The sequence below is a fragment of the Poromitra crassiceps genome (assembly GCF_964638095.1).
Source record: "Poromitra crassiceps genome assembly, chromosome: 29".
NCBI lineage: Eukaryota > Metazoa > Chordata > Actinopteri > Beryciformes > Melamphaidae > Poromitra > Poromitra crassiceps.
Window position 1 is genome coordinate 6,732,781 of NC_139641.1, and position 72,089 is coordinate 6,804,869.

The following is a 72,089-nucleotide window of genomic DNA, read 5'->3' on the forward strand; positions in this document are numbered from 1 at the left end:
CTGTTGATAAAATGTGATATTGTAAGTCTTCCTTAAAAAAAATTACACCCCCCCCCCCATAGCCCCACCCCTTCCCAAGGAGAGATATGTTTACCAGGTCATGTGGTCATGTTGATAACAATACAGTGATGGTGATAATACAAAGTAGACATAAATAAATAAAATATGAATATGTATAAATGATTGATAAATAAATTCACCAACATGTAAGAAGAAATAAATAAAAATAACATAAAAATAACATAAGTTAAGCTCAGTCGTCACGACCAGGCAGGGACGTCAATGACTCAATATGATTCAGGAGAGGTCTCCAAGTCTTTTCAAAAGAATTGTGAGAGCCCTTGATGGAGAATCTAAGCTTCTCAAGTTTGATGGACAGTAGCGCCTCTTTCAGCCATCTATTGTGAGATGGAGGGTGAGCATTTTTGCCACTTAAATGGTAAATGGACTGCATTTATATAGCGCTTTTATCCAAAGCGCTTTACAATGTGCCTACATTCACCCATTCACACACCGGGGGCGGCAAGCTGCCACGCAGGGTGCCGGCACAGCCATCGGGAGCAATTTGGGGTTCAGTGTCTTGCCCAGGGACACTTCAACATGCGGACTGGAGGAGTCGGGGATCGAACCACCGACCTTCTGAGTGGTGGACGACCCGCTCTACCTCCTGAGCCCCACAGCCGCCCCAGCTTAAGGAGAATTAGTCGCCTGACCAGTAAAGTGATGAGAGCAAGAACATGCTGCATGACTTTAGAGGTGTTAGGCTGCAGAGGGACTCTGAATAGGGCCAAGAGAGGGTCAGGGGTCAAAGCAGTGTCATAGGCTGCGTTGAGCAACATTTCGGACCATGTGGGTGTGGTCGACTGGAGATGGCTTGCATCTATTACATGAGTCAGTTACATTGGGATAAATCCGGGACAGCCTCAAATTAGGATAATTGACTCGGTGCACAATCTTGCACTGTATGAGGCGATGCCTGGCACAGATGGGTGAGGAGTGCATTAGCTCTACGCTGCCACTGGTCAACCACTACTGTGGTTCCCAACTCTCGCTCCCAAGACTCTTTGGAGCTGGTTGCCGGGTTTTCAATGCTAGAGTTAATAAGATGGTAAATGCAGGAAACCGAGCTTTTTTGTATCGGGTTGAGAGCCAATAGAGAGTCTATTCAATAATGAGAGACTAGTAGAAAGTTTAACAAGTTTTAATGATACAACCAATTAATTTTGGCGTATGACTCCATGATATGATGATGCTCTCCTGAGATGATGAGAGGGCGTCGTCAGTGAAGAATAGGATAGAAAATCCCCCATAGGGAATTCTTCAATCAGGAGTCATGATGATGGTGGTGGTGGTCAGGGGAGGAGGTGGGGCGAAAACAACTGTTTCAGCGATGATGATCAGCAACTGAGAATGACACATGGCACATACGCAGCACATAGCACATTTCCTTTTTTTCCCTTTTTTCTTTTTTACAAGGCGGACGTTTTTGGTTAGGTTAGGTTAGACTAAATCAGTTGGTTAAATCAGTGTTTTTATTTTACTGTACATCCCAGAACATGGTGCTAATGGTGTTAGCATTGTCCATCCACATACTGTTTAACGTTAGCATTTGAGCTAACACTATTGTAACAAACTACTGTATATCCAGGATGCACATTGCACATGCAACATTACTAATCTGATTAATATGACATATTTGGGTGAGGTACCCAATCAATTGCTGTAGCGGGCTGTTTTAAAGCTAGAGCAAAGTTTCTGGTGTCATCTGAATGGAAGAATTACTCAATTTTAATATGAACTAGAACGACCGCACCGCGGATTTATGCCTCCGCCATTAGTTCATTCTTGGGAATCGCATTCGTGAGGTCAGTGACCTTGACCTTTGATCACCAAAATGTAATCAGTTCATCCTTGAGTCCAAGTCGATGTTTGAGGCAAATTTGATGAAACTCTGTCAAGGCATTCCTGAGATATCGCGTTAACAAGCTTGAAAATGGCGTTTGAGAGGTCACAGTGACCTTGACCTTTGACCTTTGACCACCAAAATATAATCAGTTCAGGCTTGAGTCCCAGTCGATGTTTGAGGCAAATTTGATGAAATTCCGTAAAGGCATTCCTGAGAAATTGCGTTAACAAGCTTGGAAATGGCGTTCGAGAGGTCACAGTGACCTTGACCTTTGACCACCAAAATCTAATCAGATCATCCTTGAGTCTAAGTCGATGTTTGAGGCAAATTTGATGAAATTCCGTCAAGGCATTCCTCAGATATCGTGTTAACAAACGGACGGACAACCCGGATCCATAATGCCTCCGGCCTGGCTATCGCCGGCGGAGGCATCAAAATATAAATGTTTGTATAATAAACTTTGATTAGCAGTTATTTTCATCAAATTAGTAGCTATAATTGGGAGTGATGGTGTTACAGTTGTAGGCTACTGGTGGAAGTCTCCTCTCTATCATCCCTGGCCTACATAAAGAAACAGATGCACATTTCGAGGGCACTGCATAGCTGTATGTATGAGTCTTAGAGTACTTGTTACATAAAGTGAGGCAGCTTAAAGTGTAACTAACCCCCAAAACCCTTTTTTTCAGCTTTTAACTTAATAATCAAATCAACTCTCAATAACTGTCAAACTAGATGACGGTTTTGAAGTCATTCATCTAGTTTGACAGTTATTGAGAGTTGATTTGAGTTAATGAGTTATTAATTTGAGTTAGTGTGGACCAGTGATGTCACTGGTCCACACTTTAACACTCAATAACTGTCAAATTAAATGACAGACTTCAAAACAGTTTACAGTTTTCTGATATACTACTGATGTTCTAATGATACAAAGCTGGTTGAAAATGGGCAGAGTGTTCCTTTAAGCACATTGCTAGCTAATGCCTCTGTTTTGTTTATATAGTTATGTAACTATGGTTCTGTGACTAAGCACATTATCTAATGCTTAGATTTTGTTTATACAGTTAATGTGTATCTACAGTTCCTGATACTTGAATTACATCTACATTTACAAAATTTATATTTTGTTTTATAAAATTATTAATTAATGTAACTGCACTTTTGATACCTGAGAGTATAGATCCACACATTGTTGTACAACTAAAATGAGATTCAAATTGAACTTATATGTCGGTTTACTGCAATAATACATTCCTTTTATTGTCACTGTAGCCTGTAGATTGAATTACTATGGGTTTACTGGGATATTACACAAATTTTATAAATATTGTAGCCTGTACCAATTGATTTGATTACAGAATAGTAATTGAGAGAAATGGTGTGACCTTGTCATAGGTCAGATTTTTGTAAATCGGGACTTCCAGGATGAATCCCAGGATCCAGGGGAATACAGCGAGACTACAGGTCTCCCAGTCGACTGGGATGGCGAGCTACCACTGAGCATCTAGAAGAGCAATTCACACATTCACTGCAGTAGCATCAAGGACTACCCTGCTGTACGACTGGAGCGGTAGTTTTACTTCGTTTCGAACTCAAGCCCTCACTCTAGTGCCATCTTCGCTGCGCACGCAGCCACTGGAAGAATATTATTTTTGCTCCAAAAATGATCTTTATATAAAACCAAACCACCCACCAACAGGTGGCGTGGTACCCCTGGGGCTGAGGCGGCCACCCACATTCCTCACCCTGTGACTACGTCACGTCCGCTCAGACCCCAGGAGGCCACTCCTTCGTTCTTCCAGCTCTGATAAAAGATTTGTGGAGAAGAACTGCGCAGAGCTATAAGTAAAGGGAGGAATACAGCTCCTGGAAAGGATGGCATAAGTGATGAGGTATTTAAGAAGTTGGGTGATCCAGTACTAGAGGAAATACTGGCTCTCTTAAATAATGTATGGAAAGAAGGAACTATTCCCACATCCTGGAAGCGAGCAGTGGTGGTCCCCATTTTAAAACCAGGGAAGGACGCAGCACAGCCAGGGTCATACAGGCCTATTGCACTGACAGCGGCAGGCATGTGCACACATAGACATGAAAGGGGGCTTGAGCCCCTGCCTTTTTTTCAGTCTGTAAAAAGTGCCTTTTTTTTTTTTTTATTATTATAATGCATTTTTCATTTTCATTCCAACTACACATGAACAAAACAAACAGCTCAGACACATGAAAAAATAAACTAAAAAGTGCTCTTTCCTGACCATGAGGGCAATTTCCATACAAAGCATCATTAGAAATGCATATTTCTAATGATGCTTTGTATGGAAATTGCCCTTTCCATGCCATCACTGAAGGCAGCATTCAAAGAGAAATGCCTTTTCCGAGCTCTCTTGGCCTTGAATGCACCATTTGTAATAGGCCTCTGCATGGAGCAGTGTTTTTCTAAACCGCCCCTGAAGGTACCAACCCAAAAACAGCAGCACAGTCTGACAGATATATCAGTCAGTCAACGTGAATCAGGTATGTATGTTTGTCAAAGTCTCATCCTAAAATGAGAGATTCCTCTAAATCTGGTTAAAATCGGAATATTTAAAATGAGTTATACCCCTAAATTGGCCTTCAAATTGCCTCAAATTTCCGTCGCCGCCCTCCGGACGGTGGCTGTAGTGCCCTTTCATGATGTTCATAATGTTCTCTGCACGTCCCTGGACAGCAGTGTTATGTAACATAATGGAAAGAATGGTCACTGATAGGTTAGTGTATAAACTGGAGAAGGAGGGCTGGTTTACTCCATGGACTCTGTGATCTCCTTAGAAGCTGACATAAAGAAAGCCATGATCAATAAAGAGGGAGTAGTCGCCATGTTTCTTGACATTGAAAACGCGTACGACATGTTATGGAAGGAGGGGTTGATTATAAAGCTGTATGAAGCAGGAATATGAGGGCGATCACTTAACTGGATTCAAGGCGAGCCTTACCCTTAATTAATGTATCCTCATTGTAAAGTGTTACCGGCTCGGTAAATAGGTGGAATACGATCTCAATAACAAATGTCATTTGTAATTGTATAGACCTGCTTAAGGGTTTGTGCAAAATTAAAATAACCCGACAGTATAGCTTGGATTGTTTTTGAAATGATTGGTAAATGTAATTAAACATTTTCAGTAACTTGCCCAACACTGCATATCTGATTTATTATTCCACTACTTGCAGTACTTCATCAACAATAATAGATCACATTTGGCAGTTGTCTTGTCCCACACTGTGCCACAGCAACACCAAGATTATGTGTGCAATGGGCATTAATTGAAGCAAAAAAAAATAAAGTAACACAAGAGTTACATTTCCTAGTAACTACTTTTATTATGCAGTAATTTGTAAAGTAATTCAATTACTTTTTGAGAAGTAGCTGTAACTAATTACTGTACTAATTGCCCAACACTGATCATGACAAAGAGCCAGCAGCGCTTCTACTCCTTTGTGTTAAAGTCCAGGCAAGCCTGTTGGAAAGCCAGTTAATATTTAAAGCTGTGGGTCTCACCTTTGATCCTTTCATTAGCGCTGAGGAGGCACAATGTCCATCAGACCGCTCAACAGACGAACAGCAGGTTTAACCCTGAGTTCACCCGCACAGACAGCAGGTTTAACCCTGAGTTCACCGGGACAAACAGCAGGTTTAACCCTGAGTTCACCCGCACAAACAGCAGGTTTAACCCTGAGTTCACCTGCACAGACAGCAGGTTTAACACTGAGTTCACCGGGACAAACAGCAGGTTTAACCCTGAGTTCACCCGCACAAACAGCAGGTTTAACCCTGAGTTCACCCGCACAGACAGCAGGTTTAACCCTGAGTTCACCGGGACAAACAGCAGGTTTAACCCTGAGTTCACCCGCACAAACAGCAGGTTTAACCCTGAGTTCACCTGCACAAACAGCAGGTTTAACCCCGAGTTCACCCGCACAAACAGCAGGTTTAACCCTGAGTTCACCTGCACAAACAGCAGGTTTAACCCTGAGTTCACCCGCACAAACAGCAGGTTTAACCCCGAGTTCACCCGCACAAACAGCAGGTTTAACCCTGAGTTCACCCGCACAAACAGCAGGTTTAACCCTGAGTTCACCAGGACAAACAGCAGGTTTAACCCCAAGTTCACCAGGACAAACGCAGGTTTAACCCTGAGTTCACCCGCACAAACAGCAGGTTTAACCCCGAGTTCACCCGCACAAACAGCAGGTTTAACCCTGAGTTCACCGGGACAAACAGCAGGTTTAACCCCGAGTTCACCGGGACAAACAGCAGGTTTAACCCCAAGTTCACCGGGACAAACAGCAGGTTTAACCCTGAGTTCACCCGCACAAACAGCAGGTTTAACCCCGAGTTCACCCGCACAAACAGCAGGTTTAACCCTGAGTTCACCGGGACAAACAGCAGGTTTAACCCCGAGTTCACCGGGACAAACAGCAGGTTTAACCCCAAGTTCACCGGGACAAACAGCAGGTTTAACCCTGAGTTCACCCGCACAAACAGCAGGTTTAACCCCGAGTTCACCCGCACAAACAGCAGGTTTAACCCTGAGTTCACCAGGACAAACGCAGGTTTAACCCCGAGTTCACCCGCACAGACAGCAGGTTTAACCCCGAGTTCACCCGCACAGACAGCAGGTTTAACCCCGAGTTCACCCGCACAAACAGCAGGTTTAACCCTGAGTTCACCAGGACAAACGCAGGTTTAACCCCGAGTTCACCAGGACAAACAGCAGGTTTAACCCCGAGTTCACCGGGACAAACAGCAGGTTTAACCCCGAGTTCACCAGGACAAACAGCAGGTTTAACCCCGAGTTCACCGGGACAAACAGCAGGTTTAACGCTGAGTTCACCGGGACAAACAGCAGGTTTAACGCTGAGTTCACCAGGACAAACAGCAGGTTTAACCCCAAGTTCACCGGGACAAACGCAGGTTTAACCCAGAGTTCACCAGGACAAACAGCAGGTTTAACCCCGAGTTCACCGGGACAAACAGCAGGTTTAACCCCGAGTTCACCAGGACAAACAGCAGGTTTAACCCCGAGTTCACCCGCACAAATAGCAGGTTTAACCCAGAGTTCACCGGGACAAACAGCAGGTTTAACCCTGAGTTCACCGGGACAAACCGCAGGTTTAACCCCGAGTTCACCAGGACAAACAGCAGGTTTAACCCCGAGTTCTCCGGGATAAGCAGCAGGTTTAACCCCGAGTTCACCAGGACAAACAGCAGGTTTAACCCCAAGTTCTCCGGGACAAACAGCAGGTTTAACCCCAAGTTCACCGGGACAAACAGCAGGTTTAACCCAGAGTTCTCGACCCCGAGAGAGACGGCCACTGCTGGCATTATAGTTAGGATGCTTTTCTTTGTTTTCCTTTCCTGTCTGAGCTTGTTCATTTGTTTTGTTTGAACATTGTTAAAATTAAAAATTAAATATATATAAAAAATAAAAATAAACAGACTAACAGTGTTATTTTCAAATCGGTTGAGCGGTTGTCAGTGTTACTGTTGTTTTCCCTACCTGTAGCCACCGGGCTGCGGTGTGAAACACGCTTAGCCAATCAGAACAGAAGGGTCGTTAATAGTAATTAGCCTTAAAGACACGGCGACAAAAACAGAAAGTGAAGATGGAGAAATGGATTGAGAGCGTTTTTGGTTCATGACACCACACAGCTTTGAATGCACTTCAAGACACTAAATAATATACAAGGAGAATATGGACATTTAAAAAAAATCCAATCATCACTTGGTACTAGGGATGTCAACGGTTAACCGTTAATCGATTAACCGTCGCTAACGTCGTTGTTCGGTTATTGCTGTCGGTCTATCAGTTAATATTAAAAAAAAAAAAAAAAAAAAAAAAAAATTTGGTCTATTTACTCAATGAGCTCATGCCCAAACAAGGCGTGTCTATTTAGATGCTGAAATGTTAATGCTTTTTGTGTTAGAAATTCTAACACAAAAAGAATTTGTGTTGAAATGTTGATGCTTTTTGTTAATGCTTGTTAATGCTTTTTGTGTTAGAAATTCTAACACAAAAAGCATTAACATTTCAGCATCTAAATAGACACGCCTTGTTTGGGCATGAGCTCATTGAGTAAATAGACAAAAAAAAAAAAAAAAAAAAAAAAAAATTTATATTAAAAAATTATGAATTAACCGATAGGTTAATCGATTATTAGCGTCGGTTAATCGAAAGTGAAATTAACCGAAAATTGACATCCCTACTTGGTACACAACATGAAACAACATGTAATATCACAATTGCTCATTTAATTATCTGTAGTTTTCCATTAATATTTACAGGGGTTAGAAATACATGTGCTTCAAGATCTTTTTTACATTAACAATGACTATATAACAATTAAGAATAATTACACAGCATATGAAACACTAATCTGCGATAGGACATGTTGTTGTAATTCCTACTGGTCACCAGTAGAAGGCCCGGCCAGGTTACAAAGTGCCTCTTTGAAATCACACAAAGTGGTTAAAACTGACTGTAGGGACATTTAACTATGAACAAGAAAAACATTCACTTGGCACTTAAGGGACAACGTTGGCAAATAACATTTTCTGGTTTCACACAACAGACATTTAACATGAGAGGCTCAGAGGTGGTTTATCTTCCTAGCCTGGTTAAAACCATCCTGATCGGTCTGGACTTCCAGCTGCTCACATTTCCTGAAATTACAATGTAACCGAGCCAATCAGGGACTACGTCCTAGTTGATGACGGGACCCGGCCAACCAGGGACTGCGTTGTTTTTACCAGGCAATTATCTTGCCAGTCTGAAACTAGAGCAGCTGATCTACAGCAACATGAATCTACACAGCAGCTTAGCCTTTCTAAAAGTACATTATAGTTATATTACAACAACACTCAATATGTCTCATGGTCATTATCATCCCCATAAAGAAACAGAATATACTGACATTTATGTAAAATATATATATTTTTTTTTGCATGTATGTGTGTTCAAGCCTATTCCAAAAAACTCAGGGTTCTCGCATGTTTTCATGGATAAAATTCCAAAACTTTTCCATTACTTTTCTGAATCAATATCAGAATTTATGACTACACTGGACAAATAGGACACACCTCTTTATTGGATTTTAGTGCTTTACAGTCACTGCATCACAGTACATGGAAGCTATTGAAATAAAACATGAATTTCAATTTTCCATAAATATATTAATATAAAACACAGGAAACACGAAAATCCAATATAAAGACGTGTGTCCACGATCAAATTCCATGTTTTCCCCAAAACTTTCAAGGATTTTAATTCAGGAATTCCCTGACTTTTCTGGGCCTGAAAAACAAGATCTTGAAAATGACTTTTCCAGGTTTTCCATGACCGTGGGAACTCTGAAAACGGTATTAACGTTGCATTTTTGCCATGAATTCAACGTGTTTTGCATGCATTAAGAAATAGATTGACTTGTTTTACTAATCGTGTACTGCTACAAATCTTGGCAAAACTGGTACAGTAATAATGTATACTTTGAATACAGTATTATTATACTTAAACTCGTATTTATTTTCTCTAATTTGTTTTTGGAACTATAAACATATGTGCGTTCTGGAAGGTCAGTATACTGTATTTCTGTATGAGATGTTACAAAAATATTTTAATAAAAAGTTCACATTTTGATAGCCTTGTACCAAGACGCTGATTACATTACACTGCATTACATTGCATCAGCGTCTTGGACACTTGTCCCCTTTTCCGGTCGGCGGTTTTGGTTTTCCCTGATTTACGTGTCCATAGACGTTCAAATCCAACATGTAATGTACTCACCCTCAAAGCCACAGATGTTAGGAAGCTCTACGGAAGCGTCGCCGGGTCTTTGTATATTCCTTATTGTTCAATAAACGTGCATTTTATCCCAGATGTCCGACTTTTTCTCCTCACTTCTTCTTTGTCCCGCAATGAATGAGTGCACCGGCTTCTACTGCGCCTCTATAGCGGTTGGGAGGTGTATATAACCAATGTGCAATACACTCCCAACCGCTATAGAGGCGCTGTGGCGCAGTAGACAGCCGGTGCACTCATTCATTGCGGGACAAAGAAGTGAGGAGAAAAAGTCGGACATCTGGGATAAAATGCACGTTTATTGAACAATAAGGAATATACAAAGACCCGGCGACGCTTCCGTAGAGCTTCCTAACATCTGTGGCTTTGAGGGTGAGTACATTACATGTTGGATTTGAACGTTTATGGACACGTAAATCAGGGAAAACCAAAACCGCCGACCGGAAAAGGGGACAAGTGTCCAAGACGCTGATGCAATGTAATGCAGTGTAATGTAATCAGCGTCTTGGTACAAGGCTAACATTTTGATTGCTTTGACAGGATGTCAGGTAGTTAGTGGGGGGGGGGGGGATACAGCTCAAATGGATCTGGTTTTGTTTGTTTTAGCCGAGCTCAGTGCTTTCGTCTCCACTAAATCCCAAGGTGTCATCTTTATTTTATGCTACAATGTATTCACCACTGGTGAATTTTGCTTTGTTGTTTTTCATAGAAAGTTGGTCTTGGTTCAGAAAATAAACTAAATGATTTAGTTTGGATTTTAATTATTGCATTAAAGGGCATGGTGCAGGTCGGAGACCACATTGCATTAATATGTGGAAGGGGTATATAGCAATGGGATTTGGGGGGAAAAAAAAACTTTTTTTCAATCACACATAGCTGCGTTTAGACTAGTTTTTGTAACCAGCAGGGGGCACTGGTCCATTTCATGGAACTACCTTTTGTGATGTCACAGGGATGCAAAATAGTCACCTTTAGGAGACAGTCACATTTTTCAGCCCAAAACATGGGTATCTGTCACCTTTTTTCACTCTCCATGACTTTGCATCCCTGTGTCAGCCCCAGCAGAACATTCTCCTCTTGTGATGTCACTCCTGTTATGTCACACGCCCAATTATAAAATGCCACCCTTTCCTCCATATTTATACCCTGGGGGCCTGTGGGGGGGGGGGGGGGGGGGATCTTTGTCTTTTTGGAGTGTTTTCACTGTAATCATGAGCCCAAAATGTCAATTCAGATTTTTTTTTAACCTGCACCATGCTCTTTAAAAGTTTTTTTTTTTCTTTAAGGTGAGATAAATCTGGGTTGTCTGCTCTCACAATATTCAGACCAACAGCTCAGAGAAATTAAATGTCTTTCCAACATGTATCACACTGCCTCGTGCCATGTGAACAAACTGTCAAAACGTCATCTAGGGAACATTTAAAGCAATGCGCTCCACTATCATGTGCACACATTTTCAACATGGCTGTTCGCAATGGGAATTCAACCCCAAACCCTGGCAGTGCCTTGCTCTGCTTATTGTGCTGCACCGAACCACATTGAAGGTTACATTTGGGGTTCAGAATAATGGTTGAAAAATCTAAAATAATTTTACCCAACATGGCAATGACCGTGTTTTCACCTTGACTAAATTCTTGACCCAAATTTCATCTATATAATTAAACAATTACATATGTTTAGGGTTTGTTTAAGACATGTTTGAACATTGACACTCTTATATGTGTTACTTCTTTTAAGTATGTCAGTACATTTCCATATGGGATGTTACAAAAATATTTCAAATCAAGGTGTAATCACAGTTTCAAATAAGAAATAGACCTTCCTCCCTTCTCTCCTGTTGGAGTTGGGAGTTGGAGTACAAACCGAGACCTTTAATATTAGATAGAGACACCTCACACCTAGTCTCGCTAGCCAGCCTCTCTTCCTTTCCGTCAGAGTCTGGCGCTGTGGAAACAGGCAACAGGGATAAGCCTGCCCCTGCTCTAAAGCTGCTCTCCCATTCGAGCGGCTGTTTCGGTGGCAGCAGGATATCCGCTCCCCCGCTTGCAAGCTCTGTCACGCTCTGTTCATTGGCTCCGACCATATGTCAGAGCGGCTTCCGCTCCCATGTGTGTCGCTGTAATGCTCCCGCCGAACGCTAACTAGCTAGCGTAGAAAGCTAACGGCAGAAACCTACAGGCTAACTCGTTGCTACACGCTGAAAATGGCAAGTTTTGAAGAAAATTTGGATTGTGCAATAAAGAAGGCCTGCTCGGCACAAGTTCCACCCCGAAACTATTTTCCAAGGGCACTAACGCTAAGCACCGACCAAGACGAGGATGATTGGTTAACCCAAACAGAGCATTTTTTTCGCAATCCCACAATGGAAACCCGCGACGCCAGACTCTCTGACGGAAAGGAAGAGAGGCTGGCTAGCGAGACTACCTCACACCAGGCTCCGCCAATTGTAAGAAATGGTACTCTTCCTAAATGCGTGGTTATCAGCTTGTGATTGGCTGGCTGTCAATAGTATGAAACCTCATTGGCTGACCAGTCTCCTAAGCGGGCGTGGCAGTGGCAAAACCTCACAGACACAGGAAGTGACTGGAAGTTGGGGTTGTCTATCTATATTAAAGGTCTCCGTTATAAACCGTGCCCAGAGAGTGTGTTTTCCGGGCGTGCGGTCCTAGTGTCCATCTGGTTCAGGGCTTCAGGCCTCCGAAGCACATGTACTTGACGTCCAGGTACTCGTCGATGCCGTACTTGGAGCCCTCGCGGCCCAGGCCCGACTGTTTGACCCCGCCGAACGTGGCCTCCGGCGTGGACAGCAGGCCCTCGTTCACGCCCACGATGCCCACCTCCAGAGCCTCGGCCACGCGCCAGATCTGACTCACGTCCTGCGAGAAGAAGTAGCCTGGAGCACACACACAGACACACACACACACACACGCACACACACACACACACACGGGTTTTAAGACAGTTATATCAGAGAGGTTTAAGACTAAAGACTGAGATAAGACGACTCCAGTGTGATTTGAGTTTTTGCTTTTCCCCAACTACATCTTCCATCTCTTTAATGTTAAAGCATGGCTTTACCGGTAATCAACCCACTTTGTATCATATTTAATCTGGGTAATATAACTGTAAGCACATGGCCAGTGTTTACCTTCTCTCTCTGTTTACCTCACGGAGAACTATGCTCCTGTTGCTGCCTGCAGAAACTCCGCCCCCACCAGCTGCCAGTCATTAGGGCTCATTAAGGCGCTCCATGTGATTCTCTGTGGATGTGCGCATACTTAAAAAATAAAAATAAACAATAGCAGCCGCCCTGGTGCAGATTCTGCCTCTCCAGCACAACTTAGGGCGATTTAGGGCATTTTCACACCTGCCTAGTCCGGTTCCTCGTTTCCGACCAGACGCAAAAATGATACGTCGTTCTGTTTTCCAGCCGGTTCGGTTCGCTTTCACACCAGCGAAAAAAGCAAGTGGACCAAATAGGGCTGCCGACCCTCCCAGATTTCCAGTTCCAGTCTCCCGGGATGGAAAATATAAATTCCAAGAGATTTTTTGACAGCTGAAATTATAATGTTATTATTACCCCAATGTAATGTAATGTAATAATGTATGTAAATTGGGCAATCCACTTCATTTCCTCCAACCCCCACCAGCGCAAACACCCCCCCCCCACCGGTTGTTTGGGACCGTTGTGCCTATGCATGGTGACATGATCAGCATGTGTGTGTGTGTGTGTGTGTGTGTGTGTGTGTAGTAGGGATGCACGATATATCGGCAATCATATGGGTATCGGCAGATGTTAGTCATTTTTTAACATATCGGCATCGGTCCAATGTTGCAATGTTAATATCGCTTATCGGTATCAGCCAAATTCTTCACATTGAGATTAAATAATGCAGTAAATCCATGGTTTATGGGCTTTTACAAATGTTTTTGAAATAAAGAAATGCATTACTTTTTCAAATTCAGTGTTTACATGTGTTTTTCAGTATGTACAACATTTTATTATCATAGAAATGTGTTTTTATACGGATCATATCGGCATCGGTAAATATCGGTTATCGGCCATAACAGCAATGTTGATATCGGTTATCGGCATCGGCCAAAATTTTCATATCGGTGCATCCCTAGTGTGTAGGTGTGTGAGACAGCAACGTATAATGTTTGCAAAGCTGTCGTTCTGAGGGGCGGACGCTCCGTTGCGTTGTCTGAAAAGCCAGCACCCAAAGAGACAGACAACACAAGCCGAAAGGAGACACTCGAGGAGTGACTCCAAGATGCAGAGTAAACATCCAGCAGTCAACACGAAGGCTAAATGAGATTAGTGAGAAGTTGTCCGTGTATCTACTAGGGATGTTCATTTTGAAAATTTTCCAAAATCGATAATCGGTGAGAATTAACGATCAATTATCGATTATCGATTTTATTAATACTTAGAAAATTTTCAATTTTTTCAATTTTTTTTTTTTTTTTTCAATTTTTTTTTTAACAAAATGAATGCCTATGGCAGAAAATACGAAAGACAACGTGTTCTCCTCAATGAACTCTTTATTTCAATGTGTCTCCTCTCCAACACTGCTGTCCCCGGCGCATGCCGGTGTGAATTTCTCATGTTTAAAACAGTTTTGTTGGCACAAAGGCCCGTGCCCAGCCAGAAAACTAGAGACTATATGAAGCTCCACCTCACGTTAGTCGGCTGTGCAATGGAGTGGGGCGAGGAGGAACGAATTCCACCCAAACCTAGTCCAAAAAAAAAAAAAAAAAAAAAAAAAAAAAAAAAAAATTAATAATTAAAAAATCGATCCAAATGCCACAGGATCGATTCCAATCCTTAACGATCGATTATCGATTTTCGATAATTGATGAACATCCCTAGTATCTACTATTTCATATCTCCACGCCACGGGCATATTACGTTAGCCGAGTCGGCTCAGCTGAGCTCTGTGTACAGCCAGCCACAGTGCTGCGGCCGGCCTGGCTGCTGCTAGCTACAGGCTAGCGATCTGCAAACTGTGGAATGGAATTTCTGGAGACTGGAACGGAGGCGTGCCTCATGTTACTTGGGCTCATTCAGCACGAGCCATGTAAACAACTGGCTCGGCAGCACACGGCACGTGGATCGGCAAAATCCGATCCATGAATTACGTCAGTATCGGCACCCGATACCGATATTGGATCGGTCCCATCCCTAGGCATAAAGTGGGTGGGGGCAGCCCCCTTGCTCAGATCACACCAATTTCAAACTCGACCTTTGTTTTTATGTCAACTACACACCTGTAGTTTCCTGACTGCATCGTGCAAAGTTATGACGCTATCACGCTAACACGCTAACAGGCAGACATATAAACACACACACACAGGCTCACCAGGTGAAAACAACACCAGCCGATGCTGTTGCGGCGGATAACAAACAATTACATGTCAACATTAAAATGTTAAAGAACCGTTTCATTTTAATGCGTCGTGTCCGGAACACTGTCTGTGAGAGCCGAGACGAAACAGCAGGGGGCGTCACACTTCTGCACTTCTTCCACGTTGGGGGTGGGGCAGTAACAAAGTAACAAAAGGTAGATTATTAAGATATCTGATATTAAATATTAAGTTATCTGAAAACATTTCAGGCATTCTGTTGCTGCACCTGCTCTTGGAAGGGATTTATGAAAAGAGAAATGCCCACTAAAGGTACTAAAGGTCACTAAAGGGACTCACCTGCCAAGCCCACGTGAGACGCGTTAGCGATGGCTAGAGCCTCCTCCTCCGTGTTAAACCTGTCAATCACAAACACATTCTGATTGGTTCTCAGAAAACGGTTGGTATTCATTGTTTTTTTTAAATATATTTCTTTCTTCTTTATCTGGCTTTAATTGAGGGAAATCCGTCGTAGCGACGGAAAACTTCAATCGGGGAACGGGCTACAGACCTGATGACAGACCTGGCAGTGGAGCTACAGACCTGATGACAGACCTGGCAGTGGAGCTACAGACCTGATGACAGACCTGGCAGTGGAGCTACAGACCTGATGACAGACCTGGCAGTGGGCTACAGACCTGATGACAGACCTGGCAGTGGAGCTACAGACCTGATGACAGACCTGGCAGTGGGCTACAGACCTGATGACAGACCTGGCAGTGGAGCTACAGACCTGATGACAGACCTGGCAGTGGGCTACAGACCTGATGACAGACCTGGCAGTGGAGCTACAGACCTGATGACAGACCTGGCAGTGGGCTACAGACCTGATGACAGGCAGCAGAGGACCGAACGTCTCCTCCTTGGTACACAGCATGTCAGTGGTGACGCTGGCCAGCAGGGTGGGCTGCATGAAGGAGCCGTCCAGACGCTTCCCGCCCCGCAGCACCCTCGCTCCCCGCGACACCGCATCCGAAATCTGATGCGCCACCTGGTGGACAGAGGCTCCAGTGGGTCACTGACATACAGACCTTAGCAGAATCCACTAGTCCTCCTTCCTTTTGTTGTTGTGTTTTAGTGTCAACTAGGGGTGTCAAAAATAATCGATTATAAGATGCATCGCGATGCGGACCTGCACGATTCTGCATCGATTCACAAATTATATATTTGATTTTTAATAATCAAAAAAAATATAATGGAAGTACATGCAGTTGTTTATTTTAATTATGGATCATAATACAATGCAATTCTAAATGCACTTTTATTTTAAAAGTAGCCACACACTGAGAAAAAAGAAAGTGAGAAAAAATAAATCATGTATTGGGGAAAAAAAGTGATGCGTCGATTTAAGATGCATTGAGATGCATCGATAATCGTGATCGAATCGAATCGTAGCCCTCTGAATCGTAATCAAATCGAATCGTGAGGCCAGTGAAGATTCACAGCCCTAGTGTCAACTCAGGGTATGGATTTAACAATTATACCGTTCCTTTTAGTGGAAGTACAGTACAGTATTGTTAATATTCTCCCTTATCCTTTATTGTTATTTTTTTTTACATATATTTTTAAATTCGTTGATTTTCAGTATCACTATCACCATCTCTTACGTTTTATTTACTTCCTTTTTCGTCAGTCTCTTTTATTCAATTTCTATTGTCGCTATTATTATGATGTTTGTACTGGGTCTCCCCATGTATAGAGGTATTTTCACCATGTAATTTATATTTAACTGTCCTGCAATGGGCAGTGAAGCCTACAAATGTATTCCTAGTTCATGTATGCCCTGAAAAGTTCAGTAAACAAAACAGTCGAAAAAAGAAGTCGTCTAAAATCCACTACGAAACCAACACCCTGAATATCTTCTTCATTTCTCCATTAAAGCCCCTGAAAACCCAAATCCACAATAACCTTCTAACTATGTTTTTTAGGGTCGTCTTATGTGCATAATAGTAAGCATCTAAATTAGAAATTAGTTTCAATGCAAATCCTAAATATTGCCATTTAAGTTTTTGTGCTGCTCCTGATGTTGGGTTTGAAGTGGGTGTGGTTATGCTCCAGACGTATTACACAATAAGCTCCCTGCTCCGTGAACCAATCAGGCTGAAGTCCCTCTACCCTGTGAACCAATCAGGCTGAAGTCCCTCTACCCTGCAAATTCAAAAAAATGCATCAGAATGTATCAAGTTGCTTCAATCCATTCAAGATGATTTTGAAACCTATAATTTGATATACTTGGTAGGGCTGCAACAACTAATCGAGAAAATCGATACAAATTGATTATTAAATTCGTTAGCAACGAATTTCATTAGCGATTAGTTGGGCCGCAGAGCCGCTTGGTTTGCAGAACAGCTGACCGCAAGCTTAGTTACTGCGACCCAGAGCTGGCTACGTCACTCCCCGCTGTCGCGGAGCATGCTACGTCACTCGCTTTCTCCTCTGTGTGGGGCAAGCAAGAGCAACAACGAGATGAAACATGGCTGAGGAGGAGAAAGCCGCTCGCCCCAAATCCTCAAAAGTATGGGAGCACTTCACGTTAACTCAGACTAAAAAAGGCTGTTACGTGCAAACTCTGCAACGTCTATCTTGCGTGTAGGGCTGCCCTCGACCAAAGATGATCCTGGTCGACCAGAAATCGACCACAGCTCCGACCAATCGATTGGTCGAAACGGGGTCTAAAAAACAAAAAAACGAAACAAAAAAATTATTGTAAATAAAAGCTATTTGCAGCGTTGTAACTAGGGATGTCAACGGTTAACCGTTAATCGATTAACCGTCGCTAACGTCGTTGTTCGGTTATTGCTGTCGGTCTATCAGTTAATATAAAAAAAAAAAAAAAAAAAATTGTCTATTTACTCAATGAGCTCATGCCCAAACAAGGCGTGTCTATTTAGATGCTGAAATGTTAATGCTTTTTGTGTTAGAATTATGCCTTTATTTTTTGTTGGCTTTGCTGAAATTTATAAGTTTATTGCCACATTTTGATCAGGTAATCATTCCAAAATCATTCTGGCTCTTATATGGATGACAAGGAAATATATTTTTGAGAGCTTTATTTCCTGTTTATGTAAACATTACAACAACAACAATCTGTTATTTCTTTTGATTTTTTCACATTAGGCCTACTGTCTTTTGCAGCATAAAAACTTTTTATGCTTAACCGATTAACCGATAGGTTAATCGATTATTAGCGTCGGTTAATCGAAAGTGAAATGAACCGAAAATTGACATCCCTAGTTGTAACGTTACCGGAATGGACAGACTGATCAGCGTGACATGCAACACCTGGCCACCTGCTCAGTTCAGAGAAAGCCTGTGTGATGGTTATGTAACGTTAGCACACCATGGTTAATTAGTTGGTAGAAAGAACAGGTAGATAGCTTTTGCGATTCATTCCAGTAACATCTTATAACAGCCTGTCTAACATTAGCGGAGTTGGAGTGTATTTATCAACTGTGAACTGTGAGTGAAAGCGGCTGGATGTCCAGTCTCACTGATGACTCAGGGCCACTTTACACGAGGGCGGTTTCCTATGGTGACGGGGAATTATTGTATCGTTAGTGCCTCCCTTTTAGACGGCGACGGCGAATTTGGGCTTAGGAAACGACACATTTTGAAACCACCCTCCAGAGTGGAATTCTTGGTGACGCTTACCGCTGAGCGCTCCATGTAATCGCTTTGAGACGGCTCATTTCAGGAACGCTGACGTGCCTGCACATGCGACACACGCGATTACATTCAACATTCAGAATTAAGCTACACTGCGGGCAACTTCAGTTACATGTTCATAACGTTACTGCTGCGAGGAGCCGATGGCTGTACCCGGTCGGCATTTAACATTAGTTACAAAAGCACGTTGACAGTGTTTTCTCACTGCCAGTAGCCTACAGTAGGGTTTGACAGATAGCTAGTCCGACCGGTGTCAGCACAGTCCCCGGTCCTCGCTGCTCGTTAAAGATTTCCAATAGGCGTTATTCTGATAAACTGGTCACATATATGTTACATTCTCACCCGACAAATATTAAAACTTTAAAACAGTTTGGGGTTTTTATTTAGCTTGAAAACAGCTTTTTGGCAAGTCTAAATGACTGCGGTAGGCGTACTCTACTTCCGTGTTTAAAAGCGGAAAGACGATTACGAAATGACGTCATGCAGAAGCGTCCTTGTATGGGCAAAGAATAAGGTGATCACACTGCCACCTAGCGACCTGGCATGTACATTACGGCGTTTTAAAAATTCAACAGCGCTCATGTAAACAGGGAGGAGGTGTGAAGGAAAAGGTGTGAAGGAAACGCTATTGTGTCGTTTCTTCCAGAAACTGTCCTCGTGTAAAGGGCCCCTCAGTCTCATCTCATAAGTACTGCGCTCGTTAACAGCTCGTTAACAGCTTGTTAACAGCTCGTTAACGAGCTGTTAGCTCGTTAACAGCTTGTTAACAGCTCGTTAACAGCTTGTTAACAGCCCATGGTGGCTGCGTGCTGAAGGCTGAAACGTGTCCATTGTTTGCGCTGATAGCTGAGACATTTAATTGTTAATTCCATCGCTCTGCTGGTTCCTCTCCTTTCTGCTAACTGTGGTTGCCTGTCTCTCTCTAGCCTAGATCACTCCCTGTGTGCTTCTAGAAAAGGTCTGTGTTGCAACTTGCTTCCGCGGCACGCTACTTCGTTCCGGATCGCTTTTATTTTTATGAAATTGAATTTATCCTATGAAATTATTAACAACAGCGATTGCTCGACCAACGTGAATCTCGTCGACCAAGAGCACGTCGACCAAACAATCGACCTGGAGGGGGCAGCCCTACTTGCACGACACGCAAGTAAACCAGCTCAGTGGCCTTGTGGTCCGAGTGTCCGCCCTGAGACTGGGAGGTCGTGAGTTCGATCCCCGGCCGAGTCGTACCAAAGACTATAAAAATGGGACCCGTTTGCCTCCCTGCTTGGCACTCGGCATCAAAGGGTTAGAATTGGGGGGGTTAGATCACCATGTGATTCCCGAGCGCGGCGCACGCTGCCGCTCACCGCTCCCCCAGGGGATGGGTCAAATGCGGAGAGAACAAATTTCACACCTTGTGTGACAATCAGTGGGACTTTACCTTTACTTTACTTTAACAATGATGCACCTGAAACAAAAACATGGATCCATGCATGATGATTCTCAAACGTTGGGCCACCACTGCCCATTATATTCAATGCATAACAATAACAACTGATAATTGTACAATTAAACAAATAGTAAAATGCAATAAAAACTGCAGGACATTTGTGTAAATCGAGCAATTTGGATCAATATTGAGCAGATGAACCTAATCAGTTGGTTTGTTACCTTGTCGGCGGCCCGGGCGTTGATGAGTGGGCCCTGGGTGGTGGTGGGTTCGGAGCCGTGACCCAGCCGCAGCTCCGCGTCCATGGCCGCGCCCAGCTTCTCCATGAAGCGGTCGTGGATGCCGCTCTGGACCAGGAAGCGGTTGGAGCACACACACGTCTGCGGGCGGAGGAGGAAGCTCGAAGTTAGGTTGTTCTGAATTCCATCAGCTCATTTTGTGTCTGTAACAGCGAAGTTATGGCCCTCTGAGATCAAAATTTGAACCTCGTTTTTCTCAGTTTGTTGGATGATGCCAACTTTAGAGAAATACTTTGAACCTGGTGGATTATTGGTCGATCATCAGAAACATGGATTTAAGACTCCTTTTCCACAGTTTTGAAGAGCACCATATCTTTAACCAGGTGAGTGGTGGCCGGTTTTGACCCCCGGGCCGTATGTTTGACAGCCCTGGTCTAGAGTCTGAAAACTATTCAGGTTCAATATTAAAGCCCCAATCAGTAAGATTTTTGACATTTTTTACTGTAATATAAGAGCTTTTTAGTCATAGGACATGGTAGATTGACTTGTAATAGGGAGACTCTCGCCTTTATTTATCCCACACCGCCCTCCATTGGCCAGCCCTGGGACTAAGCAGTTTGTCTGCCACGTCCCGTGGCAATAAAAAAGAAAAAAGAAAAGGATGTGCGCATGCGCTGTACAGCGGAAGCGCTGTCTTCATGGAAACAAGGAAGTAACTCGATTCGGATTTGCTACGAAAATGATGTTTCACGGAACTATGGATTATTATTTCATCACGTGGTGAGTACCCGATGTCACAACATGTACATAGAGCTTTCTGGCGCTGTGTTTTGTTGACTTTGAACGGCGATATCGTTATCGATACTAATGCACGCAGAGGGCGCAGTTTCTCCAATAGCAAAACTTGGAAAACTTACTGAATGGGGCTTTAAGATATTGAACTGTCCACTGATAGACGGGTGTTTTTACCTGGCCGGAGTTCCTAAACTTGGAATTCATGGCGCCCGCCACCGCTGCATCCACATCGGCACTGTCGAACACGATGAAGGGGGCGTGGCCTCCCAGCTCCATGGAGACCCTCTTCACAGTGTCAGCCGCATGCTTCAGCAGGATCTGGGGAGGGGAATGGGTCAGGAATAAGAACTAATCTAATAGGTGTTGTTACACAACAAGTAGGACACTAGGACCCATTATGTGAAATTATGAAATGAAACGAACTCCTGACAAACAGTATTGAAGCATTTCCTGCATTCAAGATGTGTTGAAATTCAAGGTCAAGTTCAGTTATCTCAACCCCACCAGCTGATCTAGGGAGAGTCGTAGACTAGTACATGCTTCCTCTGACACATGTGCAGTCGTCATCTGCTTCTTTTCACCTGGCAGTTTTACCGGCAAGACGTAGGGCAATGGAAGGATCACGCTATTCCCCCCCAGTTCCCCTCCTCCCCAAACAGACCGACCAGAGGAGGCGCTAGTGCAGCGACCAGGACTCATGCGCCACTAGCTTTCCACCCACAGACACGGCCAATTGTGTCTGTAGGAACGTCTGACCAAGCCGGAAGCACCGCTGGCGGGAATTGAAATCGGGTCTCCGCGGTGGTAGGGGAGTTATTTTACCGCTACACTATACAGCAGGGGTGGGCAACTATTTTTCATGGGGGGCCACATGAGAAACCCAGATTGTTGCCGGGGGCCGAACAAATATTGTCATGCCGTAACCCATGGATGGTCAACTTTGATGATAGAGAGGGCCACAAAAAATGTCCTCGCTACCAGATTTTGCTGAGGGCTGAACGGCGCCAGCGCGAAAAATTTGGGGCATTTGAAGCCAGGTTTAGAGGAATAACTAATTTTAAATTAACAGTTGTGATGTCATTATTCAGTCTTAACCACCAATATTTGATCCTTTTCTCACTCACTCCTATGTCACCACCTGCTCTCCCTGCAGGGCTTGAAATTAACTTTTTTCACCACCTGCCAATATGGCTGCTAGATTTTAAAGTTACCAGCCAATTAGAATTTCCACTAGCCGAAATGGTTTTCTCGAAATAAACCAGAATATGAGTGGGTTAATTTAAGCATAAGTATCAGTAAGTGGCCCGGGATTCTCAAAGCCTGTGTTGAGGGTCACACAAGAACAAAAATGCACTCTTGAACCTAAATACGGTAAATTCAAAACCAACAAGTTAATTATTTATATTTCTACTTCAATGTAGAACAGTCATTTCTTACACATGAGATTACTTTTAGCCTTTTAGGCATAAATATTATTGAAAGATATTCCATATTCCAGACTGAAATGCTATAACAGAAGAGTATTGGCCAGAATGACATGAACATTTGGACACTTATTCAGCGGGTATCTTGCATGTTGCGTTCAGGTGCACTGTAAAAAAAGATTTTTTTTTTTTTTTTTTTGCAATTCCATCATGGGCCACACAGGGGGCGCCCGCGGGCCGCAACCCCGTATGTTGCCCATGTGTGCTATACAGATACACTTGGCTGTAAATACTCTGTCCTTATCTTGTATATGTTCTACATTTATTTGTATTTATTGTGTTGTCTCTATCTCATGTAACTTGTGCACAAACTACCGTAAATTCCGGACTATAAGCCACACCGGTGTATAAGCCGCACCTGCAAAGTTGACTATTTTTTTCTTATATAAGCCGCACCGGACTATAAGCCGCGGGTGTTTTAATGTTTTTTTTTTTTTTTTTTGTGTGTTTTAATGTTTAATTACCATATGTAAGGGTTCATGCACAGAGGGGATTGTCGGGAAAGAGATGGCTGTTTGAGGAAGCTCCCATTTATTAACATTTCAACAAAACAACATAACACAACACCACCTGTGTTGTTATTTACAGTGCACACAGTGTCATACAGTGTGGTGAAAAGAGGGCAAGAGAGGAAATTAAAACAGAAGTGGATTTATAGTTAGAAAGAGTGCTAAAAAAGAGAGATTTTTTTTTATTTTTTTTTGAAAAAATCCATAGATAAGCCGCACCGTTATATAAGCCGCAGGGGCCAAAAAAGGCCAAAAAACGGGAAAAAAGGTGCGGCTTATAGTCCGGAATTTACGGTACACCAAGTCAATATCCTTGTATGTGCAAACACACTTTGGCCAAATAAAAATAATTCTGACTGATTCTGATAAGGGTGTGAAGCAGCCGGTACCTTGCCGGTGGCGGTGGACCCGGTGAAGGAGACTTTGGCCACTAGGGGGTCGGTGCAGAGAACCTCCCCGACCGACGGAGTCTTCTCCCGGGAGCAGGGGACCACGTTAAACACCCCCGCAGGGATGCCTGCCTGGTCTGCCAGCTGCACCACACAGGCAGGCAGACAGGCAGGCAGGCAGGCAGGCAGGCAGGCAGGCAGACAGACAGACAGACAGACAGAGACAGGCAGGCAGGCAGGCAGGCAGACAGACAGACAGACAGACAGACAGACAGACAGACAGACAGACAGACACACACACACACACACACACACACACACACACACACACGTTATTATAGTCAAGTAAAACTAAACTAAAAACTAAAACTAGTAGGTGTGAAAACGTATTTGTTAACTGAAATAAAAATAAAAACTAGAGTAGAAAAAATATGAAAACAAACTGAAATGATATTGTGTGTAGTTAGTTACTAAACTAAACTAAACTAAGAAATATGCAGATGTAACAAATGCGTTTCGTTTTAGTCTAAATTTGTTTTTTTCATGGAGTGGAGAATCGCTTTTTGAAATACATCTCTGATGTAGTCTACATCGAAAAATGTCATTAGAAGTCTGACTCACATAAGTTAAACACTGCGATTCCTGCAGCACACTACGTCATAAACCCCAGCCCACCCCAGTCTCTACACGGAGGATTTCCTCATGTGTGAAAACAACAATGCCTCTTGTCTGAAAGTGTAACTCCAGGGAATGTCCGGACCTGTTTCAACGGACATAGTCCAGAGTTCATGTCTGAGAGGCACTTTACACGAGGACGGTTTCCTATGGTGACGGGGAATTATTTTATCGTTAGTGCCTCCCTTTTAGACGGCGACGGAAAATTTGCGCTTAGGAAACGACACATTTTGAAACCACCTTCCAGAGACTGGAATTCTTGGTGACGCTCCCCGCTGAGCGCTCCATGTAATCGCTTTGACACGGCTCATTTCAGGAACTCTGACGTGCCGGCACACGAGACGCACGCGATTACGCCATAGCCGTGCGCGAGTTCAGTCAGGAAAACGACACGAAGAGAAGCAGACATGGATCTTACGGGTTGTGCTCTCGTTGATATTGCGGGTGCTTACGTGGCAGAACCAGATAATACTGGCAGTTCTACACCTTATCCAAGAGTGTTATTCTGAGGAGGTACACCAAATGGATTATATGCATTATATGCAAATACTGTACGACGCTCCACCACTACGTCGCTGACGAGCAACGCCCCGTTGACCATCACACTGCCACCTAGCGACCTGGCATGTACATTACGGCGTTTTAAAAATTCAACAGCGCTCATGTAAACAGGGAGAAGGTGTGAAGAAAAGGTGTGAAGGAAACGCTATTGTGTCGTTTCTTCCAGAAACTGTCCTCGTGTAAAGGGCCCCTCAAAGTGGCTTGTGTGTGTGTGTGTGTGTGTGTGCGTGTGTGTGTGTGTGTGTGTGTGTGTGTGTGTGTGTGTGTGTGTGTGTGTGTGTGTGTGTGTGTGTGACCTCGGCCAGGGCCAGGGCAGACAGGGGCGTGTCCTCAGCAGGCTTCACCACCACAGTGCAGCCAGCAGCCAGCGCTGCACCAACCTTCCTGGTGATCATGGCAGAGGGGAAGTTCCACTGCGGAGACACCAGGACACACAGCAACACATTACATACGCTTTGACTTGTGACAGTCAACCAGTGTTGGGCAAGTTACTTTCAAAATGTAATATACTACATATTACTAGTTACTTTCATTTGAATGTAATAAGTTACTTTACAATATTACTTTCTGTGTAGAGTAACTTGTTACATATTACACTACTTTTGCATTACTTTCACCAAAACAACAGCAGCAGCAGAATGACATCGCCGCTCCGGAACCATCCCGAAAAATAATTTCAACCGCCTTGAAGTCAGTGTAAACAATCCAAAATTCTAAATGTTATTCTTTTCCTTTGTTATTGTCATCTATAGTGGTTATTTGCATAAAACACACAGTTTGATTAGGAAATGATTGTATCTTTTTTAAATATGTGCTTTGATTTAATAAAATGTAACTCAATTTGTAACTTGAGTTACTTGACAAAGTAACAGGTATAATATTACTGAAATCCTATAAGTAATAAGTTATATTACTGAGTTACTGCTAAAAGTAATATATTACATGTAATATGTTACTTTTGTAATGAGTTACCCCCAACACTGCTATCAACCTTTTCCATAAGGACTGTTACAACACATTATGTCATGATATGGAATAAAATGACAAAATGTAATACATTTTCACTTCAATATTTAATAACGCCTGCATTATTATGTAATAAACCTCCTGAACACAATATATAAACAATATATAAACTTTGCCGCATTTTGTAATAAATGATTACATATTACAAAATGTGGGCGTTGCACTTATGAAAATGTAATAAACGCTGCATTATGTACCGTAATTTCCGCACTATAAGCCGCACCGGACTATAAGCCGCAGCAGCAAAATTGACTGTTTGTTACATATATAAGCCGCACCGGACTATAAGCCGCGGGTGTTTTAATGTTTTTTTTTTTTTTTTTTTTTTTTTTTTTAATTGTGTTTTAATGTTTAATTACCATATGTAAGGGTTCGTGCACAGAGGGGATTGTCGGGAAAGAGATGGCTGTTTGAGGAAGCTCCCATTTATTAACATTTCAACAAAACAACATAACACAACACCACCTGTGTTTTTTTTTACAGTGCACACAGTGTCCGCGGTGTGGTGAAAAGAGGGCAAGAGAGGAAATTAAAACAGAAGTGGATTTATAGTTAGAAAGAGTGCTAAAGAAGAGAGAATTCCGTTTTTTATTTTTATTTTTGCTGAAAAAATCCATAGATAAGCCGCACCGTTATATAAGCCGCAGGGGCCAAAAACGGCCAAAAAACGGGGGAAAAGCCGCGGCTTATAGTCCGAAATTTACGGTAATAACCAACCAAAATGGATTTGGCCAAAAACGACATGGCATTAGCATTGAGAAAGGGGAGACTTGTGGGAACCCATAGAACCCATTCTCATTCAGCTATCTTGAGGTGAGAGGTCAAGGAACCGTTTTGAAAATGGCCATCAGGTTTTCCCCTCGCCAAAATTCTGCCTAACTTTGGAGCGTTATTTATCCCCCTTCCCGACAAGCTAGCATGATATGGACGGGACCAGAGGCCTTAGGTTCCTCTAGTTTCAGAGGATAGAAGTATCTTCACTGTAGCTTTAAACATGAGCCCGCTAGAGTCTCTGAAAGACAGTCATGTATCTTCACTGTAGCTTTAAACATGAGCCCACTAGAGTCTCTGAAAGACAGTAATGTCGGACGTGGAAATTCTGGGACATTTTCGGGGGCCAGCTTCAGCTGGGGACAGGTCACCAAAAACGGGGACTGTCCCTGAAAATCGGGGGGACGTTTGGTCACCTTAGCTGACCAGATGCTATGGTTAGCTGAACAAGCAGACATTATATAAACCAGGCCTATTCGTTTGAATTTTGATCCGGCCCGCCAGAGTTTGATATTAAAAAAAAAAAAAATGGGGTGGGGGACAAAGATCTATGACTGGCCCGGGAGAAGCTTTTTTATTTTATTTTTCCTTGTTTGTTACATTACAGTGTTTGATTTTCATCATAATCTGGTTTTCCATAATAATAATAATAAGTTCAGTGTTTATGCCTGTGTTTCTGTCTGTTGTAGTGTAAAACGACTAAAGGGAGAGCAGGTGAAAGTGAGTGAGAAAAGGAGAAGATACTGAATAATGACATTACAACAGTATAATCCTAATGTTAATTTAAAATGAAATATTCTTCTAAATATGGATAAAAGTCCAAAAAACATCAAATTTTCTTTGACGATGCCCTAGCGGGCAGCGTCGAGGTTCCGTTCCTTATAGCACCTTCTATTTAATAATAGTTCCAGCACGGCTGCGAAAATGTGGTGGCGGGTTGTGTCAAGTGTACATATAACGCAGGGGTGGGCAATTATTTTTCATGGGGGGCCACATGAGAAACCCAGATTGTTGCCGGGGGCCGAACAAATATTGTCATGCCGTAACCCATGGATGGGTAACTTTCATGATAGAGAGGGCCACAAAAAATGTCCTCGCTACCAGGTTTTGCTGAGGGCCGAATGGCGCCAGCGTGAAAAATTTGGTGCATTTGAAGCCACGTTTTGAGGAATAACTCATTTTAAATTAACAGTTGTGATGTCATTATTCAGTCTTAACCACCAATATTTCATCCTTTTCTCACTCACTCCTATGTCACCACCTGCTCTTAGGGCTTGAAATTAACTTTTTGACCACCTGCCAATATGGCTGCTAGATTTTAAAGTTACCAGCCAATTAGAATTTCCACTAGCCAAAATGTTTTTCTTGAAATAAATCAGAATATGAGTGGGTTAATTTAAGCATAAGTATCAGTAAGTGGCCCGGGATGATCAAAGCCTGTGTTGCGGGTCACACGAACAAAAATGCTGTCTTGAAGCTAAATAAATCCAAAACCAGTGAGTTAATTATTTAAATTTCTAATTCAATGTAGCCTTTTAGTCATAAAGATTATTGAAAGATATTCCATATTCCAGAATATTGGCCAGAGTATTGGCCAGAATAACATGAACATTTGGCCACTTATTCAGCGGGTATCTTGCATGTTGCGTTCAGGTGCACTGTGTAAAAAAAATATATATATTTTTTTTTATTTTTTTTTGCAATTCCATCGCGGGCCACACATGGGCCGTAGTTTGCCCATGTATGATATAATGGCTCGGGGAACGGTCCGGCCCCCGGTCCCTTAGGTTTCTGACAATGTGGCCCCCTGAACAATTTAGTTGAATAGCCCTGATATAAACAGTAAATCAATAAGATGGATCAGTGATGAAATGATCAGTTCAGTCAGAAAAAGACCATTTGTTCAGTTCTGTTGAGACAAAATAGCCGAGGACCTCCAACATTGCCTCCAGAGGCGGGGTTACTCACCGGTGTGATGATGGAGGCCACGCCCACTGGCTGTTTGAGGAGGAGGATCTTGCGGTCTGCGGCGGGGGAGGGGACAATGTCGCCGTACACGCGCCTGGCCTCCTCAGAGAACCACTCCAGGAAGGAGGCTGCGTACCCGATCTCCCCCAGAGACTCCTTTATCGGCTTCCCCTGGGACACACACACACAAATAGAACAAAAAATAAAATAAAATAAAATAAAATAGAGAGATGGTGATACTAAGAAAATCTACAATCGAATTAAAAAACAGCTAGTTAATAAAAATGTATTAAAAAATACAACTTACGGTAGAAATTAACAATAAAGGATGAGAGAGAAAATAAACTGTCAACACCACGGATCCGCACCACCTCCTGCCTCCAGCGGTGGAACCGCCAACCTCAGTCTGCATCACCAATGACTTTTCTGGTTGTGAGTTTTGCTGGCCTTTCTTCACACCAGGCGCTTAACAGAAGCAGAGCTGAAGCTAAAGCCACGCTGAAGCTGAGCTCACACTAAGCCGCTCACACAAGAAGCACTCTCTTTTCCTCAGCGCTTTGCTCGGCGTGCCATGCCTCCGGAGGCCCACAACTTCCATTGACTTCATGCCTGGCAGCTTCACGCTTCACGCTTGGAAAATAGGACCAGTGTTGGGAAGTAACGAGTTACTAGTTACTCGTTACTGTAATAATATTACTTTTTCCAAGTAACGAGTAATGTAACGAATTACTATAGAATATAAGTAATAATATTACAGTTACTTCAAGATAAACGAGCTCGTTACGTTAGTCGTTACATCTTTTGTTGAGTCCATTCTGTGATGCCGCTGCGCTGCAAAACGACACGCAGTCGCATTCACTGATCACAAGCAGCATGGCTTTAACGCTCCCAAAACAAGGTGACGTCACCGCAGAGCCCATTCAGAGCACCAACAGGCAGGCAGGCACACCTCCCTCTCTGTCCTGCTGAGCCGAGGAGGAAAATCCGTGGCTGCGGATATATTCCCATGACTTTGTTTTTGTCGGCAAGAAAAGTGACACGAACATCAAAGTCAAATATAAACGGTGTCCAGTAGGGATGCACGATAATTATCGGACCGATAAATTATCGGCCAATATGGCCATTTGCGTTATTATTTATTATTCCGATAATGGCCTTTTTCCGATAAATTATCCGATAATAATCCTGCTTTATTTTTTGCCTCGGAAGCGGAGCTTTTGTTGTCGCACATTCGTGACATCACAGCTGCGACGCAAACATGGCTGCTGCCAGTATGCTGCAGTTTCAGAATTATCAAGCTACTGTAATTTGCAATCCATGTCCCACACAGGTTCCGAGAGGAGGGGAAACCAATAAGCTGGCATTACGTTAAACCAAAGCTGGCGATGATGCAGCGGATATGTTTGTTGTTATTGTTAGCGAGTTTTGTTAGCATTAGCTCGTCGTGCGGCCTACCCTGCAGACTCGTCCGCTTGGCAGACAAAATGCTTGTGACATTTACAGTCTGTGGCTTGTGATCAAACAGCCCCGCAAAAGCACTTAATACACAGAGCTGGCGTAAACTTATAGAAACTAATGGAAACCCCTTTACCCGAAATGAAACATCCAGGGATTGTGTATTTAACTCGCAACCACTCGCTAACGTTAAGCTAACCGCGCTAGTTAGCGTTAGCTGCTGGACCATAGTGCTGGACAGAGCCATCTAACAGCCAATAATGAAAACAAAGGCGCAGTCGCGCGCACATTAGGCTACATAAAAAGCATCAGTCAGTCAACATAGGGTTCTTTTCTTTAATCTGGTGGCAGCATTTTTCAGTAAAAAGTGAAACGACACAGATGGTTTATATAGTGCCTGCCCCATTCATTGGGCCCAGGCTACAACTCACTGAGAACTGGAACCCATGCAAAATTTTAACAGATCAGTATGACAAGTCTAAATTACTATGCCTTTTGTCATTGTGTTTTATCTGCAGACTAAGCAGCTTGGCTTTCCGTTATATAAAAGCCTTTATTTTTGTATTGACTATAATTGAGTGATACACTTTATTAAAACAATCATATTATATCAGAAGTTTTCTTCGTTTTGCGTTCACAGTGATGTCAGTTAGATTTGGTTAGGTCAGAACTATGCTCACTACATCCATACATCTACCCTAACCCTTTTTTAACCCCAGGTGTGCATAAAATACAGGTTAAAAACTAAAAATATATATATATATTTTTTTTTTTATATAATAATTATCGGTTATATCGTATCGGTTATCGGCCAAGAAGAATATATTTATCGGTTATCGTATCGGCTCTAAAAATCCATATCGTGCATCCTTAGTGTCCAGGACAGGTAGGCTACTAACACTCTTTCCACTGTGAAAAACACGAGCTCAAACTTCCTAACGTTAACGTTACGAGACGAGAGGACAGCACAACAGAAACCGGAAAACTGTTCAAATACAGAGATAACGTAAAAACTCACAAGCTGGTGGACATCAAACATTGCTGTTATTATTGTCAGGTTAATGTTAATGTTGCAGAGCTAACGTTATTTGTGACACAAACTTGTTAAGCAAACATGTAGCCTATACGTATTGAGTTTGCATTGGCCGTGCATTATACTGCATTCTATAAAACAGAAGATAAAAGATTGCATCTTGTCAGTCATCACTTTGAGCCAGGTGTGCTCTTCATCAAGCATCTCTGTAGGAAGCTGTGCTCTGGCAAAGCGATTAGTTTAAATGGAACGGCACATAATAGACCTAGTTCACACATTCAGCACCGCAAAGTCTGCATTTTGATGAGAAAAACGCTATGGGCCTTTTTCACAACGGCCATTTGTGTCTAGAAGACAGAGTATACACAACTAACTAATTAAGGCTCCAGCACTGGAACACCTAAATGGACTGGAAGTTGGAAGCCCTAATTAACATCTTGGTGCACCTGTGTTACCTCCTGCCTTTTAGACACAAAATCGCTGCAGTGAAAAAGGCCTATTGCCATTTGTGTGGAATGTAACGGAAAAGTAATATAACGAGTATCTAACGAATTACTTTTGGCATGGAGTAATAAGTAAAGTAATAATATTACTTTTGAAAATAGTAACGAGTAATATGTAATATATTACTTTTTTAGTAATGAGTGCCCAACACTGAATAGGACTGAATCCTGAACGATGGTTTCAACGCAGCTTCAGTGTGGCACGCACGCGGCTGGTGTGCACGGCCTCGCCTGTTAACAAGGACGCCGAAATGAAACTTGTGGCTTCAGCGTAGCTTCAGCATTGCTTGAGCGCTGCTTCGGCGTATGGTATATGAACGCCCTGTTAGCCTGGAGACTTTGGGTTTGTTTTTCTGTCCTCTGTCCCTCTTGGAATTTTGGACGTCTGGATTTTTAACTCTGTTTGACTCAACTCTAAAGCTTGTTCTCCCTTCCTGGGACTTGAACTCTGAACTGTGTCTTGTGTTTATCTTTAAGTCAGTAAAGATCTCAAGTCTCAAGTCAAGACTAGTGTTGTCACGGTTTTCGGTACTTCGGTACTACTTAGTCGGTACTACATTGTTTTCGGTACTTCGGTACTACTTAGTCGGTACTACATTGTTTTCGGTACTTCGGTACTACTTAGTCGGTACTACATTGTTTTCGGTACTTCGGTACCTGTTTTTGCATGGTACCGAGGGTATCAATTTTTTTATTTTATTTTTTTATTCAATAAACAATACTTGAGGGCTACATGCCACCGGTGTTGCACTGTCTGCACTCACTGCCATACAGAGTTGAATGTAAGAAGTAAGCAGAAGCACATTGTTTTGTTTTAAAGTTGAAGGCTACATGCCATTTGTTCATTGGAAATGGTTGCATACTTTAATAAAGGAGAATATGTTGAAGAAATATCAGTCTGTTTTTTTTTACCGTGGTACCGAAATTGGTACCGAGTACCGTGGAAATTCACTAGTACCGGTACCGACTACTGAATTATTGGTACAGTGACATCACTAGTCAAGACTAGTCTTTGACTCCCAAGTCCAAGTCGAATCTCAAGTCATTAATTTTCTGTCAAGTTACCAGTCATCAAAACAGTGATTCGAGTCGAATCGAGTCCAAGGCACAATGACCTAAGTCCACATGCCTGAGACGTGGCGTCACTTTGTTGTGTGTGAATTTGTCTGCCGGGGTAAATTCACTGTTAGAGCCATTCAAACATTCTACAACAAATACAGATGTTTTGGTTGGTCTGTCCCTCCTTGTTTTGATATGTTTGGAGAGGTTTTTGTCAGATTTCCACATGTTCAAACCTTGTTTGTGTTTAGCCCATGGCACACCGATCAAACGCCAACAACTGATAAAGTAAAGTAAAGGTAAAGTCCACACTGATTGTCACACACCTGAGTGTGCGAAATTTGTTCTCCGCATTTGACCCATCCCCTGGGGGAGCGGTGAGCGGCAGCAGCGCCGCGCTCGGGAATCATACGGTGATCTAATTTGATTGGTTTAACTGATCATGTTTGATTGGTGTGCCATGATGGGCTTAAAGTCGAAGTGAACCGGAACGGAATGCACCAGCGCGAGCGTCGGACACTGAAAACGATTTGAGAGGCGGACCATATACGTGTCGATGATTTGATTTGACAATTCTGAGGACTGGCTTTGGCATTGGCCAATCCTGGCGTGTTCCACCCCCAAATCCAGTGGGATTCAGCCTGTTGTCATGATACGCGAGTGGGATCCGTGGAGTACCAGGCACCCACCGGCTTCGTGCGGAGCGAGCGGACAATCCGATCCATAGGTGCTGCCCGCCCGCCTGGAATCTCCGAGAGACGACCCCTGACAGCCAGGGAGGCTGTCAGGCTCGGAGGCGCGCGCCATTATCGTTATAAATGTAAATAATATTCCTGGAATGCGTGTTTTAACGAGCCAGTTACATTTCTTTGCATTCTTAGACATTACCGTTTGATTTAGTTTGCATAATTGCTCAAGTTAGTAGTTAGTTTATGGGCTAGAAACTCTGCCAGATGACAGGCACTAGGCGCCATTTTCCCCTTCATTTGGAAGAGAAAATGATCCAGAAATGAAGATTTGATTGACAGCTGCATGTCGTGATATGATTGGTTGAAATGGGGTAGAAATCTGATAGTACTAGGTGACGTCAGCAAACTGTACATTACTGTTATCAATGAAATCTTGAAAAACGAACTTTTGATGTGAAAAAGTGTGAAAAACTAAAGAAATTAGATTGTTGTGATTTTGTTTGCATACATTATTAAATAGGTGCTCTGCATACCCAGGTATTTGAACTAAAAGAAAAGAAAAGTCATTTTTGGGTTCAGCTCCACTTTAAGACACAGAAACAGGTGTCTCCTCCATGCAGATGTCACTGTTACAAACACTGTTGTTACAAACGCTCCACGTCAAGCGTGCGTCAAGCATGATCCATCAGCTGACATTCAAGGCATATACAGGCCTCTGGGCCCAGCTGGGCTCCTGGCCACTTCTCAGATGACATCACAATGCCGCCCTGTGACATCATGACTAGGGATGTCCGATATTATCGGCCTACCGATATTATCGGCCGATATTAGCATAAAAAAATCAATATCGGAAAATATCGGTATTTTTTTAAATACAGGGGGAGTCTCACTGAGAGCAATGCTCTCTTTTTCAGGAGCGCCCTGTTCACATTCACACACATTCATACCTGGAAGCAGACCAGTACAACCACAGTCTGATCTGTTGGCCACTGAGCAGCGCCACTGGAGCGGTTGGGGTTAAGGGCCTTGCTCAAGGGCACCTCAGTGGTGGTAATGAGGGAGGGGCAAGCGCTGCCTTTTCACTTTCCCCACCCAGATTTATCCTGCCGGTCCCGGGGATTGAACCGACGACCTTCTGGTCACAAGCTCGCTTCTCTAACACTTACAACTTTAACACAACATGCATATTATATATTAAACTCTTCAGCTACATTAAGTGGCAACATTAAGTGGCAACATAAACTGTTGTTGTTTTGTTTTGTTTTATATACTGCTCTTTACTCTGTGACGCACCTGTATTGCACTGCATTTTGCTATTTCTTATTATTTTAATAATTCTTATATTTTACTATGTTATTTTACTACTGAACTTTACTGTCTACAGTTACTATTGCTGTAATGTATTGTGTATTGTGTTTGGACCCCAGGAAGACTAGTGGTCGTTTTGGCGGCAGCTAATGGGGATCCTTTTAAATAAACAAATAAACAAATAAACAAATTAAGCTACATTATATAACTTGTTACGTGAAATTTTGGTGGGAAAAAAAGCCCGCTTATATCAGTATCGGTTGATATCGGTATTGGAAATTAAGAGTTGGACATTATCGGATATCGGTAAAAAAGCCAATATCGAACATCCCTAATCATGACAGATGTGACGTCCTTGCCAATGATGTCATAGTCAACTTTGACATCATCACCGACGCCATCACAATGCGGATGTCACCATCTCCGGTGACATCACAATGAGATGTGTGACCTTCAGCAGCTGGGAATCAGATGGGTTATGACATCACCAGTGATGTCCTATACCCAGACTAGGACAGCTATACATGGCGAGCTGCGAGACCTGAGCGTACCAGACTCTGGGTCCTTTAAAACCCGGACAAGAATCCAAACCAGAGTCTGGGCCCTTTGCTCTATATCTAACTCTATAATAGCTGTAGTCTGCAGAGCAAACAGCTACAGTATCTGTACTCACACACTCGAAGGTGATGATCTTGGCCAGGTCTTCCTTGTGCAGCGTCAGCAGGTCAAACCACTTCCTGAGCAGCACGCTCCGCTCCTGCAGGAGAGCCAATCAGATCAGAGCAGGGAGAGCCAATCAGATCAGAGCAGGGATCGTACATGGGTTACATAATTACATCACTCAGACTTCACTTGACACAAGTTAGAGATAGAAACAAACCGCATTGACAGCTGATTGACAGGCTGACAGCTGACATGAAGTGAAGTCTGTACTACCGGTATAGAGCTCGCATTAGGAGCACACTGATAGGCTCAGCTAGTAAACAACTACGGGGGCTCGTAGTGGACAAATATCATGACATTGCGTAACGTTATAGCCCCCAGATGTCCGTCAATTCGTGTGCCTGTAGAGAGCCGCAGTAACGAGTCCGGAAATCATCGATGCTAACAGCCCTGGTTCAACACAGTTTTCGCCTATGGGAGTTTTGAATGGGTTTTTGGCGCGATGCTTCTAATACGCTCTCTGGGCAACGCTGGCGTAATCAAACGCGAACCAGATGGTAGTAACATCATCTTCACACATGAAGACCACTTTTATGAGTTTTGAAGCTTTTATGTGCCGTTAAAAGGGCGGCTAGCTAGCAAACGGCTAAATGGGACTACACTGTTGAGTCGATGGGGATATATACGTCAATAACGTCACCACTCAAAGGACGAACACGGAAATTCTCTTTCTCTCACCTGGTTCAGCCCCGTTCAGCCCGGGGTAATCAGTGCACACATCAACAACAGTCCAGGTTGAGTGTTGACGTGACGTGGAAGCCTATGCGACAGTGTGTAGTTCTGGATTAGCTTAGCACGAGCTTTTTACCTCTAGGGCTCGCATTTACGCTTCAAAACTCATGAAAGTGGTCCTCATGTGTGAAGATTATCCCGCTGAACCTTGGTTCGCGTTTGATTAAACTTGCGTTGCCCAGAGACCTTATTTGAAGCATCACGCCAAAAACCCATTCAAAAATCCCATAGACAGAAACAGTGTTGAACCAGGAAGTTCGGGACTTCCGCATTCAGCCTACAAAAATACGTCATCCCTGCGGCTCTCTATTTGTTGACGAGCGATTTAAACAGAGCGACAGAGCGATTCCAAAGGGTTGAATCGAGCGACAGAGAGAAAAATAAATATCTCGGTGTGAACACAGCTTAAGTGGCCGGGGATTCTCAAAGCCTGTGTTGAGGGTCACACGAACAAAAATGCACTCTTGAAACTAAATAAATCCAAAACCAACAAGTTAATTATTTAAATTTTTACTTTAATGTAGAACAGTCATTTCTTACACATGAGATTACTTTTAGCCTTTTAGTCATAAAGATTATTTAAATATATTCCATATTCCAGACTGAAATGTTATAACAGAAGTGGAGTATTGGCCAGAATGACATGCGTTCACACCGACCTATTAAAGTTTTTCGCTGGCGTCGAGTTTACATACAAAGTCAATGCAAACGAGCGATTGAGCGTATATTCGCCTGGGAGAAAAATCGCTGGGCGTCCGAGCGACAGAGACAGAGCGATAGGGAGAAAATTTGCTCGTCGCTCGAGATGAAATATCCCAACTCGAGCGAAAATACGCTGGCATCAGTCGCTCGCTGTTCAATGCTGATTGGCTGCCGTGTGAGAGCGAGTCAAGGATCACACTGGCTTGGAACAAACCGCTGGTTTATTGTGTGGCAACAAACCGCATTGACAGGCTGACAGCTGACATGAAGTGAAGTCTGTCCTACCGGTATGGAGCTCGCATTAGGAGCACGCTGATAGGCTTTAGCTTGCAAACAATGACGGTGGCTCGTAGTGGACAAATATGACATTGCGTAACGTTATAGCCCCCACATGTCCGTCAAATCGTGTGCCTGTTGATGAGCGATTTAGCCCAAAGGGTTGAATCAAGCGACAGAGCGAAGAATAAATAATATTTATATCTTGGTGTGAACACAGCTTTATTCAATATTGGTGTTGCGTTCAGGTGCACTGTAAAAAACAGAAAACAAAAAACAAAAAATCCAGCGAGGGGCAATTGAATAGCCCTGGTCTATGACATCATCAGTTACATCACAATTGCTCGAGTGCCACGCCGGGCAAGGCAGCGCAGAGGGCGAGCTGCGTATGCGAGCTGCAGGGCCAGCTCGGCGAGCTGCAGGGCGGGCAAGGCCGCAAAGCGGCTGAGCTAGCGAGCCCGCGCAGCGGGTGAGACTAGGAATTGAGCACGTGCAGCACAGCACGCAAGATGCCTAGTGTTTTATAACATTATAAACACATTACGTACAATCTGCTATAAAGCTTTTTGATTACCACTTAAATCAACACAGGTTTTTGAGTACAATGGTAGTACTATAGGGGAGTGAGGGCCTGTGTCCATCTAGCGTCTTTTTCCGACCGTCAAACCGTGGAAGTACACTGGGAAGCACTGATCTCAGCGCACAATATACAAGGAAGCACTAACGTTAGTTCAGTGCGGTAGGAGCTTGATAGCTGACAGCTAGCAAGCTAACAACACAGGTAGGCTACGTTATTAAAAGCAGTAAGCACAACACTCACCAGAAATATTAAGTGTCTAGCCAATCTGCTCCCACAATTGAGCCTTTCTGTCTCTGTTGCGATAGTTTCTCCATATGATTAGTTGCCAGAAAAGCAGCACCCGACACCAGCGTTTTTCTGAAAAGTTAAATTATTCTCAGCTGGGAGCGCTGGGAGTCGGGCGCACAAAAAAGCTGGAGCACTCTGAAAATAGACGCTGGGCGCAGCGCACTTTCTCTAGACGTCCGTGTGCGCCCGCATACGCTCTCCCCCCATTGGAAACCACTGAAAAAAGACGCTGGACCTGATGAAAAGACGCTAGGTGGACACAGGCCCTTAGAAGCCTCCAGTTATTTTCTGTGTTGTTTGGATGAATAAGTATGAGGAGGGTTGGAAAAACGGATATAAACACATTTTTAATTGTGTTGCATTGTATCCATGTAAAACCCTGATATTTAAGTTAAAATTAACCTCAAAAGGATGGAAAATAAATAAAAGATTGAGCTAAGGGGCGTCCGGGTAGTTCAGCGGTAGATTCCCTGCCTACCAACAGGTTGAGGTTGCAGGTTCGAGCCCCACGTCTGACCTCCGGCTTGGCCGGGCGTCCATACAGGCACAATTGGCCGTGGCTGTGCATGGGAAGCCGGTGGGGTACGTGTCCTGGTCGCTGCACTAGCAGCACCTCTGGTGGTCAGCCAGGGCACCTGTTTGGTGGGGGAGGTGAACTGGGGGGGAATAGCGTGATCCCACGTGCTACGTGCTAGGGGGGAGGGAAAAGAACTGTCCTTTGCTCGTCTCGGGTCATGTGTGTCTGTTGTCTGCTGGTCCAAACAGGAAAAATGCGCCTCTCTTTGGAAACTCAACAGAAAGCTGGACTGCAGTCATCTTCACTGAGGGAATACTTTACCTGGGAGTGATCTATTCAATTAATTATTTAAACTGTGTGAGCATAACGAGGTTTTACTGGCTCAGTGATCACTGTGTGACCTGCACTGACCAGCCAATCACAGGCCAGCCTGACAGCTTATAGGAAAGCCTTAACGGTTATGCATTTATTAAAGGCTAACGGATATAATGTATGGATTACAGGAAACGTCCACTAGTGTTTCGACAGGCAGAAACAAGGACATGAATTTATAGCCTTCCACTCTGCTGCTGCATCAGCTTGGAACGGGCTTAACAAATCACTTCAGCTGGACCAGTTTGTTGACCTGGCTGCCTTTGACAGAATATTGAAGTCCTTTTTAACACATGTTTGCAATTGCCAATTGTCCTGACTCCCCTGCCCCGTCTCCTAACCCTGCACGACCTGTATGTTTTGTCTGCCCTGTCTGTTAAGTCTAAGACTTGCTCTGTGACTTTTTTTGCTAATGCTTCTTAACACTGTTTATATTTGTTTTTATTTGTATTGATTCTACTTTGTGTCGGCCTCTATGCCCTCTTGGCCAGGTCATTATTGTAAAATGTGTTCTCAATAATCTACCTGGTCAAATAAAGGAAATGATGATAATATGATCTATTGATTGTCATTCGTGCAGCTCTCTGCTGTGTGTGTGACACACTGAAGACTCAAGTTGTCCATTTTTCTTTTACTTTACTAATTTTACTAATGCTGCTGCGAGGCTGTTGACCAAGTCCACTAAGAGATGCCATATTACCCCCATTTTAGCTCACTTACACTGGCTGCCCATCAAATTTAGGATCCAGTTTAAAGTTCTTATTTTCCTGCATGGTCAAGCACCTGCCTACATCTGTGATCTGTTACATCCTTACTCCACCAGCAGGTCACTTAGGTGTTCGGACCAGGGCCTACTAGCTGTTCCTCACTCGAGGCTTAAAACTAAAGGTGACAGATCTTTTCAGTCCGTTGCTCCCAATCTGTGGAACGCCCTTCCACTAGCCTTAAGATGTGCTGCCTCCATCGACATTTTTAAAAAGCAGCTAAAGACGCATCTTTTCAGTTTGGCTTTTACTTAGCCTCTTGTTTTTCACTGTTTATTACTTGTGTTGCATGTGATTCATTCATTTCTGTATGATTCACTGTTGTTTGATAAATTGCCGATTCATTGTTTTAACTGTATTTGATGATGTGAACTGTGAAGCACTTTGTGACCTTGCTCTGTGAAAGGTGCTATATAAATAAATTTCACTTACTTATTAAAAAAAAAAAAAAAAAAAAATTTTACCCTAGCCCTATTTGCTACTTACCAATGATGATGTTGATTGTTAGATTGCTTTCTCAGCACAAATCCATGCTGCTCTAAATAGTCATCCACAAACCAGTACAAGGTCAATGACTGTGTGTGTGTGTGTGTGTGTGTGTGTGTGTGTGTGTGTGTGTGTGTGTGTGTGTGTGTGTGTGTGCGTGCGTGTGTGTGTGTGTGTGCGTGTGTGTGTGACTGTGGAGGACATTTTCACTGAGCCTCAGTCAGCTTGCACAGACAGGGCGCGTGACCCCGTTGACCTTGTACTGGTTTGTGGCTAACGATCTGGAGCTAGTATGAGGAGCAGCATGGATTGTTCAGAGAAAGGAATACCATTCAACATCATCATGGCTACAAGTAAGTACCGTAAGTAGCAAATAGGGGCTAGGGTTCCAAAAATAACAATCCCTTAAAATACTGAATTCTTAAATTGAGTGGCATCCCCATTTGCAATGAGTCTTGCGCTCCGTTAGGTCATTTGAGCATATATCCTGCAGTATGATTGGTGTCGTTGTTGTGCGAGATGTGTAACAACAAAAACTCATATCATCCTGCTTAAAGCAGCGTGCTCGATTTCTAGTTATTATTGTACATGTATGAGAATGCGTTTCTCCATTGTTGAATGAAACAGTTATTTGATTTGCCATCAATTATCCATTCATGAATTAGCCTATTGCAGACAGACACTCACTTTTAGTCTCAGATTTCTGTGTGGTGCCGATGGACAGCTCCTTTTATCGTTAAAATAAAATCGTGCTGGCCCAGTGGATCAACCGACGCTGAGGAGAGATGATACCGGCAACAACAAACATGCGCTGGGACCTAAGGTATGTGACGTTACACTTATCTTAATTGGAATCAGGCTTGAAATACCTGGTAAAACTAGTCCACTAGAATTTTATTTATTTTTATTTTACCAGGCGAGACAATTAAGAACAAAATTCTTATTTACAATGTCGGCCTGCCTCATAAGGGGAAAAGGGAGGAGGGCTAAAAGATCAAACATGTTAAAAACAAAGCACATAAAACTACAATTAAATCGACAATTAAATGAGATGCAACAAAACAACAATAAGCATACCTGAGCGCCAAATTCCATTCCAAAAATTCTGTGACAATCCATCCAAGGTGGGCTTTAACGGGTGAGGTAGTTACACATTTTGAGTGAACATAACTAACGTTTTCTGAACTGTTAGGAGGAGATAATTTTGAATTCTGCAATAAAAATGCATCCACTAAGCTGCACTTAAGAAAATGTTGTAAACCATTAGAACTGGTGCAGATTCTTATCAATGACCTCCACCCAAAAAGAAAAACGGAAGAGAGCCGTGTGAAGCGAATGTAAATTATCCCCCTTTTTGCTGGGGACCCTCTGGTCTGGAACACCCCTCAAGGACCCCTGGGGGTCCCTGGACTCCACTTTAAGAACCACTGTGCTACTAGGGTACTACACACACTTTGTGAACATAACAAACATCCAACATTATCTGAACTGTTGGGAGCTATTTTTTTCAATTCGGCATAATATTAAATCATCCACCAAGCTGCACTTCATAGCATTTCAACCATGAGAACAGGTGCAAGTGCAAGCAGTGCAGAAGTGAATGTGAAAGTTGAGATTGTCTTGAAATACTGACTATTAAGACTAATAAGGCTATTGCTTGGTCGGTTATATGTATGCCGAAGTGAATACTAGTGGCTATTAACCATTCAGATAGGGCCCTGAGTCATCTTTTAAGGACCATTATCCTGATTCATTACGATACATAAACTGACAGTTTTATGAATGGAGTATGGCGAATAGAGAGAAAGGGGCAGGTGTTTGGACTAGCCGCGACAGTGTTTGGACTAACGTTAAAACACGTTTCCTTGCTTATTGTCAAAAACACATTAAAATGTCATTATTGGAGACTTCATTAGCCTGCCAATCAGTAGCCTAACTGTTCTGTATAATCCTGCAGTCAGCTCGTACCTTGGCTGTGCGCGCCTTCCAAGAGTAGAACGCCTTGTAGGCAGCGTCCACAGCCCGCTTGGCCTCCTGCGGGCCGCAGTCGGCCACCCGGGCGAGCTCCTGGCCGGTGGCCGGGTCCAGCACGGGGAACACCGAGGCCGAGGCGGCGTCCTCCCAGCGGCCCGCCACGTAGCTCTGCGTGCGGAGCAGCCGAGAGGAGGAGACGTCCAGGCTGTACTGCCTCTGCTGGGGCTGCTGCTGCATGGTGCCGACCTGGCGGAGGAAGCAGCGAGTCCTCACCACACACACAGAGGCCATGCCGGCGGGCAGAAACAGGCACAGAGAGAGAGAGGAGGTGTCGTGTGTGTGTAGTGTCTGTGTGTGTGTGCAGGCAGCTCACGGTGTGTCTGTGACTGTGCTTCTTCTCCCCGCAGAACAGTCGCTCCGGTCGGGATGGATCTGTCAGGTTTCAGCCGGTCCCTCTGGAGGAGGAGCAAAGACACGCGACGCTGCTGAATGAATGGCCCGCCTGGAGCACTAACCTCGCGTCACCAGGCTCTTCTCGGCGGTTCCGGCCTAGAGCCCGCCCTAGACAGGAAGTAACAGCGGCAACTTTTACTATTTAAATCTTTGCATAATGTTAGGTGGCGCTGTTGGAAGCCTTGCATCGGAGAACCAATCATGAGTGTTGTGGGCGGGCCTGCTTTCTGGGGGCAGTGACGCTCATGCAGAACCGATGTCTCGCAAAACATCGCCTCCTTTACGGAGAAACATATTAATTGATTGATTGAAGTGTTTATTTCGAATATGAAAGCAAAATAATAAAATAAAAGCCATTTCAGAAACAAAGAAAAATAGAATATATACATATTCTAAAAGGAGTGAGAAGAAGTAAAACTTATTAACTCCCACCCCTTCTCCATAAATAATAAATAATAACAAGCTTCCTGGTCTAACCCTGTCTATACACTACTGTGTAATATTTACTAGTAATTCTGTTTCAGATTTTATAATAATATGAAAATATAAATATAATATATACACATCATACAATAACATGTATACATATATACTAGGGGTGTCACGATACACTCAGTTCACGATACGATATGTATCACGATACTGGGTTCACGATAACGATACGATACGATACGATTTTAACAATATTTTTTTAAACTTGAATAATGACAATATATGACTGGAAAAGTAGTATTTTATTTGAAATGCACAAATACAAAACATGCTGTTGTGGGAAATTGTTATTACAATAACAACTAGAAAAAACATGAGATTGGAGATAAGGCTTATCTTGAAATAGAATGAGTTACACCGTCACTTAGATTTACTTTGAACTAAAAGGTTTCTCAGCAGTATAAATTCTCATTATGCATCTTCAGTTTTTCTTCAAACTCAAACAACAAGACTTTTCTTAGTCTATTTTTTATGCATCTTCAGTTTTTCCTGTCAAGTAAACAGTTTTGCCAGAAACTCAATTGAATGGTTTCTCTCCTGTATAACTTCTCATGTGTCTCTTCAGAGTCTTGTTCAACTGAACTACTTTCCACACATTGAACTTCAACAAACAAAGACGTTTCTTTGTCTACTTTTGAAAAAAAAAAAAAAAAAAAAAATTCTCACGATATGAGATTTCATCTCAACGATACATATCGTGACGTTTTACTATCGCGAAATTTCGTGGGACGATATATTGTGACACCCCTAATATATACATATTAATATACACACACATTCATATATTTATCTAAATATATGACTACAATACTCATTATATACGCATATTTACACACACACACACACACACACACACATGGAAAAGCAACAAGAAAATAACCCCCAAAAAATAAAAATAAAATAACCAGTACCCTAGTGATACCCAACACCTCCCTCATCCCTATAACTTGTGAAGATTGTGTCTTTGTACCTACTTTTAAACTGTTTTATGTTAACAAAGTTTATGTTAATCACTTAGAAACAAACATAACCTGTTAATAGGACGTGTTTCATCCGGCCCCGGCGGCTAGAGGTCTTTCCCCCAGCGATAAGCCAGACTCCCAAGGCTAACGTTACAGAGCCTGCTGATGACTCACAGTAGCAAGCGGACCACTTCCGGGTAGGAAACATTATTGTAAAATAAACCACAGCTATAAATTTTGTTTGGAGCATATCAGCTTCATGCTCTGTGTTAGGACTATGATAAATGGCATTGCCGCTACCAAATAAAATTCTAATAATAAATGTAGGCGTGTCTGCTGCCGGCCGTTCTCGCCGGGCTTAGTGTCCTCTAGTAAGAGAGTGGCGTCAGCGGAGGACCAAAATGCAAGAATCATTAGCCAATGAACAGCCAGGAATGGGTCTCGCGCTACTTTTGCATGCTAAAATAAAGCCGATAATGTACAATTTGATTCATTTCAAGGGATGAAAAACCCTTTCAAAGTACAACACTGTCTATTTTGATGCAACTCGACAGTGCTGCTTTTTTTACTGAAGAGTTCCACTTTCTACTTCCTGGAAAAAAACTGGTCCATTGGAGTGAATGGAGATGTCAGAACTCTTCTATTATACGGCTCTGGCCGGGCTCGGACAGACAGTTTCTGACAGTGAAATTCCCAGACGTTTGGTGGCGCAGCTCACCAAACGTCTGGGAGCCGAGAGTACTTTTACGTTAACATGACAATTAGACACAGGGGCCCCTATCGTTGCATCGGCGCAGTTTCTAGGCCGAGCGGCAGGCGCAGATCAAAGCAGTGGGCGTGGAAAGGCGCACTTGATATCGTTGTGCTGGCGCTAGATGCAGCCCAAAGCATTACAACCACGCCTTTTAGGCGTAAAATTATGCACCGTCATGCTCATTGGATAAGTGCAATAAACGAATCGCACGCTTGCCTTTTTAGCTCCAATTCCAGTGATCCCGCAAAACCAGACGAAAGCCAAACGCTCTGCCCCCCCCCCCCTCCCTTCATCCAGCCTGTCTGTCTGCATTATAGGCTATTATTCCATATTATTATGCTTCTCAAACCAATCTAACTGCAGTTTCAATACTGCAAGCATGTAAATACGCTACACTATAGCAAGATCAAAGTGAAAATAATGTTCTATGCATCAGCTAGAAAAATATAGCCTATTAGATTGGTGAAAGTTTGTCCAGAAAGATATCATTTTCTCTCGCCTGCTGCAGGAAGGATGATGCACATAAATATACCCTACATTATGTCAAGTCATTGCATAAATGTGTTTTTATTGTAAAACTAAATGTGAAATAGGGCCAAGTTATTGGACGGACATCACAGTATAGCAGATGCCATTAGAAGCGCGTTCCGCTGTTACTTCTCTAAATCACGTTAACTCGACAAGGGGTATATATATGCCCAGGAGGACATATATGCTTCACATAGGGTGGTGTTTTCATTTCGAGGTTTTATTTGGTCCAATATTGAAATGTTGACAATGGCAGGCTGTGTTACCATTACACATTAATTTAGAACTACCTTTTATATCTATTTTGGCTCATTTGGTGGCTATTTAGTAGCGAAATGAAGAAACACAATGCATGCTGGGAACTCAGAGAGAGAGAGAGAGAAGGGTGACAGAGAAGAAGCAGTGAAGGCAAAGAATAGGCCTGCTTTTGAAAAGCGCAAAGCGCTAAATGTAGGCCAGCTCCCAAGATATGACTAGGCTGGTATTTAGCGCCGACACGCCCACTTTGGGACTGCGCCACGCCCATTCGGCCTAAAGCGCATTTGGCAGCCTAAAGCCTATTGCTATCTTGCCGAAACAGGCGCAAGGCACGTTTTTTTGCGGTTAAGGCCCGTAATAGCGCCGATGGCCTGTGGGAGAATAGAGCCCAACGTATCAGAACGGCAAACAACAAAACAAAAGATGGACGTACTGAACAAAGTTTTTGAATAAGTTCTTGTAGAAACATTGCGGATTCACAATCTCACATCTTTTAAGCCAATAGCCTACAGAAGCTTTGCATCAGACAATTAATCGAGGAAAGAGACGTCAAGCTAACGGCAACAAAGACGTTTTTTGGCGCACTTCCTTCCGGTGTTCATTCTGGTTCCGTGGTTTACGCCCCCATGACAAACAGCGGGGTGAAAGGTGCCCAGACTACCTGGAGCACAGAAATGTACGAGAACAAAGCTAAATAATAGCCTCAGAATTCAACTACTCATTCGTTTCACTCAAGCATAGTCTCAAGGAAGGACCCCTGTACTGCGGGTTCCATTCACAAAGGCCCTACTTTATTGTGTAGCGATCACAATAAAACATCACTTAGTTGCCTTAGCATAAAAAGGTTTGTCAGATGGCCTCTAGAGGGCGTCTTTGACTAAGAGATGCAGTTACATACATTGACTGTAAAGTGACATAGGCTATTGTTGAAGTGCAAAATAAAAAAGTTGGTCAATATCGCTCCCTTATGTCACATTCTGTGTTACAGGATTTGTAAAGTCAAGTCAAGTCAAGTCAACTTTATTTATAGAGCACATTTACACCACTGGGCAGTGGGCACACCTGAATCCAAAATGTCTTCATATTGCAGTTTGCACAACATACAGTCAGACTTTGCATTTTGTTGACACAAAATCATCTGTTAATGATCAATCGCGAGATTATGCCAATTTAAATGAATTAAATCCATCAAGAATTGGAGAGGAATTTGAAACACGCTGCCAATCTATATGGCATGCGCTAGTCGGCAATAAATATGGTTATTTTTTATGCACGTGTCTAATTTATTAGAGAGTTAATAATGTAGGCTATAGACGGTTTTAACTTGACAACAAAAACATTCTAAATTGAACCCCCACTCACTTCCTGTTGCAGTGTTTGCTATATGGACATAAAAGAAAAAAAAACATTCAAGTGCAGGACTGACCATTCCGTGAAAACCGTCTATACAGCTGAGCAGCGAAAACAAAAGTAACGATGTCGAGTGAATATTTCTGCAGTTTGCCGAATGCTGAGAAAAAGGAAGTGCTGTGGGGTTGCGCGCTGGTGAAAACCGTATAGTCTACTTTACTTAAATATATACATATATATATATATATATATATATATATATATATATATATATATATATATATATACTGTATATATATATATATACTGTATATATATATATATACTGTATATATATATATAGCTGCGACCCGCACAGCTGCGACCCGCGTCCAAGCGCACTTGTTTCTCTCTTTATTTTTGTTTAATGTTGTTTTATGTTTAATGTCGTCAAACGGTGAGCACGGGAATATGTCTACGTACAAGTGGTGGATTATTTGTTTTCTGTTCGGAGGTCTGTGGTTGCAAGTGCAACATACGCAGCAGACACGCTGGAATATGGATCGGCGTGTGATCAAAGAATGTCGAGTGGGGAACACCCGCCCTGCACTCGCATACAGCAGAGAAGTTTTGCTTGATGTGAGATACTCTGCAACTCAGGGGACTGCAGCACGGGACCGTGGCTTGGGCCTGACACCGGGGCTCCTATAGCTGACATCCCCCCGGAGCTGATAAGACCAGGCCGGCGAAAGAGACGAGGAAGGAGAGGCGGGGTGCGGAGACGGCTGCGAGCAAGGCACACAAGGCCACCACTTCCATCTGTGATCCTCACAAACCTGCGCTCGATAAACAACAAAATTGAAGAGATCCGCGCTTATACGAGGTACTGCGCAGATTTTCGGGAGGCATCGTTGTTGTGCTTCACGGAAACGTGGTTACATTCTGCGGTACCGGACTCCGCCAGTGAAATTGACGGGTTCACGTTGGTGAGAGCAGACAGAGAAACCAGCTCCTGTAAAAGCAGGGGCGGCGGGATCTGTGTGTACATTAATGATCGGTGGTGCCGTCAGTACACCGTGCAGGGCAGGTTTTGTGATAAAGACGTTGAGATCTTGTACCTGACTTTGAGACCTTTTTACTTGCCGAGGGAGTTTGGTTGCGTGCTGCTGTTTGTGGTGTACGCACCTCCCAGCGGCAAAGCCACGCGAGCAGCAGCTACTGTTGCAGACTTTGTCCACACGCTGCAACAACAACATTCCAGAGGCTCCAGTAATCGTCGCGGGAGATATGAACCAATGCAAACTGGACATAACGATGCCAGGCTTCAGGCAGTATGTGAAGGGGGGGACGAGGAAGGATAAACTGCTGGACAAATGTTTTGTAAACATGGAGGGAGCGTATGCGTCAAGAATAAGACCACCAATAGCGAACTCTGATCATAACGTGGTCCATCTGGTGCCAACTTATAAACCCAAACTGAAGAGAAATAAACCAGAGAAAAAAACAATAAGGGTCTGGTCACCGGACAGTATAGAGGAGTTAAAGGAACACTCTGCCCATTTTCAACCAGCTTTGTATCATTAGAACATCAGTAGTATATCAGAAAACTGTAAACGGTTTTGAAGTGTGTCATTTAATTTGACAGTTATTGAGTGTTAAAGTGTGGACCAGTGACATCACTGGTCCACACTAACTCAAATTAATAACTCATTAACTCAAATCAACTCTCAATAACTGTCAAACTATTCATCATTCATCTAGTTTGACAGTTATTGAGAGTTGATTTGAGTTAATGAGTTATTAATTTGAGTTAGTGTGGACCAGTGATGTCACTGGTCCACACTTTAACACTCAATAACTGTCAAATTTAATGACAGACTTCAAAACCGTTTACAGTTTTCTGATACACTACTGATGTTCTAATGATACAAAGCTGGTTGGAAATGGGCGGAGTGTTCCTTTAAAAGCATGCTTAGACTGCACTATGTGGGAGGAGTTTCAGCAGGACTCCCTGGATGAGACTGTTACAGTAACAACAGACTACATAGAATTTTGTGTAGCCTACAGTCAGTAATACCATCTAAGGAGATAAAAATATATCCAAACAATAAGATGTATGTAACTAAGGATGTAAAGCATATAATGAATTTAAGGAGGATTGCCTTTAGGAATAAGGATATAGGGGAATTAAAGCGTTTAGAAAAAGATCTGAAGGAAAAATTACGAGACACTAAACGGGCACATAAGTTAAAGTTAGAAAAGGCTTTTGAATGTAAGAATACCAAACAGTTATGGGACACCATGAAAACCATGACAGGTATGTCAAGCACCAGGAAAGATTTGGTGACAGACAATGTAGAGGTTTTTGCTAACCAGCTGAATAGTTTCTTTGCAAGATTTGAAAAGGTGTGTACATGTGTAGGAAGGTGTGTGTGTGTGTGTGTGTGTGTGTGTGTGTGTGTGTGTGTGTGTGTGTGTGTGTGTGTGTGTGTGTGTGTGTGTGTGTGTGTGTGTGTGTGTAAATCAAGCAGGTGATGTTATAAATTCTGTCTCACTGTTACATTCTGAGAGAATTGACATTACTGAGGAGGAGGTGAGGAACACCTTTCAGCAGCTGAATGGGAGAAAAGCCACGGGACCTGATAACCTCAGTGCCTTTATTTTGAAAACCTGTGCAGCTGAGCTGGCCCCTGTGTGGCAGCCTATTTTTCAGTGTTCTATGGACTCCCATATAATTCCAACAAAGTGGAAGACGTCTTGTATAATATCGCTTCCAAAGAAAACATGTCCGAAAGAACCTGGTGATTATCGCCCTGTGGCTTTGACTCCGATCGTGATGAAGGTAGCCTACTGGAGAAAATTGTGGTCGGGCAGCTTACCAAGTCCGTTGGAGGGAAATTAGATAGACATCAGTTTGCGTACAAACAAAACCGTAGCACAGAAGATGCGGTGGAGCTTTGACACATCTCATCCTGCAGCATCTAGACAAGCCTAAAAATACAGCTAGGGGTTTATTTCTAGATTTTACATCGGCTTTTAATACGATCCAGCCAGGCCTCCTGCTGGCCAAAATGGTGCACCTGCAGGTCAATCCATATCTGATTCACTGGTAGTATTCATTCCTCACAGACAGAGTACAGTTAGTTAGAGTCAATCAGACTACATCTACTTCCATCTTCACTAACATAGGATCACCGCAGGGAAGCGTGAGCTCACCATTTCTTTTTACAATTTACACAGATGACTGTAGAGCTGTTGGACCAAACACATTCATACTCAAGTTTTCAGACGACACCACACTGTTGTCTTTGCTGGACACCAAAGACGACCCTAGTATCCATCAGGAGCGTACGGATAGTGTAGTACAGTGGTGTGAGGAAAATGCACTCATTCTCAATGCAGGAAAAACAAAATAAATTATTTTCGGTGCAAAGGAGAGCGAGTATGCTCCTCCAGTCACCATCCAAAACTTGCAAATTAAACAGGTCTCTGCGTACAAATATCTCGGCATCCAAATTGACACTGCATTGTCCTGGAGTGCACATATCGATTATATCTGTAAGAAGGTGCAACAACGCATTTATTTTTTAAGAAGGCTCAGGTCCTTTGGAGCGAACAAAAAGATTTTGCTGCTTTTCTTTCAATCAATTGTGCAGTGTAATGCTGTATGGGAGTAGTGCTTGGTATAGCTGTTTGTCTGTGCAGCTTAAAGCTAGACTGGGCAGGTTAGTCCGTATTTGCTCAAAAATTGTAGGACAAACACTGGAAACAAGCTTTCAGGAAGCCCACAGACGTAGAATCTTGTCTCTAGCACGTAGGATAATATCTGACCCAACGCACATTCTTTTTAATGAATTTGAGCTGTTGCCTTCAAATAGAAGATTCAGAGTCCCACAGGCTCGCTTAAACAGACTGAGGAACTAATTTGTGCCCCAGGCTGTCAAACTGTTGAATCAGGCTAGAGGCTCTAGATAGGGACTAGATAGGGGCTGCAGCCACTTTCCTTATTCTTGTCTTTTGTTATTGTTTTGTTTTGTCTACTATGCACTTTGAGGATGGTGTTGGTTGTCGTTTTGCACTATTGTATGTATAAATGAGAAACAAGTGTCTGTGGATGCAAGACAATTTTCAGACTCTGTCTGACAATAAAGTAATATCTTATCTTATCTTATCTTATCTTATCTTATTTACTATTCACCTTATTTGGGCTGTGGTATACCTTAGTATATCTTGTTTTGGTGACACCTAGTGGACATTTCCCGCAGTGCATTTATTTCAGAATTTATTTGCTGTATTTTCTCTATTGGTTAAGCTTGGTCACATGGCTTAGAGCACATGTTTCAATCCAGGAAGCTCATCCAGGCAATGCATGCTACTCATTTAAGACAGCAGCTGGTTTGAAGGGCAAATTGATTGTCCTACCGATTGTTGCCCTGGAAGAGGCTTTGCTTGTAAGTTTGCCTTTTATTTCTTTCATAACTACACTATATAATGTATATGCTTGATGTGAATGTTATTTTGAGTGTAAATGTTTCTACACTGCATTTCTAGGCTACATTACTGTGCTACATGTTAAAGGTTATTAGTGATAACTGCAAATGCTTGTGATAGCTACAGACAATAATGATGGTTATTAGCAGATGTTAAAGGAAATATAACGGCATCATTTTTTGGACACATGTTAATTGTGTTTATTTACAGTTTTACAAAACAAAAATGGCAACTATGTTTCTGAAGACAACAACAAACAGTTCAACTTTACTTCAGCGTCTGAGGATTCATTGACTTGTCATCAGTGTTCGCTATCTGTTGAAGTTGCACCCTGCTTACGCACAACGGGAACAGAAACAAAATGGTAAAAAAGCAAAGCCTTTCATACCCAGTCATCACCATCGTCTTGAGACGTCTTAAGATGTCTTAGTGACCAAAACCAAAATGTCTTGAGACATTTTGTATGGTCAAGATGTCTCAAGACATCTTGAGACTTAAACTGAAGACATGCAGTCATGTCTTAAGACATGAAAGTGCACGTCTTGAGACATAAGAGACAGATGTTCTGCGTCTTGAAGACATTGAACATCTTAAGACACATTTTCTATGTCTTAAGACATGAAACTGAGGGAGGACCACCGCTTTGTTTTTCTCTATTCCCTGTGTCACACTTCTTTTTCAGTTAGTTTGGTAGGTCCCTTCAGTAGGACTCACAGCCTACACCTGGAAAACTACAATCCCCAGAAGGTGTTGCTTCTAGCTGAGTGTGCACAGGTGTTCTGCATACTGCTGATCATTAGAGCAGGAGTGACATGTTCTTAGCCTGCCTGTCATTGTTTGTTCTGTATGCTCTGATGAAGGTCTTGCTGACCGAAAGCTCACAATAAATGTGAATTTTAGTGCAAATTTAAGTGTGCGGAAAGTCCTTCTTTCATTATGTCTTAAGACATAAGATTTTCCGTGTCTTCAAGACACTGCATATCTTAAGACATAACTTTGCATTTTTTCAATTGGACTCATTTATATTGTAACACATTCCAAATATATGCATGCCATGACACCCCCACAGGCCCTTTTCACAGTAACTGTTTTGAGGTGGTGAAGTAGGAAGTAGAGCAGGTGTAACCAATAATATGAATGGAATGGAACCATCATTAATGGTATGGTTACACCTCCTTTACTTCCTGATATATCACCTCAAAATGGTTGGTGTGTGTGTGTGTGTGTGTGTGTGTGTGTGTGTGTGTCTACTCAAGGCAGTTACAACAGCCTTTTGGAAGCATAGTTTGTACTGTGAAACTGCTAAAATCCAGTAGGTGGCAGTAATGCAACTTTAAGGTTGCCAACCCTCATAAAACTCCAAAGAAGAATAATGCAGAAAGCTGACTGGTGCTCGTGCTGCGCTGGTACACAGTTGTAGAGGGCAACAGCAGCGTTGCCAGTGGATTTACTTCAACTTCTCAAGATGAGTCAGTGTCACCTGCAGCTAATCTATCCATGGTATTGTAACGCTAGTTAAGCTAACCATAACATTATTCATGTTCTAGGGTGCCATTTCTGTGTCTCTATGGTCAGTTTAGCTGAATAAGCTAGGTTAGCACTGTATGCTAACGGCTAGCGATTGAGTGCTATTTAACAGTGATGTTTGTTTTTTGAATGACATTTTGTAGTCAAATATGAAGGTGGGTTGACTGCAACTGCATGCATTTTTGGTTTGGCAATATTTGTTTTGTGTCAGTTATTTTAACTTAAATTATAATTTGTATGGTTGTAACTTGTAAGTGTCTGTCAACAGTGTCTTAAGACACCTGGCTAGCTATGTCTTTTTGACAGCATTTTGTGCTGCAACTGAAAGTCATCAAATTGTATGAATTTATAAACTGATTTGGAGTTAAATTAATAATGCATCTCTACTAGGGCTAGGTTAAAAAAATCTATTATCCGATTTTGAATCGATTTTTATTTGAATCCTTTATCGATTCATATGTTCAGAGATCGATTTTTTTTAATCTAAAAATAATAATAATAATAATAATAATAATAAACATAGGCTATAATATTATAGGCTGTGTGTGGTAGTTGAAACATATAGTTTCAAGTTGACGTTTATTTATATTTGTAGTTGAAACAAAAACATAAATACTGTAGGCTACATAAATGGAAATGTTTGATCATTAACATCTACTTTTAGAAATTATATAGGCTGAAATAAAATCAATGTGCATAATTGTGAAAGTGTCTTTATTGACAGATGAAAAGGCTGTTATTTACCTTTTTTCACCACCTGGTGAGTAAATATGTGTAACTAAAACCATTAAAATTGACAACCGGTCCGCAACTTTCCCCCCATGTATCTTGGCGAAAAAAAGGTTGGGAAACCCTGTGTTACATAACTGGACAGTCATGTAATTCAGGTTACAGCTCAAAAAACATGTTTTAGTATCACTAACCAAATCTATATTGAAATTAATTGAATCGGAATCGAATCGGGATTAATCGATTCAGAACCTTGTGAATCGGAATCACATCGATTCTTGAAATTTGAACCAATACCCAGCCCTAATCTCTACTAGTTTGTTCATCATATACATTACTAGGCGGTTATTATTATTATAATAATATATTATTATTATTCCTGTTAGTGAGTTTCCTTTTTGTTGTTCTGAAAGAGGGGACTCCTACAAGCATGAGGGAGGCTGGCTCTGTGTTGAGAGTGCAGAGAAGAGGAAGCTGAGACGAAAGATCACCACCACCACCACCACCCAGTGGCACAGGCGCCCCTCTTTGTCAGCGGCCATCACTGTTCAACACCATTAGCGACTACTGTGCCCACCAGCCCCTGCCCCACCCCTTCACCTCACCTGTCCCACCCACCCCCTCACCGGCACAATAACTTGATCCGCAAGTATGTATATTCTTATGCACTATGTTGCTGTTGACTATTAGGGTTTGGAGAACTGTTTTAGGAATTGTTTTAAGAGAATCCACAGCTTCTGTTTGAAGGGTGTTCCAGCCACTAGAGAGAAGATCCTCTTGCAGACTGTGAGGAATTCAAAGAGGGAGCAACGCTTTGCTTCCCACTTTTGGCAACCCAGACAACATGGAATAGGGACTATCAACTATCAATCAACTGGTACCAATGGCCAATAATGTGAAGCTGCTGAAAATAGGACAACTTCTTCAGATACTACAAATATGTAAGAACTGTACGTTCTCCACTCACACTCAATACAGTAGCTGTATTTTTTGTACTACAGAACAATGTACATTTATCTACAGAGTTGTATCTATGTAGGCTTTTTATATACATTTTTAATAATAAAATGCTGACATACTCATGACTACATTGTACATGTCTTGTTATTATTTTGTTATAATAATAATAATAATAATATAATGTGGTAGTATAGTGCAGTATACTTAAATTCTATGGTTTTCCTCTTTTTATCCTGTATTTCTTTTTCATGTCATATTTTACTACTGTGTATATTTACTAACACTTGATGTGCTGTTTTAACACAGCTGTGTGTCTTCCTTTGGACAACACCCAGATGTAATATACTTTTCAACAAGATATGTGTTGCATATCTTGTGTTGAAAAGTAACACGTGTCTGTTGTGCAAAGGAAAACACACAGATGTGTTAAAATGAAGTGTTGTTCGTAAATAAGCACATTAGTAATATGACATGAAAAATAAAAGGATAAAAAAACAGGAAACCAAATCAATAATGTGATCTCAAGACATCTTGGGACGTCGATATTTCCAAGACATCTTAAGACGCATGTCTGTAGACACGTCTTATAGACAATCCCCAAGTAGTCTTAAGATGTCTTGAAAAATGTGTCTTAAGACACGTTAAGACATCTCAAGACATGGTGATGACTGGGTGTGTTTCCAGGGCAAGAATCGACACGAGGAGAGAGATCTTCTGTGCAAGCGTTTCACATCATCATCATTGCTCACGCCAGACATACAGCATTTGGGCAAAGAATTTGGAACTCCATGGGCCCTATCTGCCCCCTGGCCTTAAAATAGCATTTAACGCCAGGCCAAGCGCTATTTAGTGGGCGTGGGCATTCCACGGAGCGATCCAATCCGGTCAGAAAAGCCCAACCAAAGCGCTCTGAGCCCCCCCCCCCCCCTCCCTCTTTCATCCCCGTCTGTCTCCATATATATTATTCCATATTATTATGCTTCTCAAACAAATCTCAGTTCAGTTTAAATACAGCAAGCATGTAAATACGCTACACTATAGCAAGATCAAAGTGAAAAGAATGTTCTAAACACATCGGCTAGAAAAATATAGCTTATCCGTGGATGTCATGATGAGAGTAGATTGGTGAAAGTTTGGGCAGAATGATATCGTTTTCTCTCGCTACCTTTTCTTCTCCCCCACTGCACAGGTAGGATGATGCAACAGCCTCTGAATGACAGGGGCTCAAAACTACAGTATAACTTTTTTTTCATCGGTAATTGTGCCTGTCTGACGCGCAAGAGTGAGAGAGAGAGAGAGAGAGGGAGTGAGATCCGCAGAGAGAGTGATTGAATAATGTGGGTGCATCCCCGGGGCTGGCGCACTGAATCTGCATCTCTCCTGCATTTCCGCTGCGTAATTACGCACCGTAATATCCCCGGCGCACTGAATAAGGCCTGGTTTTGAAAAGCACTAAGCGCTAAATTAACGCCAGGGGGGAAGATAGCGTTAGGCCAGTATTTAAGGCCGAAACGCCCATACTGGCCTATTCTGGCACTGCGCCACGCCTCTTCGGCGTAAAGCGCATTTCGGGGCCTAAAAACATGATGCTATCTTCCCGAGGCAGGCGCAAAGCGTGTTTTTTGCATTTAATGCCAGTTTAGCGCCTAAGGCCATGGGGGAAGATAGGGCCCCATGTCTTGGCATGACTGAGCTTCTCCTGAAATTGTTTTGAGCCCCCTGGGCAGGCCCACCTCCCACTTTGGAAACCTCTGAGCTGGACCTTTAGATCAGGCTTGCATTCAGGCTAACATCAGATTAGATTAGAGTAGGTCAGGACAGGGCAGACTAGGTGTGCTGTCACTTGGCCACCTTAAGGTGGACAACACGTTCAAACTCCTGCTGTTTCACAACCAATAATGAACCAACTCACATTCCTCTTCTTTCTTCGGTAGTGGTAGTGGGTATTTAAGGAGGCAAAACACTGATGGAGCTGATGCTGAAGATGATGGGTGCTGTTTCTCTGCTGCTGCTGCTGTGCTGTGGGACTGGCCTGGGGACTCCACTCGGAGATGAGGGGGAAGTCAGCGCCAATCCTGCCACCAGGGATGACTGGCAGGGCCTGATGGGAGCAAGGATGGCGAGGCTGGAGAGTCAGAATGCAGGTACTTTGGCTGGTGGGGGGGTGGGGGGGGGCTGGGGGTGTTCTTCACCTCTCCGTATGTTCTGGGGCGGTTTAGCTGACATGGTCCATAAAGCTAAAGTTTGGGGGTGTCAATTCTATCAGGACAACATCCAGACATCTCTTGTCTTGAGCCAACCACGTTTTTGTTAGCAACATAACATCTAAATTGTGATCATCAGCTATGAAATCATTGATCAAGAGAGAGTTGCATGCTAGTGATCTGGTATTTAACAAACACACATTCAGATGGTACAAAGTGGATTTGTGATGAGTCATTTCTGGGTGGATCAGAGATAAGGTTTGTAGGGCAGGTGCCAGATTGTCAATGGTGTTGAGCACTGCTGGCTGGATGAGATAGCGAGAATTATAGTGGGAATTAGTGTTGTAGGTTTGTATGTGACAAAGTGTACATTGGAGAGGTTGACAGTTCTGCTAGATGGCCAACAGGGGGAGCACTGGGCGGGGACAATGGTTAGTGAGGTTGGGCAATGAGGTAGGCGATGACGTGGTGGCGTGACCCTCTTGAGTGACCAGGTGTGGGACTGGGTCAATTAACGATAGTCAATTGTGTCGAGCAATGTTAGATGCAGGAGGAATGCTACCAGCTCTGGCTGATTCTAGCGTTAGAAACAGATTACTGGCTAGGAGATGTTTACCACCACAAAAAGTAAATAAAACTGTCACTGTTGCTCTGTGGTTTTGGTTTGTGATGGTGTTTGTGGCTTAAGGAGATGGTTTATGGTGGAGAAAAGCTGCTTGGAGTTTCCAGGACTCTTATTTATGATGCTGGATTAGTGCAGTGACCATGCGTCTCTGAGGGACTTTGAGTAGGCCTTTTAGATGTTCTTTAGATCATCATATCAGACTAGTCTGCACAACCTTTGTTGCAGTTTAAATTTATAATCCCATTCTCTGTGGGAGCGGTCTTCCTAGACTTAAAAAAGGCCTTTGACACTGTTAACCACAGTGTGATCCTAGCCAAGCTCTCCAACTTCCAATTCTCTGATCATGCCTCACAATGGTTTGACTCATACCTCAGGCGAAGAGTCCAATGTGTACGAGTCAATGGAGAAAAGTCCACCCTCCGGGCCAATAGCATGGGGATACCCCAGCGGTGGGTGCTAGGACCTTTGCTCTTCAGCATATATATCAACGACCTACCTGAGAGTTGTCCTGGTGTTGGCTGTCAAATGTACGCCGATGATACTGTCATCTACTGTATACATCTGCCAGCTAGAACATCTTGCAAGGCTGTCCAGCTCACTGAATCCTTAAACTCGGGATCACAATGGCTTGAAATGTCTCACTCAACATTGAATGTAAAAAAACAACTGTTTCAATCTGCTTTTCAAAACGTAAATTAAACCAAAATGAAAGCTTTCTGGTAAAAATAAAAAAAATGAAGATATCCATGAGGTTGATAATGTCAAATACCTGGGAACAATTTCAGACTCCCACCTAAGGTTTGACAAACAACCAATATTAGAAAAAAGTAACTAGTAACTAATTAGAAAGTGTCTGACACTCCGTACAGCCTATTACGCATGGAGAGAATTACAGCATATTGCATGCCTTGTGCAAAAAACCATTGCAAGATGGGAATCTGATTGGTTTTGATTGACATAATGCCCAGCCTTGCCTGGCCACGCCTGTGAATAATTCTGGTAGTTAAGACCGCCCAAATCTCGTTTGCGCAGGCATTTTGGGGCGCAGATGATTTTGGCACGGCTCTAATTTGCGCTTGCGACACCTGCCGTGAACCTTTCCGCATCCCGGCCTAGAATTGCATCCCCAACATGATTCGGGGCTGTTTTAACTTAGAAATCATGGAGGTCACGTCTACCAGACAATTATATCACTTACATTTCTGTATACATCATTACAAGTATGCTCCCGTGAGGTGGGGATGCTTTTTTTTTAATGCTGGGCGGGGGAGCAAAACTCGGCAGAACAACTGGCGGACGGCGCAAGGCACGGAGTGCTATCTTCCGTGCCTTAAGGCACGCGCAAACGGGTGCGCAATCGCTATTAGGGGATAGCGCCTGTCGGAAGATAGAGCCCCATGTGCTGAGTTTCTGCTGGCTAAACCTCATCCCTTTTAACTTAACTTCAACCTTACGCAGAGTGGATGGCACCAGCTTTCCCCTTCAGCAGCCCATTTGGTCTGCACTGCGGTGTGTTACTGTACGCGTAAATAAGAAAGCGAACCACTCATGAATGCTCCCTCTGCATAGACCATGTCCTAATTGAGAGATGCAGTGAGGGTGTTTTCATTTCATGGTTCACTCCACACTCACCATCGCCGGCGTGCACCACGCACACACACACAGGCACGCACACACACACACACACAAACACACTCGTACACGCATGCATGCATCCACATGCACACACATCAAGCCTGTGGTTTGCGTCATGAATAAATTGAATATCCCCTTACTAAGCTACTAAATAGGTCTGCAGTGTCACGCTACTGTGGGATCGCCTGTTACACTTCACAGATCGCTGCTTCCCGGCAACAGTTACAATACGAATAATATAAGCATTTAGGTCATGTCACCAAGATACACAGGCATTATGGATGAGGAAGCATGTTTTCTTAAAGTCATTTCATTGTATGTAATAGTGAGGAGAGACACGCACTATCAGCTATAGTTGTGGGTCAGATTCGCTATGCAAATCACTCTGAGCTCTTGTGCTGCATTCGTGCCATATGATTTACACTAAATGCAAGCTTTGGACGGTCCAGTGGTGTGATTACCACAAGGTGTTATTTATGATTCAAAGTAGGATTAGTTAGCCGTTTTTGGCATACTTTGACGAGGTTAAGAATGATAAGTGACTGAGATTGGGGGTGATGGATGGCTCGCCCGGTTGGTATCCCATGGACCCCTTAGGCGGGATCCCAGGTACACAATGGGCTCCATCTTCACCCTGGCCTTAGGCGCTAAACTGGCGTTAAACGCAAAAAAAAAACACGCTTTGCGCCTGCCTACCCGTGACTCGGAAAGATAGCGTCATGTTTTTAGGCCCCCGAAATGCGCAGAATAGGCCAGAATGGGCGTTTCCGGCCTTAAATACCAGCCTAATGCGATCTTCCCAACTGGCGTTCATTTTGCGGTTAGCACTTTTCAAAACCAGGCCTTATTCAGTGCGCCGGCCCCAAGACCGAGGGGGGGGCGAGGCCAATACCAAGGCAGGGAGATACCAACACCAAGGGGGGTGAGACCAAGACAGAGGGGGGACCAAGACCAATGCGAGACCATTTGCAAAACCATGACTCCAATGATGGCTTAACCTTTAATTTACACCATTGCTCTGCAATGCGACAATGCGACTGTTCCAAAGTTTAGACAGGAGAGATATTCGAAAGTCAGATGAGTGTACTTTTCTGTGACCGACAACAAGCAGTAGGCCTATGCCCAGTCCATGTGTTGTTCCAAACATTAAGCCCCGCCAATGTGGTGCTCCAAACAGTAAGCCCCGCCCATGTGGTGCTCCAAACAGTAAGCCCCGCCCATGTGTTGTTCCAAACAGTAAGCCCCGCCCATGTGGTGCTCCAAACAGTAAGCCCCGCCCATGTGGTGCTCCAAACAGTAAGCCCCGCCCATGTGGTGCTCCAAAGCAGGTTACTGTAATACACAAAGCGGAGAACAGGGAGTGTGTGCTGGAAGCAAACGCGACCTTTCCGCAGGTCTGCAACGCAGATCAGCCAAGCGAAAAGGACACAAACACACCATTTTGGAGTTTCTGAATTTCCATGTAGCCTGCTCCAAATCTGGGGGATAATCGCATGAATATTTGATCAGACATCCATTAATTTGGTTGTTATCATGCCTTATGTATAGCTCGCCTCATATAAGCCCCTCCCCCGCCACCTACCATTATACTTCATTGCATTTCTGCGGGCATTCACCGGCATCTGAAGACCGCTGGAGGTGAAATGCATTAGCTACAGTATGTATTTCGCTCTGCACTTACATTGGCCACAACCTACAGGATGTTGAGAGAGTGCTCCTTGTTCTCTGTATCGGTGCGATGTTCATTTGGGCTTCTGCCGGGACCAGGGTTACTTAGGCGTGCCATTCTTTATGCATCACCACGGCCAAAATTGAACAGAGATGATACTAAAACAACACCAAAATGATTCCATGGGGAAAAGAAAGGTTCATAACCGAGCTTTATATGAGGACCAGAGATGGGAAAAGTACACACATTCTTTACTTAAGTAGACGTACAGTTACTTGTGTAAAAGTGGAAGTACTGATTCAACGTATTTACTCAAGTAAAAGTAAAAAAAGCTCTGAAAGCTCTGAAATGTAATCAAGTATAAAAGTAAAAAAAAGTATTTATATTAGCTGTTTCTGTGCAAAACTAACTGAACCTCACATAGTCTGTTTTTCTTTTCTTCTTTGGGGGGGGGGGACGCGTCTAGACAGGACAACAGACAGGACAATTGGCAGACAGCAAAAGGTGGGGAGAGAGAGACATGTGGCAAAGGACCACGGGTCGGATTCTATGGTGCGCGTTCTACCCGCTGAGCCACCGGGGCACCCCGAACCTCACGTCATTTTAATAAGATAAACAGAATTCCCGCGTGCCGCACGCGCTCAATTCTAGGTTCAGCACTCTGGAGACGATGAACCGAGCACACGAACACACAGCTCTCTAAGTATAGCAGTAGGATTGGCTACAGGTGGTGTATGCTGATGGTATTTTAATCTCTGGTCCTGGTTTGAAACACTGAAGAACTGAATCTAGGAAATTAAAATCAATAAACTGACAGTCCTTCAAGTCAGTTTTGGTGGAGCACCAAGTCCTTCATCACTTGTGTTAGTGGGAGGGAGTGGACTTGGGTCAGGCCATGTCTGCCCAGCACCATAGACGTTGGAAGTAGGGGGCAGCTGCACTTTTGTAAAAGAAATAGAGAAATAAGGCCTGGGATAAGGCTAAAGTCAGAGTCTGAGGCTGACTGACTCCATTTTAGACAGCAAAGAAGTTATTGTACCTCGCAAATCAAAACCTCTAAATCTACGATAGACAGATAGATATGTTTTATTTATGTCGGGCACCAAAGAGTGTCCAGCCTGTATGGGCTTACAAGACACAGACACAAGCAAGTTAGAAAAAGTGCATCCATACATGTACAAAACAAGAGAGAATCATATAATCAAGTCAACAACTTCTCCATGCAGTTTCCAGGCTCTCCCAATAAAACTGACCAAACTGAAGACTTCCTCTCTGACTAGCCATTACAAGTTACCGTCATCTCCTGACCAGAATAATTCAGGTTTCTTATTTTTGCATTAACTGAAATAAAGGCAGTCTTGGTTCCTTGTATAACGAACAATGAAACAAAAAATTAAATTAATCTTCCACAACACCCAGTTCACATACAGTACACAAAGTCTCTCCTCCTCAGCAATAGAATTGAACCTGCCCACCTGAATTGCCAGAGGGAGGTATCAGTTCTCAACTGGGCACATAAATCTTCTGGATCTATCGAGGGGTAATGTAACGTAAGGTTCTGGACTATTTTTAGTTTTGATATTATGCTGAGTAACGTAGCAAAACATTTACTTAAACAGAAACGGTGGTGCGTTGAATCATGACGTTCAACCTGGAAACCGTAGCAAAACGGTGCACACCGTTTTCAGATCGAACACACCCCAAGTCTCTCTCCTTCGACATGTCATTCTTCTTTAAAAGAGCAGATGTGGTTAATAAGCGGTGAAGGGCTGCTCAGTCTTTACAGTGTGGTACGGCTGTTAGAAGTAAAATACTTTAAAATTTTCAGCACAATGCGTGGAGTTGCACTGCTTATCAATGTCAGTTGGGCCAGGCAAACAATCAATTGATACCATGTGATGTGAACGCTGGCTGGCGGGTCTTTAACCCGGTCGCACATGCAGCCCTGCTCCTACACATGCGCACCAAGCTGTTTTGCCCAAGCATTATATTACTGTATGTACACTTATATTATCACTTTTCTTTTATTAACGTACTTGTTTTCCTTGGTACTGTTCTGCCAGTTGCTGCTGTGGCACCTGAATTTCGGATTAAAAAAAGGTGCCATCTTATCATTATCCTCTTTGATAAAGCCTGATGATTTTAGCGTTGTGCAGCATTTTCCATGCCTTCATTTCCATGATGTAGTCATGGTTGGAGTAGAAGATTACTCTGGTTTTAACTTGTCTTTCCACATAGTAGTTGGAGTATTTCTCCCAGTCCTCTGTCATGAATCCATATGCATCCACCTGAGAGAGAGAGAGAGACCAAGATTAGATCGGACCAAAATAGACTTGCTAAATTATAATGATCTAGTCTTTGACATTCAGTATATGAATACATTCAATAAATGCACATATTGTTTTATGTTGCTCATATGCTTTTGTATCATTCACCATGGTAACCATATTAGGCAAATTAGGAGGCCTAATTGACATCTTTATAGGGGCCGTGTCCATAGACTGTGTTTGTTTTTTTCCATAGCGAAGCGCTTTGGATCTCATGCGCCCCCCTGAAAGATGGTCCCAGTCCACCACTGCTCATAGTCTTCAACTAAACCCTAAATATTGCAGTATAAAACATAAAACATATAAAACACATTTTTATCATATATATATTAGTGATGCGTGGGCCACAGTTATAACCGCGCTGACCGCGGATATCCCGCCCCGGGGGCGGGCCGGATCATAAAAAGAAACATTCTGATTAATAGCGGATGGGTTGCGGGCGGTTGAAACGATGTATCATTAATGAGGAACAATAATAATAATTATGTTCTCTAGTCTATGAACGTATTTTAAGCTACATTTTTCGTCAGGCACATTCTTAGTCGCCTATTGTAGGTCCCCCAAAGGACCCACGGCCGTAAACCAAACAATACAGCCATGTGCTAGGCTCCACTCGTCCATATATGGTCAATGATGTCACTCTCAAAAAGGAATCTCCGCTGAAGACGTGTATTTTCCCATACAATGAGGCAATCAAGTAAACTAAACTTAAAGCTATAGCGTTAGCCGAGTAAACTACATGAGGGCAAGTGGTGGACTGGACATAATACATCATGGACGTTTATTTGGAGTCTTGGACAACGGCAGCAGAAACCGTAAGTTCGCTCCTTTTATAGCGTTTTATAGCGTTTATACCGTCGGGTGCATGGCGGGCGCGGACCTATAAATAGTATGAAATAATTTGCGCGGATTTATGGAGGGCGGACGGTTCGGTTACATGCTGCCACTCCGACGCTCTGCCACTCCGAAATATCGGCACTCAGAAAGGGGGTCTATATTCCCCGTTTTTCACTAACCTCTCCCAGCCCCCACGCCAAACCTAACCTCCCCCCATGCCTAAACCTAACCTCCCCCAGACCCTAACCCAAAACCTAACCTCTCCCACCCCCACGCCTAAACCTAAGGTCAGCATTGCGGCTTCTAAGGTGAACGACCGCCAGTCCGAATAATGGAAGTTAACGTTCGGAGTGGCAGGGCTTCGGAAAGGCAGAGGAACCCCGGACGGTTCATGCATACACGCAGATTAGGATGGCATAAAAACTCATCCGCGCATCTCATATATATATATATATATATATATATATATATATATATATATATATATATATACACACATTGTACAGGATATGTTCAATATATATATGACATGAGCCCGACCAAAAAAATTAAATAAATTGGAGGGCCCCTTCATACTGAGGGCCTCTGGGCACCTGCCCAGGTTGCCCATATGGTAGATCCGGCCCTGCAGAGCGCTTCCGACATGCACAGAAACACACAAAGCTGACTCTGTAGTTAGTAGCTAACATTACATTACATTACGTCATTTGGCAGACGCTTTTATCCAAAGCGACTTACAATATCACATTTTTGTCAGCAATAGAGCAATCAACTATGCAACACACTGTTGTAGTTGTTATAGACTCTATAACAACTACAACTTTTGAAGGAACAGTGGTACAAGTTTAGTTTAGGTTAGTAGTTTTTTTTTTTAAAGAGAGAAATAAGCTAGTTCAAGAAGGGCCCAGATGGAGCGTGAAAAGGTGTGTCTTTAGTCTTTTCCGAAAGATCGGCAGTGATTTGGCCGTCCTGACCGAAAGCTAAGCTAGCTAGCTAGCTAACGTTAGCTAGCTAGCATACAAGGTAAATAGCAAGCTAACATCAACCCAACAAGATGATACAATGAATAATTCTCCCCGCGAGCCTCTCCTCCCCCGCTTTGTTGATCTTTTTAGTCCCGACTCTTCCTCGATTTGCTTGGTCAGTTGAAAAAAGTGACATTGACGCTTTTCTCCAAAAGTTGAAATATTTCCTGCTTGAGGTGCCCAGAGCGCTCCGCCCAAAAACACTAGCCGCCGAGAGCGCTAAACGCCAGGTGCCAGGAAGAGAGTAATGTTATCTTACCACATCACAGGTATGTAGAGCCAGGAAGAGAGTAATGTTATCTTACCACATCACAGGTATGTAGAGCCAGGAAGAGAGTAATGTTATCTTACCACATCACAGGTATGTAGAGCCAGGAAGAGAGTAATGTTATCTTACCACATCACAGGTATGTAGAGCCAGGAAGAGAGTAATGTTATCTTACCACATCACAGGTATGTAGAGCCAGGAAGAGAGTAATGTTATCTTACCACATCACAGGTATGTAGAGCCAGGAAGAGAGTAATGTTATCTTACCACATCACAGGTATGTAGAGCCAGGAAGAGAGTAATGTTATCTTACCACATCACAGGTATGTAGAGCCAGGAAGAGAGTAATGTTATCTTACCACATCACAGGTATGTAGAGCCAGGAAGAGAGTAATGTTATCTTACCACATCACAGGTATGTAGAGCCAGGAAGAGAGTAATGTTATCTTACCACATCAGAGGTATGCAGAGCCAGGAAGAGAGTAATGTTATCTTACCACATCACAGGTATGTAGAGCCAGGAAGAGAGTAATGTTATCTTACCACATCACAGGTATGTAGAGCCAGGAAGAGAGTAATGTTATCTTACCACATCACAGGTATGTAGAGCCAGGAAGAGAGTAATGTTATCTTACCACATCACAGGTATGTAGAGCCAGGAAGAGAGTAATGTTATCTTACCACATTACAGGTATGTAGAGCCAGGAAGAGAGTAATGTTATCTTACCACATCACAGGTATGTAGAGCCAGGAAGAGAGTAATGTTATCTTACCACATTACAGGTATGTAGAGCCAGGAAGAGAGTAATGTTATCTTACCACATCACAGGTATGTAGAGCCAGGAAGAGAGTAATGTTATCTTACCACATCAGAGGTATACAGAGCCAGGAAGAGAGTAATGTTATCTTACCACATCACAGGTATGTAGAGCCAGGAAGAGAGTAATGTTATCTTACCACATCACAGGTATGTAGAGCCAGGAAGAGAGTGATGTTATCTTACCACATCACAGGTATGTAGAACCAGGAAGAGAGTAATGTTATCTTACCACATCACAGGTATGTAGAGCCAGGAAGAGAGTAATGTTATCTTACCACATCACAGGTATGTAGAGCCAGGAAGAGAGTAATGTTATCTTACCACATCACAGGTATGTAGAGCCAGGAAGAGAGTAATGTTATCTTACCACATCACATGTATGTAGAGTCAGGAAGAGAGTAATGTTATCTTACCACATCACATGTATGTAGAGTCAGGAAGAGAGTAATGTTATCTTACCACATCACAGGTATGTAGAGCCAGGAAGAGAGTAATGTTATCTTACCACATCACAGGTATGTAGAGCCAGGAAGAGAGTGATGTTATCTTACCACATCACAGGTATGTAGAGCCAGGAAGAGAGTAATGTTATCTTACCACATCAGAGGTATACAGAGCCAGGAAGAGAGTAATGTTATCTTACCACATCACATGTATGTAGAGCCAGGAAGAGAGTAATGTTATCTTACCACATCACAGGTATGTAGAGCCAGGAAGAGAGTAATGTTATCTTACCACATCACATGTATGTAGAGCCAGGAAGAGAGTAATGTTATCTTACCACATCAGAGGTATGTAGAGCCAGGAAGAGAGTAATGTTATCTTACCACATCACAGGTATGTAGAGCCAGGAAGAGAGTAATGTTATCTTACCACATCACAGGTATGTAGAGCCAGGAAGAGAGTAATGTTATCTTACCACATTACAGGTATGTAGAGCCAGGAAGAGAGTAATGTTATCTTACCACATCACAGGTATGTAGAGCCAGGAAGAGAGTAATGTTATCTTACCACATCACAGGTATGTAGAGCCAGGAAGAGAGTAATGTTATCTTACCACATCACAGGTATGTAGAGCCAGGAAGAGAGTAATGTTATCTTACCACATCACAGGTATGTAGAGCCAGGAAGAGAGTAATGTTATCTTACCACATCACAGGTATGTAGAGCCAGGAAGAGAGTAATGTTATCTTACCACATCACAGGTATGTAGAGCCAGGAAGAGAGTAATGTTATCTTACCACATCACAGGTATGTAGAGCCAGGAAGAGAGTAATGTTATCTTACCACATCACATGTATGTAGAGCCAGGAAGAGAGTAATGTTATCTTACCACATCACAGGTATGTAGAGCCAGGAAGAGAGTAATGTTATCTTACCACATCACAGGTCTGTAGAGCCAGGAAGAGAGTAATGTTATCTTACCACATCACAGGTATGTAGAGCCAGGAAGAGAGTAATGTTATCTTACCACATCACAGGTATGTAGAGCCAGGAAGAGAGTAATGTTATCTTACCACATCACAGGTATGTAGAGCCAGGAAGAGAGTAATGTTATCTTACCACATCAGAGGTATGTAGAGCCAGGAAGAGAGTAATGTTATCTTACCACATCACAGGTATGTAGAGCCAGGAAGAGAGTAATGTTATCTTACCACATCACAGGTATGTAGAGCCAGGAAGAGAGTAATGTTATCTTACCACATCACATGTATGTAGAGCCAGGAAGAGAGTAATGTTATCTTACCACATCACATGTATGTAGAGCCAGGAAGAGAGTAATGTTATCTTACCACATCACAGGTATGTAGAGCCAGGAAGAGAGTGATGTTATCTTACCACATCACAGGTATGTAGAGGCAGGAAGAGAGTGATGTTATCTTACCACATCACAGGTATGTAGAGCCAGGAAGAGAGTAATGTTATCTTACCACATCACAGGTATGTAGAGCCAGGAAGAGAGTAATGTTATCTTACCACATCACAGGTATGTAGAGCCAGGAAGAGAGTAATGTTATCTTACCACATCACAGGTATGTAGAGCCAGGAAGAGAGTAATGTTATCTTACCACATCACAGGTATGTAGAGCCAGGAAGAGAGTAATGTTATCTTACCACATCACAGGTATGTAGAGCCAGGAAGAGAGTAATGTTATCTTACCACATCACAGGTATGTAGAGCCAGGAAGAGAGTAATGTTATCTTACCACATCACAGGTATGTAGAGCCAGGAAGAGAGTAATGTTATCTTACCACATCACAGGTATGTAGAGCCAGGAAGAGAGTAATGTTATCTTACCACATCACAGGTATGTAGAGCCAGGAAGAGAGTAATGTTATCTTACCACATCACAGGTATGTAGAGCCAGGAAGAGAGTAATGTTATCTTACCACATCACAGGTATGTAGAGCCAGGAAGAGAGTAATGTTATCTTACCACATCACAGGTATGTAGAGCCAGGAAGAGAGTAATGTTATCTTACCACATCACAGGTATGTAGAGCCAGGAAGAGAGTAATGTTATCTTACCACATCACAGGTATGTAGAGCCAGGAAGAGAGTAATGTTATCTTACCACATCACAGGTATGTAGAGCCAGGAAGAGAGTAATGTTATCTTACCACATTACAGGTATGTAGAGCCAGGAAGAGAGTAATGTTATCTTACCACATCACAGGTATGTAGAGCCAGGAAGAGAGTGAAGGCCCCGTTGCTCGGTCTGCATATAGTCCAGCCCGTAGTATTGAGGAATGAAGACTTCAAGAACCTGTGAGCAATGAAAGCACACAGACACACACACACACACACACACACACACACACACATTAAACAGCGTAATAGACACACATGTATGAGGCAGGTTTGCGTAGGATTAAAGGTGAAAGGAGTCTGACCTGTTGCGCACATATCTGAGAAAGTCTGGGTGCAGAACATAGAAGCGGCTCTCGTCAAAGCGTCCAGCGTAATATGTCCTCGCCCTGGAAGGTAAAGACAATACTCATTATACAACATGTAGTTCCGACCAAGCAATCTGATTGGTCAAGGACATAACAGCACACCTAGCTGTTCTTAAATCATTCATTTAAGAACCGCCTCATCTCTAAAATATCACTCCACCGGCCGGTCTATTCAGCAGACAACAGCAGCGGCCAAACTTCTGCAGGCAAGATGGGACGCCTATAGTGCCTGTAACCTGGCAGAATTTCAAGCCCATAAACTAACTAATAACTTGGCCACTAAGTATGTAACATACAAAATAAAACAAACGGGTAATGTCTAAGAATGCAAAGATATGTAACTGGCTCATTAAACCCGCATTCCAGGAATAACGTTAACATCCGTCTTAAAAGACGTAAGTGGCGCGAGGCGCGGAGAGCCTGGTTCTCCCGGAACCCACTCGATTTGGGGGCGGAAAACGCCAGGATTGGCCAATGCTATGGCCCGCCTCTCAACCCTCTTTCATCTCAGACAGGCAGTATTTTCAGTCTGACACGTGTTACCATCCCTCTCCTTTAAAAACACCTGTGTGAAGGGGCACGGTAGCGCTATCGCCTCACACCTAGAAGGTCCTGGGTTCGATTCCCACCTGGGACGCTGTGAGCGCTGAAGGAGTGCGTGCCCGTCCGCATGTCCTCGAGTGCCCACCGCCCGGGTGGGGTCGTCAAAAGGGCCTTTCTGTGTGGAGGTTGCATGTTCTCCCCGTGCCCCCTGGTGCTTTCCTTCATATAGGAACCCCTCCCCAAAACATGCAATATCCTGGTCGCTGAAGTGGTGCCTCCTCTGGTCGTTTGGGGCACCTGTTCGGAGGGAGGGGAACTCATTGGAATAGCGTGATCCTCCCATGTGCTATGTCCTACCGGTGAAGCTTCCCCTGTCAGGTGAAAAGAAGCGGCTGGCTAACTGCCCATGTCTCGGAGGAAGCATGGAGCTAGTTTCGGCTCTCCCCAGATCGGCAGAGGGTGGAGCAGCAGCAACCATCAATCAATTAAAATTAGCACTAATGGGGGATAGAAATGGGCTAAAAAAATTGGGGGGGGGGGGCAGACACACCTTCAGTGGTGTGTGTGTGTGTGTGTGTGTGTGCACTGTGCATGTATGCGTGCGTGTGTAGAGTAGAGGTAAATGTTTACTGGTAGTTCTTGTATTGTCCACTGGGGACTCTCTGATTTGTGAGAAGCCCCTGCAGCCACTGGAAATCCCTCATCCCCTCAGGAATCATCACATGCTTTATACCCTGTGAGAGGAAGAGGAGAGACAGGTTTAGCCGTCAGACCTGAAAAAAGTACACACATTACTTAAGTACAAGTAATATATATATATATATATATATATATATATATATATATATATATATATATATTTGTGAAGTGTACAGAGACCCCTTGAAAAACTGGAACAAAAACTGAAACTATCTATATAGTACAGGACATGACATGTAATAAAGTATCAAAGTAGAAAGTATTTCTACCGGGTGTTCCTGTGCAAAGCTAGCCTCACGTCATATTAATATAATTCAAAGATTATTAAACTTAAACGATCCGCTCCAAACATGTTTTAAAGATGTATAAAGGCTATACTTTGATTAAAAACTTGTGTGGTGGTTTTTCTCAGAAAAAGTTCAATTATCTCATTAAAATCCTTAAAATGACATCTACTCTTCCCTCGTTATGCTACTGAAAAATCTCAGTACCTCATCGTCTGGGATGTGTCTGTATCCGTAGCGTTTGAAAAAGTACGGCGACGCGGTGATGGAGTGGGCTGTGTGAACGTATACGGACGTTTTGTTCCCGACATCCTCCTCATAGCCCTTTATGGCCGCACCGTTCATCCTGCAGGAGAGAGTCAGAGCATCAAAATCAATCCATTTTATATTTATATAGTGCCAAATTATAACATCTCAAGGCGCTTTACAAATAGAGCAGGTAGAAGACCAGGCTCTTTATTTTAGACCCAACAGTTGAGACAATTCTCACACGCACTGGCGATTTTACTGCAAGGTCATGTGGCAATTTAAACGAGTTTGGCAACGGCAAAACGAGGAAAAGACCTTGAGCAGACCTGGCTCTTGGTGGGCGTTCATCTGCCATGAGCGATTGGGGAGAGAGAGAGAGAGAGAGAGAGAGAGAGAGAGAGAGAGAGAGAGAGAGAGAGAGAGAGAGAGAGAGAGAGAGAGAGAGAGAGAGAGAGAGAGAGAGAGAGAGAGAGAGAGAGAGAGAGAGAGAGAACAAGTGCAATTTATTTATAATACCCAAATCAAGGTAAGTTAAAATAAGTTAAAAGTACGTACGTTTTGAAGTAACTTAAAACGCCCTATCCTTATTTGGGGATTTTATCAAATAGAACCTGTTTGATCATTTTCTTAAAAACCTGTGGGTTCTGCACTTTCTCGGTTTCAAGAGGCAGTTTGTTCCACTCTATTGCACCAGATAGAGAGTCCTTGCCCATCATGGTTCTGAATCTGTGAAGGTTGAGGTTTGACACCCTGGCTCTAGTGTTGTGATACCCCAAAACTATTCTGCAATATTCTTCTGTTCATGCACAACACTGAATCTCGGTGCACACAACATCCCGCTGCACACAACTGTCCCCACACACATCTCGCCACAAACACACAAAGTCACGTATAGAAGCGGCTGCACCACTTAAAAACAAGTATCTGTTGCTTTACTGCTACAGTATAGTAGTAGTATTGATCAGTCCTTTTAGAGCATTTATATAGTATTCTGTGCCCGTCTTACCGAAACACATAATCGTGTGCGTTTATCTCCTTCCCCATGCCAGAGCCGGTCATGATCCCAGAGTTGGCCACCACAGCACAGCGCACACAGCCGTCACCATCGCCTCTGGGGAGGAGCAGTGGCTCCTTCGGCTTTGGGATCAAATCCACAGCTGCCTTCACTTCTGCAAAGCCAAGCAAAACATTACAGATAAATACATAGTCTGTGCTTCAAAAGTAACTCAACTGACCAGCAGTACCCTGCTTTTCACCATTAGGTGTCAGGCTTCACCACAGATTTAGGTGGGGGAAATACGTCCTCGCGCGCGAGTGTTTATCTAGTTAGCACAAAGAAAGAACACA

The 72,089-nt window shown here is 43.1% G+C and overlaps 2 protein-coding genes across 2 annotated transcripts in view; both read right to left on the reverse strand.

Annotated features, from left to right (window-relative positions):
* Positions 1-10,916: 10,916 nt before the first annotated feature.
* LOC310800020 (succinate-semialdehyde dehydrogenase, mitochondrial-like) lies at positions 10,917-42,408 on the reverse strand (the record flags this gene model as incomplete). Its single annotated transcript, XM_083662617.1, has 10 exons — positions 10,917-12,628; positions 15,442-15,500; positions 15,969-16,132; positions 20,461-20,619; positions 21,448-21,591; positions 23,656-23,799; positions 25,188-25,304; positions 28,657-28,827; positions 35,377-35,460; positions 42,112-42,408. The coding sequence occupies 10 exons, from the start codon at positions 42,406-42,408 to the stop codon at positions 12,417-12,419; spliced, it is 1,551 nt and encodes a 516-aa protein (XP_083518743.1). The 3' UTR covers positions 10,917-12,416.
* Positions 42,409-62,847: 20,439 nt separating this feature from the next.
* LOC310800021 (alpha-N-acetylgalactosaminide alpha-2,6-sialyltransferase 2-like) overlaps positions 62,848-72,089 on the reverse strand; it is a gene marked incomplete at both ends in the record, with an annotated part of 18,259 nt that continues 9,017 nt past the window's right edge. Inside the window, 6 exons of the mRNA XM_083662618.1 lie at positions 62,848-63,021; positions 68,678-68,777; positions 68,905-68,988; positions 70,141-70,244; positions 70,701-70,839; positions 71,749-71,911. Coding sequence (XP_083518744.1) covers positions 62,848-63,021; positions 68,678-68,777; positions 68,905-68,988; positions 70,141-70,244; positions 70,701-70,839; positions 71,749-71,911 — 764 coding nt within the window. The remainder of the gene's footprint in view (positions 63,022-68,677; positions 68,778-68,904; positions 68,989-70,140; positions 70,245-70,700; positions 70,840-71,748; positions 71,912-72,089) is intronic.